Source organism: Lathamus discolor, chromosome 6 (genome assembly GCF_037157495.1).
Source record: "Lathamus discolor isolate bLatDis1 chromosome 6, bLatDis1.hap1, whole genome shotgun sequence".
NCBI lineage: Eukaryota > Metazoa > Chordata > Aves > Psittaciformes > Psittacidae > Lathamus > Lathamus discolor.
The window spans coordinates 66,522,577-66,594,665 of NC_088889.1; the positions used below are offsets into that span (position 1 = coordinate 66,522,577).

Genomic DNA, 72,089 nt, shown 5'->3' on the forward strand with positions numbered 1-72,089 from the left:
AAATTTATTTATTTATACAAACAAACAAACAAAACAAATTCTCCATTTCAGCAGTGTTTGTCTGTTCAATGTTGTAATTGTCCTCTTGAACACAAGATGATCGAATTCAAGAGCAACAAAACATTAGACTGAATTATTCTGCATTCATACCTTGTGATGTAATTTTTCTTTTCCCAGCAAGTGAAGAGGTATCTTTCTTGATATGGAAATGCTGTTAAGTATTTCTGCCTTTCTCCCATCAACAACTGCAAATGCAACAAGTGGTCTTATTCTTTAGGGACATGGAAAAATAAACATGGCAGACCATGATGCCTGTCACACTGCAAGCAGCAGTGCTACGTTCTGACTTGTAGTTCACTGTGCATTTGACTAAATGTTTTCAGTGGGTTATTTTATAAAGTGTCACAGCAGGCCAGCATCTTGAAGCTTCCTTGAATTTTACAGAACATAACATGCATTTCGATGTACCAATCCTGATTCCACTGGAAGTCCATGGAGAGAGTTACCTTAAGGAAAAGTAAGACAGTAACAATTCTTTCATCTCATTCAGTATATTCCTATCACAGTGAATAAACTGAAATTTGTGGTTAAAATGACAAAGAAATGTACTATACTTTCACAGGTCAGTTTCTATTGATGTCATTGTGAAACAACAGTAGTTTCCTCCATGGAAAAAGTACAGGAGTTCCCCCTCTGTTACAAGTAATAGATTCTTCTGTGTTTGGCGTCTGGATATCTTTATTCTTGGCTAGCAAGACTTTTTTCTGTATGCATGTTAGAAGGGATTACCTCTGTTTTATCTCACAGCCATTTTACTTGTCTCTCTGTCAGTGTCACCTTCAGGAAAGTAACAATTACTTGCTAATCCCAAATTCTAATTGTACACTGCAATGATCGTAGATGGATAATGACAGCTGAACAGGGAATGGTGTGCAACTCGAAGGAAACAACGTTTTGATGTGATAAATCACTCTTGTGAGGAAAATAAATCAGTCATTCAGTATTTAATGTAGAATGTCTGAGAACTCAATTCTCCCTTTTCTATGGCAAAGAAGGGAAGTGCTCTGAAATTTTCAGCCTGTTCCTAGGGTTTTTTATTTCTGAGTGAAAAAAACCCCACAAAAACCTGTGAGTGTCAGGCACTGCCTGTCACAGCACTGTGCTGTGTGGTGTGGTTATGGAGTTGTAGCTTCTTTTTTTCTTAAATAATATAAAATACATGGTGATGTTCTGTATTTTATTATGAATAATCTTTTCTGAATGGAAATACATCCTAATTCAAGTGCTACTAAAATAAAGGTTAGCTTCTCTGACTGTATATAACTTTAGTGGGAAAGCTTTTATAAATTACTTTATTGTTTCACAGGCCCTGGAGAATGCTGCTGTGGATGGCAACGAGTGTGACTCATCTGGCTATAGAGCTGGAAGTGTAATATTAAAGAAAATAAATAACAAGACTGAAAAGAGCATTAAATGAGGAAATGAGGCATGAATGCGTGAGACAGAAGTTATTCTACTGCATGCAAGTAGATACCACCTAATTACTTGGGAAGCAGCACTTAGTAAGTACAAGATCATGAATGAACTAGAAACAATCCAGGATGTGCCCAAATTCTCCAATCTAGTAATTTCACTTCCAGCAACAGGTGGCTGCTGGTCTGCAGGACATGGGGGGAATAGTTAGAAAATCCCAGTCTTGGAAAAAAGTGCATTGTGATTGTTGAATGAGTGATTTGTAGTGCTTCTATATTTATTATTGTAATGAAGATTTTGCTTTGTCCATAACCATCTCTTCACTTTACAAAAAATAATGCTTTTTTTTATTATTATAAAAAGGAAAAAAAAAAAATCCCCCACATCATGCCCCTAGTTTAGGATTTTACTATGCAAGCTTTTAACACACTAGAGCTGGAAACTGTAATGTCAATTTTGTTGCATGAAGAACAGAACTGAGAGCTAGCAGTGCAACCAAACAGGGCACTGCCCATTGCCTCTCACTTAGTAGAAGTCCAAGATCACTTCCTAGCCAGGAAGAGCATCGCTGTTCTTATTTTTACCCCAGCTGTGTGCATTACTTTTGAGGAGCCCTTGCTTTTACCATGCATATTTATTTTTCTAGAACTTTTATTATTTTACAGAAGAGAAAAGTAAGTCTGTTAAAGCAGGTAAGAGTGAATTCAGTGCTTTTGTTTTATCAGTTGACAACTGAGTGTAGTCTTGACTTGGGCATAAACACTTTTCCTTTCCTATAGTAATTACTCAAAAGTGTTACTATTATTAAGTAACCTACTTTATGCAAAAATTGCTTGGATAGAATGGGTGTATTAGAATGTACCTCCAGTAAATATATTGAACTATACTTGTAGTAAACAGAAAATTTGGGCATTCTGTAATGTGCAGTTGTGCTAATATTCATAAAAGCATTGGCATGGTCAAACCTCTAAGAGAGGTTACATAAGGAAGACTTAAGTAAGTGGCATCTATGTCTTTCAAAATTCAGTGCTTACATATTCAAGAAAACTCAGACCATTGAATGAAATTGCTCAATAATTTTTATGTGAAGCCTTGTTAACAAGTTGTGTCAACAAAAGGTACAGAGATTAATAGGGGTATGCTCATTAACATTTTGCTGTTTGAGCAAATAGATTTTACTCAGTCAAATGAGATTTTTTGCAGTTCATTTTTTTGAGACTGTGAAAGAGTCGTTACCATAGCCTGTTGGGAAAAGTAAGAATAAAAACTGCATGATAAGCAAGTGCATTGATTGAACATATTAATGTATTAAATATATATTAATATGTTAAGAGTCTAATTATCTTTTATCAAAATGGATTATATAGAGTTTTTATTCCACAAATTGGATTTTGGACTTGGAAAGAAGTGACAGTTATATAACTCTAAGGGTAATGAGAATCTTTATTTTATCTAAATATTATATCTCAGATTTAAGGATAGTCTCTTAAGGGCAAGGCAGAGATCTGTAGGCCATTCCATAGATGAGTAACAGGATGTTACAGGTCTCTTCTTTCATAACTTTAGGCTTACACCAATCATGCCCCAGACATCCAAATATATGCATGAGGTCATGTAATTAGTCTACTTAGAGACTTGCTGAAGCCATTGGTGATACCGATCTGTTTAGCCTCAGGCTTATGGAAGGCACAAATAGCATTAATGACACTGAAACATAAAGATTTTGGTAATTGGCAGGAGAAGGTTGTGTGTTTTATTAATACTGAGTGAACTTCTCTCCCACTTGATTTTTCAATAAGATGAGCTGTGTGGCAATTAATGCACTTTCCAAAGCTCCTTCATAAAGCTACTGGAATATTGCTAAATTTGAGCTCTTGACATATAAAAACACTAAGATCTGATAGTGTTTGTTACTTGTCTTATACAAGCCAATTAATTTCCTGCACATGTAAAATATAAATAAAGCAAATAATGTTTTGATTCAATCATTTTTAAAGGAAATGGACCATTTGAAACCTTAAAAACTAAATAAATCAGATTCCCTGATGTCTGGTCAAGCACTGTAACCTGGAAACTAATTTTAGAGATGCCAAATATTTATATTAAAGTATTGAGAGTGGTTTAGAAAATAATTTTGGTTGTAAAGCAAAGTGATACCTTTATAGTATAGATCTGGATATTCCCAGAAAAGAGAGAGAAAAAAAAAGAATTTCCTATTGAGGTTAAGTCATCTGGGGCTTGGATAGACAAGAATATAGTGGTTGCCCTTTAGATATGCCCAGTGTTCAAATTTGGGTAGCATCTGAATGGAGAATATAAAGAAATCTTTACAGCCACAGTTGTGGAAGAAAATTCAGTTTTCACATTCCCACTGCAGTTTATGATGGCTGGTGGCAGTTCTACATACTCAGGACAAATATTTGTCAGTAGGGATATACAGGTAAAGATGCTTTAAGCCAAGAACTCACATTAATGAGGGTCCTTCCACCATCTGGCATATTCACTCGTTTCCCTCTGTCATAATCATTTTCTACCATCTTGAACTGCCAGGTGGCAATCTATTGTATGGGGGGAAGGAAGAACAGGAAGGAGAAGCTTATTTATTACATTATGGGAATATACAATTTTTTTTTTTTTATAACTCCTACTGAGGTGCTGGCATCAAACTACAGTTGCCCATAGGTGATCTACTGTACATCTTCAGCAAAAGACCAGCAGTCAAATGCAGATTTGAGAGTCCTTATTTACCGCAGTACAAAATTGTCAGAAAAAAAGCCCTCAAATAAGAAGTAATAGATAAAAATGACGAAATTATGCATACCAGAATGGTGGATGTGGATCTGACATGTCTTTCTCCTTAAGGAAATTAATAATTAATAACCATTGTAAACCCAAAGAGCTCCCAGTTCTGTGGCACTATAAAATGTCACTAAGGGGTTTCTTACAGGCTCCTTCATTCATGAAGCAACAGTCTTTGTTAATTATTATTTGCCATAATACGAGTAAAATCAGAGATGTAAGGTTTTCTAGTTTTTCATGTACATTAACTACCATTTTATATTTCACCCCTTCCTCCCTGAGGTACGCAATGGAAAGCAAAGACCTTTCTGACCACCCCAGACTTGGATCTCACTTCTCAGAAAATAAACTGTGATTCAGCAGCAGTGTGGGTTACAGGTAGGTACTTGGGGGTTTTGTTGTTTTTTTTCTTCATTAAAAATTTCAGCTACATTAACAAATCAAACTCGAATACATTGTTTTTATTGTAAGAAAAGACCATATCTAGACTTACGGATTTGACCTGAAGCGTTTTTGTTTATAAAGGTACAAGCAGTCTAGTAGAATGGTAGGTTCTGACTCTTGTTCATACCTGTATGAAGTCTTCTCCCTCAGAAAATACTCACCAAATACAAAAAAAAAAAAAAAAAAACACTTTTTTTTTTGTTTGTTTAATAAGAAAGAACATCTGCCTACGTGGTAAACAACCCTTCCAACAGAAAGTAGTGTGTCCGAATCAGACCTGTTCCAGCTAGACATTTGAAAGCTGCAGTTAGTCTCTTCCAGCAAAAGATGGCAGTGCTCGGTTTTCTTCAAAACTAATGTCCAGTCACTGAAATTTAAAGCTCCGAAAACACTTCCCTTGTCTTTGCCTAGAATCTGCACATTGAGCTCAGTCGTTTTTTACAGATTAGCTAACAAGTTGGCCTTAGGTATTAAAAAAAAAAAAAATAATAAAAAAAAATACATGTATGTTTCCACAGGAAGTCCCAACTGGAAAAAACAAAGTGCCAATAATTCACAAAATGCTCTTGCAAATGTAGCAGCATTAAAACCCTCTTTGAGCCCAATTTAGAATTACTCATTATTTTATGGAAGCAGTTTTTCAAAGAATAGGAAATGAAAGGAAAATAGCTTCCAAGATTTTCTCAGGTCTAACATTTTGTATGCAATATACATTAATCTTTTAGATACTAATTCAAATGCTGATTGACCAAAGTATGCATTTTCTTTGAAAGTTTCTGATTACATTATGTCTGTATCTAAAAGCAGAGATGTTTTGCATAAATCTGAACTTTTCCAATGCCTTATATCAAATTAGATAACTCTATACTTTAGGGCTTTGCTACATGTAGGTATGAGTAATAATCCCATGACTAGCATAAATTAAAAATTAGGAAGACAGTAAGAAATAGAATTTATTTAATGTAAAATACAGTATAGTCCCCACAGGAGAATTATGAAATAAATTAGGATTAGGTCTGTGATGGAGATTAGAATTTCTACCTGTTACCATGACTAAAATGTAAAAAGAAAACAAAAGCCAAACCTAAACCAGTAATAAACATTGTAATGATAATATGAAAATGTCACAAAGCAATTTAGCTAACACTAAAGGAAAAAAAATAAAATACCTAGGCATAATATAAAAAATCCACAAAATCATGCCATTTTGGTCATCTTATCCTAATACAATCTGAAGTGTCCAATATATAATGACACCTACAAATTCCCAAATTATCCAGAATGCTTTATGTTAAATAGACCAGAAGAGGTTCAGGTGGATTTGGATCAAGGGTACAATTTACTTTTATTTTGGAGGAATCTGTTTCCTGTAATTTTTTTGTGGATCACTGGTGGAGAAATCTCAGAATCTGGTATTTTTTCCAGGTATATTTTCAGCCTTATTTCTGTCTGTTTTCTAAAAACACTCTCATGTTGTGCTTGGAGAACACCTTTCTCACTCTTTTCAGTCCTTTCCATGCTTCCCTGAAAAACAAAGAATTCAAACAAGGTTCTGGAAATTTATGCCAATGACATTATAATAATTCAAACAATGAAACAATGCCCTTTCACAACAGCAATACTGACCTTTTTATTAGCGGAGTAGCCCCCAGTTCTGATAAGTAGCTCACTAGGTCAGTCTTAGCAGCAAATAGGACAGTGATGCATTGATAAATACTCATCATTATCCTCACTGTGTAGAAAGGGAACGCTGTTTTTACAGGGTCTAGGCACATTTGCACAGCAAGAAATCACCTTACCTCATTAAAAATACATTACCGCTCCATTTATCTGTTCAGAAAGAGGGCTTTTAATGAAATTCACCTTAAATTACTGTTGTGAGAGAAGCAGCATATTAGATAGTACACGTATTTCAGTCATACGTTCAATGTAGTAAATAAAAAAGACACTTCAGCCAAAGAAAACAAACACATACTACACTAAAATTTCAGATATAAAAATCACTGTCTTGTGGCTTTTATTCCCCATTGTGCACATCGACCTTGTTCGTTAGAACCAGTCTTGGGAATTCCTCCAAATGTATACACTTAGTTAAATTTTCCATATTTACCTTTGGGTTTTTTCTTTGTCTTATGCTCCACAGTGAAGTGCACAACTGCTTTACTCCCCTTCCTGCCTCCCAGCTCTTTGCCCTCACCATGCTCTGCCTGCATCACTGGAGGGATGTCTTAGAACATCCCCATCACGTGTTCACTGGAGTTAGAAAAGGTGAGTACTGAAGGGCCACTGCAGGAAACAGTCTTTCCAAGGCATTGAACTTTCTGCCCCCTCCCTGCTCATGGAGGATTCTGATGACTCCTGTCACAACCCCAGCTGGCGGACCTTCCCCAAAGGTAACCAAATAGGGGCTCAACTCAGGAAATTCCTGTAGTTGCATTATATTTCAGGTGCTGGAAACATTAATTTTACTGCCAAAGTTCTTCTGGAAGAAAATCCAAAGTAATACAGAGTAACAGAACAGAGGGAAAGAAGGACTGAATCAAGATTAATGCAAGTTTAACAAAAAATTAATCCTGTCTAGGCAGTAAATGGCAGTAAACTGAAATACAAACTTTCCCACAATGACTTAAAAATGCATCAGGTTCTTTACTGGAGAGACACAATTTTTTGTGCTGTACAACTGTTTATGATGCTGCAACAGCAAGTAAAATGGTAGGCCAATTCGATGAGATTTGTGGCTTCTCTAAAGTTGACATTCACAACTGTGGTATCACAACAGACAATGAATTAAAAAATGGTTAAAAAAAGTCAGAGTCTCCCACAGGTCATTTAACATTCTAACTGAGGTGTGCTGAAATGAAGAACTATGTTAAATTTTCATTCATAAGGAGGGTACTTTTAGCACAATATGCAGATCATTAAGATATTTCCGGTAAAAGATGTTCTATTTTTGTACTTTCCACAAATATTTAATTTTGTAAAAATCTTGGAGACTTTTCAGAATATCTGATTATCATCTAAGTAACCTCACTGTATTTCTAAAAATACGGTAATTGTGTTCCTTAAGATCTCACCAAAATCCGTATGCTAAAAGGCCAAGCACAATAAAATGGAATAGAAGGCAGATTTCAGAGTATAGTATCACTGTTGCGTGGTCAAAATCCCTAAAAAAGATTATGATCTCTTATCTTCAAATTCAGTCATCTGTTATGGGTTTGTTTTCAGAACCTACTGTAGTTAAGAAAGTATCTTGAATACGTAAGTGATAGTTAGAAGCTGTGGTTTGGGCAGTCTGAAGATCAGTGCTACTTGTCACAAGATTCATGACTCTGTTAATGAAAAATTACTTACTTGAAACATGAGCTATGCCTTCTTTTATGTGGACATGGTAACAAAGATGTGGGCAGAATGAAGAAAAAGTTATTATTCTTAAGAAACACTGATCAGTAGTATGATATGCTGGAGGGAAGGAATGCCATCCAAAGGGACCTCAACATGCTTGTAATGTGGGCTGATGCCAGCCTCATGAAGTTTAACCATGCCAAGTGCAAGGTCCTACACCTGGGTCAGGGCAAGCCCACGCACAGCTACAGCTTGGGCAGAGAAGAGATTCAGAGCAGCCCTGCAGAGAAGGACTTGGGGGTGTTGGTCAATGAGAAAATGAACATGAGCTGGCTTCAGTGTGCGCTCACAGCCCAGAAAGCCAACTGTATCCTGGACTGCATCGAAAAGAAAGTGACCAGGAGGTCGAATGAGGTGATCCTGCCCCTGCTCTTGTGAGACCTCACTTGGAATATTGTGTACAGTTCTGGTGTCCTCAACCTGAAAAGGACATGGAACTGTTGGAACAAGTCCAGAGGAGCGCTACGAGGATGATCAGGGGACTGGAGCACCTCCCGTATGAAGATAGGCTGAGAGAAAATTGGGGCTGTTCAGCCTGGAGAAGAGAAGGCTGCGTGGAGACCTCATAGCAGCCTTCCAGTATCTGAAGGGGGGCTTATAGGGATCCTGGGGATGGACTATTCATTAGGGACTGTAGTGACACGACAAGGGGTAACGGGTTAAAACTTAAACAGGGGAAGTTTAGATTGGATAGAAGGAGGAAATTCTTTCCTGTTAGGGTGGTGAGACACTGGAATGGGTTGCCCAGGGAAGCTGTGAATGCTCCATCCCTGGTGGTGGTCAATGCCAGGTTGGACAGAGCCTTGGGTGACATGGTTTAGTGTGAGATGTCCCTGCCCATGGCGGGGGGGTTGGAACTAGATGATCTTAAGGTCCTTTTCAGCCCTAACTATTCTATGATTTTCTAGTAGTGCTCCTGTCTGAGAAAGGTCTATAATAATTTCTTAAATCATCAGAGAAAAACTCACTTCAGCTTTTCTCCCATCTACTGCTGCTCCTTAAGTTCAGGACTGCAGGGCACTGCAGGGTCAGTGCTTCTTTGTATTTGGCTTGGCAAGCAGCTCCTCCTCTTCCTGCCACTATGTGTTTTGGTTTGAATGCAACAGTTTCTTGTTTCATCAGGAAAGAGCCCTGCACATAGTCTTCCCTGCTCTGATGCTTCCTGACCCTACCACTAGAATCAGCTTCTAGTTGTTTTCCTTATCTCCTAGCTGTGTTGAATTTAACCTTTACACACATAATCTAGGCATTTAGAGCACAACTGGGGAAAGGGTTTACCTGTCTAGGGGACAAATGAGAAATCAGATGCCCAGGACCGAACCCCCAGCTATGTGCTGACATCAGCTCCTGGAAGTGCTTAAACTCATAAGGATCAAAGATCATGAGATGCCCATTGTATTGGGACTTACAGCTAACCTGAAAGGAGACAAACTTTGACACTACCATGTATTCCTATGTTTGTATTTTGCATTATAGCATCATTGGAGAAAATATGAAATCAAGGATAAAAATCCAAGATTCCCACTGTCAAGAAAATCTCCTGACCACTATTAGATCAATAAATAAATTACTAAACCCCACTGCCAGTATTTAGCAAATAAAATTTATAGCCACTTGACTATGCCTGAATTTGTAGATTTTGGACCATGTGAAAACATCAAGAGTCTGAAAGTGAGATGGGGAAAAAAAAAAGTAAGAAAAAATTGTAATTTGGTTTGTTGCAAAATGAAACATTCTGGTAATTTTCTAATAAAATATTTGGCAATTCTGCATTTCTATGTAGGAATGGAAAAAAGTAATGTTAGAAGATGTCTGAAGCAAAACATGTTCCTTGGCCCTTCAACTTGCCTGATGAAACCAAAGTTTTCCTTGGGTTGGCTAAAAATTAAAATCAGCATTGTTTAATTTCAAACTTATTAATATTGTATTAAAACTTTTTTGATGGCAAAGTTCTTAACTACTCAAAGCTGTTCATACAGAAAGGAGAATTCAATATTCTTTCAAGTTTAGATTAATTGAGCTAAGAGATTCTTTGGTAATACTATTTTAATTGTTTCTGCATTTAGTTCTAACAGCATGGGTTTTAACATTCTTGGACACAAATCAGAAATTCTCACTTTTATTAACAGTATAATAACCATTTTAAAATAGTATGTATTAAAAATATTAATTTTTAATGAAATTAAAAGTATTAAAAATATAAATAGTCTTCTTCCATCTGATTTTTTAATTAATGGTAATAAAAGTAATATAGAAATACAGTATTTAAAGTATGCAAAAGAAGTTTTGTTTTAATTTCTGGTATTCACAGGACAATTAGGAGTCAATCTCCATTTCTACTAAATGCAATTTCGGTGTAAATTCATCACTTTTTGTTATAAAATTAGGCAACTTTAAGAGCTTGGGGGCCAAAGTCAAAATTACTAGATAGATAGATAGAATAGTTAGGGTTGGAAAGGACCTCAAGATCATCTAGTTCCAACCCCCCTGCCATGGACAGGGACACCTCACACTAAACCATCCCACACAAGGCTTCATCCAACCTGGCCTTGAACACCGCCAGGGATGGAGCACTCACAACCTCCCTGGGCAACCCATTCTAATGTCTCACCACCCTAACAGGAAAGAATTTCCTCCTTCTATCCAATCTAAACTTCCCCTGTTTAAGTTTTAACCCGTTACCCTTGTCCTGTCACTACAGTCCCTGACGAAGAGTCCCTCCCCAGCATCCCTGTAGGCCCCCTTCAGATACTGGAAGGCTGCTATTAGGTCCCCACACAGCCTTCTCTTCTCCAGGCTGAACAGCCCCAATTTTCTCTCAGCCTATCTTCATACGGGAGGTGCTCCAGTCCCCTAATCATCCTCGTCGCCCTCCTCTGGACTTGTTGCAGCTGTTCCATGTCCTTTTTATGTTGAGCACAACAGAAATGCACACAATACTCCCGGTGAGGTCTCACAAGAGCAGAGTAAAGGGGCAGGGTCACCTCCTTCGACCTGTTGGTCACGCTCCTTTTGATGCAGCCCAGGATACGGTTGGCTTTCTGGGCTGCGAGCACACACTGAAGCCGGCTCATGTTCATTTTCTCATTGACCAACACCCCCAAGTCCTTCTCTGCAGGGCTGCTCTGAATCTCGTCTTTGCCCAACCTGTAGCTGTGCCTGGGATTGCTCCGACCCAGGTGTAGGACCTTGCACTTGTCATGGTTGAACTTCATAAGATTGGCATCAGCCCACCTCACAAGCTTGTCAAGGTCCCTCTGGATGGCATCCCTTCCCTCCAGCATATCAACCGGACCACACAGCTTGGTGTCATCGGCAAAGTTGCTGAGGGCACACTCAATCCCACTGTCCATGTCAGCGATGAAGATGTTAAACAAGACCGGTCCCAACACCGATCCCTGAGGGACACCACTCGTTACCGGTCTCCGGCCGGAGATCGAGCCATTGACCACAACTCTTTGTGTGCGGCCGTCCAGCCAGTTCTTTATCCACTGAATGGTCCATCCATCAAATTGATATCTCTCCAATTTACAGAGAAGGATGTCATGTGGGACAGTGTCAAACGCTTTGCACAAGTCCAGGTAGATGATGTCAACTGCTTTACCCTTGTCCATCAATTCTGTAGCCCCATCATAGAAGGCCACCAAATTGGTCAGGCAGGATTTCCCCTTAGTGAAGCCATGCTGGCTGTCACCAAGCACCTTGTTGTTACTCATGTGCCTTAGCATGCTGTCCAGGAGAATGTGCTCCAAGATTTTGGCAGGCACAGAGGTGAAACTGACTGGTCTGTAATTCCCCGGGTCTTCCATTTTCCCCTTCTTGAAAATGGGGGTTATATTTCCCTTTTTCCAGTCGTCGGGAACTTCACCTGACTGCCATGATTTTTCAAATATGATGGCCAGTGGCTTAGCAACTTCATTCGCCAGCTCCTTCAGGACCCGCGGATGGATTCCATCGGGTCCCATGGATTTGTGCGCGTTCAGATTTTGAAGATGGTCTCGAACCAGATCCTCTCCTACAGTGGGCCCAAGGTCTTCATTCTCACAGTCCCTGCATCTACCTTCTAAGAACTGGGTGGTGCAGTCAGAGCCTTTGCCAGTGAAGACCGAGGCAAAGAAGTCATTCAGAACCTCAGCCTTCTCCAAATCCTGCATAGCCAGTTCTCCCGAAAGCTTCCTCAGGGGGCCTATGTTGTCCCTGGTTTGTTTTTTGTTTGCTATGTACCTGTAGAATCCCTTCCTATTATCCTTAACATCCCTGGCTAGGTTTAATTCTAACTGGGCCTTAGCCTTCCTAACCTGGTCCCTAGCTTCCCGGACAACATCCCTGTACTCTACCCAGGCCGCCTGTCCTTGCTTCCATTTTTTATAAGCCTCTTTTTTCATTTTAATTTTCCTCAGCAGCTCCCTATCCATCCAAGGAGGTCCCCTGGCCCTCCTGCTGCGCTTCCTTCTAGTTGGGATGCAGCACTCCTGAGCTTGTAGCAGGTGATCCTTGAATATCAACCAACAGCCTTGGGCCCCCCTGCCCTCCAGGGCTATATCCCATGGAACCTTACTAAGCAGGCTCCTGAAGAGGCCAAAGTCTGCTCTTTTGAAGTCCAGGGCAGTGAGCTTGCTACACGCTCTTCTCACTGTTCTGGGGATCTCAAATTCGACCATCTCGCGATCGCTGCATCCAAGGCTGCCCTGGAGTACCACATTCTCAACAAGCCCTTCCCTGTTGGTGAGCACAAGGTCAAGCATGGCACCTCTCCTTGTCGGCTCCTCTATTACTTGCAGAAGGAAGTTGTCTTCCACACAATCAAGGAACCTCCTGGATTGCTTGTGCCGTGCAGTGCTATCGTTCCAACAGATGTCAGGGTGGTTGAAATCCCCCATGAGAACAAGGGCCTGCGAGCATGAGGCTTTTCCTATTTGTCTGTAGAGTGCTTCATCCACAGGTTCTCCTTGATCAGGCGGCCTGTAACAGATTCCCACAGTAATGTCTCCCACAGCTGTTTTCCCTTTAACCCTGACCCACAAACTCTCTGTAAACTGCTCACCTGTCCCCAGACAGAGTTCCATACTCTCCAGCCTATCCCTAACATAAAGGGCAACTACCCCTCCCCTCCTGCCAGGCCTGTCCTTTCTAAAGAGCCTGTAACCTTCCATTCCAACACTCCAGTCATAGGAGCCATCCCACCATGTTTCTGTGATGCCTATTATATCATACCCCTGTAGATGTGCACACATCTCTAATTCCTCTTGTTTGTTCCCCATGCTACGGGCATTTGTATAGAGGCATCTGAGACGAGCTCCAATTGAAGCCGGCTCGTTGGCTGGAGCAGCTGGAATATATCTACATTGTTCCAAGCATTTATTATAGCTGCTGGCCACTGACTGGGTGTGTTGGGATGGAATGATACCCCCCTCCCCCAACACATCTAGTTTAAATTTGATTCTAATTTCTCTGAGGTCAAAGAGAACTATGGCTTGATGATCAAGTAGTGAGGTGGATCGAGAACTGGTTGAAAGGAAGAAGGCAGAGAGTTGTGGTCAATGGCGCAGAATCTAGCTGGAGGTCTGTGACTAGTGGAGTTCCTCAGGGGTCGGTGCTGGGACCGGTGCTGTTTAATATTTTCATCAATGACCTGGATGAGGGAACTGAGTGCACCCTCAGCAAGTTTGCTGATGACACAAAACTGGGAGGAGTGGCTGACACACCAGAGGACTGTGCTGCCATTCAGCGAGACCTGGACAGGCTGGAGAGTTGGGCGGGGAGAAACTTGATGAAATTTAACAAGGGCAAGTGTAGAGTCTTGCATCTGGGGAAGAACAACCCCATGTACCAGTACAGGTTGGGGGTTGACCTGCTGGAAAGTAGTGAATGGGAAAGGGACCTGGGGGTCCTGGTGGATAGGAGGATGACCATGAGCCAGCAATGTGCTCTTGCGGCCAAGAAGGCAAATGGCATCTTAGGGTGCATTAGAAAGGGAGTGGTTAGTAGGTCAAGAGAGGTTCTCCTCCCCCTCTACTCAGCCTTGGTGAGGCCGCATCTGGAATATTGCGTCCAGTTCTGGGCCCCTCTGTTCAAGAAGGACAGGGAATTGCTTGAAGGAGTCCAGCGCAGAGCCACAAAGATGATTAAGGGAGTGGAACATCTCCCTTATGAGGAGAGGCTGAGGGAGCTGGGTCTCTTTAGCTTGCAAAAGAGGAGACTGAGGGGTGACCTCATCAATGTTTACAAATATGTAAAGGGTAGGTGTCAGGATGATGGAGCTAGGCTTTTTTCAGTGATATCCAGTGATAGGACAAGGGGCAATGGGTGTAAACTGGAACATAGGAAGTTCCACGTTAACATCAGGAAGAACTTCTTTACTGTAAGAGTGACAGAGCACTGGAACAGGTTGCCCAGGGGGGTTGTGGAGTCTCCTACACTGGAGATATTCAAGGCCCGCCTGGACAAGTTCCTGTGTGATGTACTGTAGGTTACCCTGCTCTTGCGGGGGGGTTGGACTAGATGATCTTTTTAGGTCCCTTCCAACCCTTGGGATTCTGTGATTCTGTGATTCTGTGACTTTAATTCTCAAATTTTCTCAAGATGTACATCATCGTAATTAAAAAGCAATAATATTTCATGACCTTATACTTTTCAAAGGTTTTAAAATATGTTTTCCTATATTTAGTTTTATGTTGTGACTTCTCTTATACCCCTAAATTTAAAGTCTTGCATTCTATCATCTGAATAGAAAACCTTGAAAGAAAGGAAAGATGAAACATCTTGTTCATACTTTGGGGTTTCACAAAATTATTACTCTAGTTTTGAAGCAGTTTGACAGATGGTGACTTTCAAGCTCTACGAATGCAAAGGAGGCACTGGAAAGCAAACCAGCTATCAAGTGCTCTGTTAGTTGTTTTCTCTGCTTTGACAGGATCGTTTACCCTAACGTGGTGGCTATAAGCTCAGCTCTTTCCTAGCAAGAAAAAATCAGGTTTTATTGTTCCAGCATAGCCTTAAAATGAATGACACGCTACATGGACTGTCCCTTACCCAACCTTTTAGGGGCCTAATTAATGTAAGGAACTGGATAGTTGCCTTTATCTGAACCGTGTTGCTAATACAGCCTTTTTTATATGACGTAATCTCATGTATGTTTTTGTGGAGGATTGGCTTGTCGAAAAAGGTCAAAAGGTCACATTCCCATCAACGAGCTGAAACAAGACATCTGTGTAGAACATGGTGCAAACCTCTCACACCAGATAACGAGGAAATGAAGGACACCGGCAAACAGCAACATTCTATGACCAATCACAGCCAAGGCCACTAAGCGATAAGTGCATGAGAAGGAGGATGGTGGGGGGGTGCATGGTGTAGCTGCAAAAATGTAGAAGTTACAAACCAATGATCTTGTAACATGTAAAAGCTATAAGCCAATGATCTCTCTGTAACCAAACTATAAACATGCAAGCAAGGTATATAAGTATCCATCTGCTTAGCAATAAACGAGACTTGTTGGTCATCATCTGATGAGCTCGTCTCCCGGCGATTCCCACATGTTTTCTTTTACTGTTATTATTTTAATAACCTCCTGCCAACAAATTCTAGCCAATAAGATATTCCATAACTCATGTGCAAACAGCTACACTTGTACCATCTCAAATCTGGTCCTCCCTTCTAGTACATCCATTTGTCTATTCTAAAATTTTAGTGCTGTCTGCCTTTTAATTCTCTTTGTAGATGTTCTTTAGTGTTGGTAGTTTGCTTATTTGCTGACATTGTTTGGTATAGTAGAACATGTCTCTCATGGGTGGGGGGTGAGGGAGAGTAACCAAAATAAAACAAAACCCCAAATTCAAACCCAGACCAGACTAGAAATCTGTAATGAACTTTCTTATTTCCGGTTCTCTGATACAGATATAAATGATGGAGAAGTAGTGACGATGTTGACTGCGCGAGTTCTTTCAGATGTTAACATGTAAGGGTGAAATCGTGCTAAGATTCTATCATATATTAATGATAATTTGTGGGGAGGCAAGGAGTGTCCTTGCTTCTCTGACTGTGTGACTTGAAACAATCTTTTTCTCCTATTTCTTATACTTCCCCCATCTTATGGAAAACACATTCTGTAATTTTGTCTTCACTGCCTTTTCATTTATCCATGTTTCTAATTTCAGTGGTTGGGATTATAAATTACTAAAAAAAAAAAAACAACTTAGATGTGACTTTCGGTTTTATGGTGAAAAAGCAAACCTGGTGCACACACTGAAACACAGTTTTCAGTGTGGTAATGGCCATTCTTTTCTAACTGGTCCATCTGATTTTTAAAAGGCATATTGTGTTCTTGTTTTTTTGCATTCTCTTTTAAAGTAGACATTTTTGAAGAAGCATAGGCTAATTTGTTTCAATCCATGTTAAGATGCTTCTTTGTATAGGGATAGGTAATTAATAAAATTTACAAGAAGTACTTTAGTTGATGATATATGTCAAAAAATGGGAATTTAATCTTTGAACAGTTCAGGTAAGTAGAACTCATTTTCAGTATCTCTTATTGTTTTGTCTCTTTCATGTTTTTTCTGAACATAGAACAAACAATATTTTGTTTCTGTTTTCCAGGTTACTTTATATGTTATTCTGTGATATCTGTTTAGATAAGAATAAAAAGATACAGTAAAACCAGAGACTTAACCCATTAGTCCTCTTAATTGCACTAATGCTAAACTACTTCTTTATGGATAAGCGGGAACAGCTGTAACCTGACAAAGGAGAGATTTAGATTAGACATTAGGAAGAAATTCTTCCCTGTGAGGGTGGTGAGTTGCTGGCCCAGGTTGCCCAGAGAAGCTGTGTCTGCCCCATCCCTGGCAGTGTTCAAGGCCAGGTTGGATGGAGCTTGGAGCAACCTGGTCTAGTGGAAGGTGTCCCTGCCCATGGCTGGGGTCTGGAACTGGATGAGCTTTAACGTCCCTTCCAACCCAAACCAATCTGGGATTCTATGATTCTATGTTAAATCTGAATCTAAATCAGGTATGAAAGTTGTCAATTTCATATTTGGCATCCATGACATTTTGGTGAAGCAAATTTTCATTACAATTAGTTTGTGGAGAAGAAAAAAGCTTAATTACTTTTATGGTGTTCAGAAATTGAAAGACCTCTCTCTGAAGTCCTGAAGAATTGGCCAGGGCTATCTAGCTGACCAGCTGGTTTGTGTAACGTAAAGTCATCCATGTGCAGCATCGTGCATGGGGGTATTTGCTGTATTAAAGGAAGAATACCAAAGCAGATACCGTGTTGATTAGCAGCAAACAAGTATTTCTAATTCAGGTGTTTATTTAATCATATGACAAGAAGAATTACTATATTTATTCTTGGTAAAATTCAAATGGCTTTCTTAAAGCTTGACTATGTCAATTTCCCTATAATAGGTCTTTTAGCCAACAGTGATAAAATGATAAAAAAAAATCAAACCTGGAAAGAAAACTGGGCTTTTTTTTTTTTTTTTTCCCTGTGACATGAATGAAAGAAGAGGCATAAAACATGCATGCATTTAAGGACAAGGAGTTAAATTTCTTGTTCATTAACATGTATGTGTCATCTAGGACAGTTAAAGTCATGTTTGTTAAGAAAATCAGGTCTAATATTTTTAGTGAGGTTTCAATTTTATCATGTCCTTAAGGATGTCCTATGAATGCTCTGGAAAACAAAAGCAACGGACTGATCTGGATCCACTTTTGTAACTTTTCCATAGGCTTCCCATGTCTAACAAACCTCAGACAAACCCTTGTATCTTGTTCAGAACTTTCTATCTGAAGATAACAAAACTGGAATTTTGACATAGAATCATAAAATAGTTAGGATCCTTAAGATCATCAAGTTCCAACCCCCCTGCCATGGGTAGGGACACCACACACTAAACCATGTCACCCAAGACTCCGTACCTGGTTTTGTTTTCTTTTTTTCAGGGCCGTGGTGGGAATGTTTTGTATGGCAATTACAGATCTGTCTCCTGGTGATCAGTCTGCAATGGTAAGGACACATTTTCCTATATCTCAAAGCCAATAACATGAAAGAATGGGTTAAAGGTTTCTTTGCCTCCCTCACCATCCCCAAGTCCAAGAAGAAATGTCCAGGAGATACCAGTGGGTAAACATGGGAGCTACTCAGTTTCATAATTCTACTTGCCAGCATTTTTCTAGTTATCTCCCTTCTATCTTGTCATTACTTATTTGTGTATACACCAAAATGCTGGAAAGAGTCCTCTCTATACAGATTTTCTTTCTGCCTTTACGTATTATGCTTGCTCACATCTGCAGGGGTGTCGTGGTCAACCAATATAATTATAGATCATCAGGGGGAAACTCCTTTTCATGATGAAAATGCAAATGTCAGTAATAGGAGCTTTGCTTATGTCGAGACATTCTCCGATTCATCATCAAGCTTACCCCCTAAAGGTATCACAAGTGAACTTTGCATATTTTTGGAAGAGAAAATTTAATTTACTGTAATAGGCAGATAAAAATCCTTGAAAAATGATGGTTGGCTTGCATATATTAAGAATCACTCTGGTTTTGATTTGCCATTATACTTTTTTCCCGATGTAATGCTCATCCTATCAGTTCCTGGAAAGAACTGGACTTGTCTTATAAGTTTGTGGCTGATCAATAATCCTCTACACTGGGAGAAGACACACAGCATAGGGGTGATGGGTAATATGCTCATAAAAACTCAGGGAAGAATAGAGAGAGCCCATAGCTGTACAAAGGAAATTGAGTTTAGCTGAACATAAAAGGGACCAGAGGGTGGCTGTAGATCAGCTGAGTGGATGAACTGGTTATGAAAATGTTTCTGCCTAAGTAAGTTCATCAACTGAGTATGAGTGTCTTCCCAAGTTAGGCAGACTAAAATGAGGGGAGTGGATATGTGGCTCCAACACAGTATAAAAGCTGAAAAAACAACAGCATCAACTCTGAAGAGAGCAATAGGCTTGAGCTAGTTTCAAGCGATGTATACCTTCCTGGCAACTGGGGATGCCCATAATCTTGACAGTGAGCATATTATAACAACCAGTAATGAGAACCACACTTGTACCGTGGTTACTGTATAGTGCAATTCCTGTATTCTGTGAGGTGCCATTTGCACGTGTGTTGTGATTTTAGTATCACTTGTGGTATCACTCTGCTGAATCAAAATTCTATATAATGTCAAGTATTTACAAATGAATAAATCTGGTATTAAACATTAAACACTCCATGTGTGAAGTATCTAGAAGAACCTGGTTAGAGAGAATTGGAGCCTGACAGAGTTAAAATGGTCATTCAGCTCTTTGACAGTAAGACTCAGAATGTCTGTTACCGAAGAAGGAGGGGGTTTACTTCAACTTGATTAATTCCACTGAGAACTCTCCTGTTCTCCTTTTTGGTCAGGTGCTACCATACTGATCTCTGTTTAGCTGGAATTAGCCTTCAAGTTGCATGCAGAAGCCAGGTAGACCATTCTAAGTGCCACATGAATCACAGCCCTTCATCTGACCGCAACATTTTTAGGCATACTATTAAAAAATGTCAGATTTGGAAACCTTTCATTTGACATTTATCTGAAAAACCATAATGTAACTGTGTATAAATGTCAAATGAGAATAAAGCTGTATTTTTATCTGTATAAATATCAAATATCAAATGGTCGTTTCCTCTGATATTTAGGGTTCTAAAAGGGTAAAGGTCAAGTGTGGTGCCCCCCTTGACAAAGGTTAATGAACGTGATGAACTGGGATATTGCAGAATTCTAAAGCAATAACTCACACCTGTATTCTGGGGTTTGTTCCTCTGAGCAGGACAAGTTAGTGACTTTGTAACAGGATCCTTCTGAGGCAATTGTACCCTTAATTGGCACACCACCAAATCCCTGTCTCCTTCCCCAAATGCTGCTTCTACGTGACATGATTTGGAGAAGGATGAACTCAGATATTCCACTTTCCAGGTGAGCACTCAAATCACTAAACTGTTAGTTAATTTGTATGATGTCTCATTTTCACACTTGCTGAAATAGAACTGAAAAACACAATTTAAAATTAAGTATATTTAAATAGGGACTGTGGAGATATAAATGAAAATGTCCAGGCTCTGTATGCCCCTCAGACTACGAACCTTAAAATCTATGACTTGTGAAACACATCTGCTTTATCTCAGGTATCAGCAGAACAGAATTACTACCTAAGTAAATTTTTGCTTAGCCACCCCTTATGTAAGAACATTGACTGCATTATGAGTAGTGTAAAATTGCTACATTGATAAATATAAGGATCTCAAAAAAAAAAAAAAACCACAACCTGAAAACTTGTTCTTCGATATCTGAATAGGTTCGAAAGTCAGTTTGTCCATGAGTAACACCAAACAGCACTAGATCCCTCAGCTTGGGAACCAGCACATTACTAAACAGGTCAGCAAACCAAGCAAACATTCTCTAAAACATAAAAGAACTCTTAATTTAGAACCCTTAGTTAAGAAGTCTTAATTTGTAAGCACACGCAACATAAATACTTCCTAGCCATAACTAAAATGCTAATTAGAAAATACATCAAAAGGATCTCTGTCCAGAAACGCATACTGTGCAGTATTCCCATGTAAGATACTAAATACATTGGTGGAATGCCTGACACTATTATAAATCCGGGGATGTTAAGTTTCACAATTCCAAGTACTAATTCTCTTATACACTGCAAGTGCAGACTTTAAAATTTAAACATGATAAGAAATGCTATTTTACAGCACCTGTTTCAAAGACATTAGCAGACTGTTATGTTATAATTAATTATGGTCTTTAAAGAAAGTAGAGTTTAGGAAAAGGACTGCTGTATCATCTCCTTTCCACTGGGGGTAGGGGAAGAATTTGTTACAATTGATTCCAGTAAAAAAAAAATAAAAAATAAAATGGAAATTTCCAGGGAGATCATCTGTCCTGTGCCGCAGTCACTTATCTATAGCAATATCCTCAAAGAATGCTTTGAATGTGAGAAGTCCTCCATAGGCAGTTCCTTAGGAGATTTACAGCTGGGAACAACCACCTCAAGCCTTTCCTTTATGTTGTATTTTCTTTGCCATTCACTCATTAGAAGCAGGATTCCTTTTGTACTGCTGGGACTTCATTGTCTGGAAAGCGGGGCTACCACCTTTGGAGACTACAATGTATCTCTAGTCTCTTGAGCATACTGCCCTGCAGCAGGGCTCTCCCTGCAGCCTGCAGGCAAGGAGCTAAATCTACGCTCCATGTGTGCAAGGCAGTTGGCTTCTTAGAATCCCTACTCCTGTTCCCAGGAAAACCTAGGCATACCGGAAACAAGGGATTCCACTAAGTGACAGAGAATCTAAAATTTGATTTTTTTAATGCTGCCTAGAGATACCCGAATCTTATTGTGATATCTCCTCTTAATGCTTTACATAAAAGAATTGTTTTTTCTTAATTTCACTGAAATTCTATCTCTGCACAAGCAAGGGAGTTTAGATTGGATTCATATAGTCAGTGAATATCCCATGTTACTCTTTTCAAGAGTAAGCAGTGAGTAAGGATGACATAGAAGGGCCTAGATATAGGCTGGAGTCTTTTTTTCCCCATGAGATATACAGTCAATTCAACTTCTTTCTCCGTTCCACTCTCCAAACATAGGAAGATGTGTGAAATGAACAAAGTATGTGTATATAAGCGTGATGGGTAAAGAGTGTTGATGTTGAACCTGAAATGAAACTAAGGAAAGCATATGATGTGTGAAACATATGGCAATGCATATGTATGAAGTTTGGATCAGGATATGCATCACAAAATAGTAATAGGTTTTTATTCTGGGAGAAGAGAGTGATAAAGCAAAGGGGAATAAGAACCTCACACTAAAAACAAGAGAAGTTGGAATCTCCTTCCTCTTTGCTATTTGGCATTTCCTCTTGAAAGAAGCGGAGGAAGTATTTAAATATTTTATAGCCTTCATTATTGGAACATACATCTCTTTATTACATTTTTGGAAGCATGTGTTCTATTTGAAATCAGTATGGATGTATAAATATTTTTAGGAGATGATTATTCTTTGTATGTAGGTGGAGAAGAACATCGTATTAGTGGGATCTTGCTTTCATGAGTAACACAGCAGCTGGCATATCCCTCCTTCTCCCTGGCCAAGGGAAAACACCTCTTATCCTCAACTTTAATCCCCAAAATAAGAAACGGTTTTGGCTTCCCTCTTTCCATCTGCTTCTCCAGGTAATATTGTAATTTCATCTGCCATGTTTGCAATTCTTTTACAAGGTCCGTATGCAAGTATATAGAAAGTGAAAAACAGTGGCATGGGACTATCACAGACCTGTGGGAAACAGAGGTGGAAAAGATCTTTTAGGCTATTTCCCTGCCTAAATGTCTGATTTGTCCTCAAAGGCATTTAGTCATGGAGACTAAAAAATGTTATCTCATCTTCTGCACCCTTTACATGTAAGCATCCAAGTTCAGAAGCCTAACACAAGGACCAGTGCTTCCACCTAACATGTGAAGCACAGAACACACGATTGTAATGATTAAGTACAAGTGCAACCTGCGCAATTCAGTGCCCTGTGGTTCAGTGTCTGTTCTATTTACCTCTCCCATGCACTGTCCTCCTGAATGCCTGTTTGGTTAGATTAAAAGAATCAGATCGGATGGAACAGCACTCAACTGCTGCACTTGAAAACATGGCCCATTGTCTAAGAAACCACAGCAGAAACAACAATCTCCTCTTGTCAGTAAAGTATGAACTTTTTATCTCATTGTTACTCATGAATAACATACGAAAAGGATAATTGTCTTAACTTTCACCAGAAAAAATAAATTGTCATGATTCAGAAAAGGTTTAAGGCAGGATGAAAGTTAAAGTAGAATTTAATCAAACAATGAAAGGAATATCATTATCCCATTATGTTTGGCAAACTCATTTTACTAGAAGACTGTAACTACTGGAGCAAAGTATCCATGTTAAAACTGATCATGGTTAACACTGCAGTGTATTTTCTAATTGCTCATGTTACCACCTGATTCAAAGCTATTGGATTTTCTTCTAAAGGCTAATTCAACATAATTCAAGCAAGTAGAGGTAGCCATGAAATCCTCAAGGTAGTTGAGTACTTCATTCTAAACGTACTGAATAGATTTATCTGTAACTTGACAGACTGGAAGCTATATTGCTGTTGTTTTAGTAATTTGCCATCAAAGCTTTAACATTAGATATAAAAATAATTAGCTTTAAATCTAGATTTCATTAGAAAAATAAAATTGTACTTTACTCATCTAATTTGTTTTTAGAAAGATATTGACCAGCTACATTCAGAAGGATGAATCAATCAGCCTTTATGCTTTGGAGTTCTGATGCACTTTTTGCTTTGGCTTCTTATACAGATTGGGACAATATACACATTTTAAATCTAGAATAATGTTTCGAATTTTGAATGATGACATATTCACTGCTCTTTGAGTTACATGCTTGGATAGTAGCCACGGCACTCTGCAGTGAACCACTTTAATAGGTGCTTTAAGAGCTTTAAGACTTTGAAGAGTCTCTAACACTTGTGTCTGCTTATTCTCAGTTAACAAATAATAAAACTGAGGAATTCAGATTAAACATGAATCTTATGCCTTTCCAATAACTTTTCCAATAATTCTGCAATAACTAATCTGGCTATTCCTACTGTCTCCTCTTTCCGTTATGTCTTCTCCTAGATAAAAACCAAACAGACAAAAACTACAACCCAGCTACAATACATAAACAAAACTACGCTGACTGAACTTTTACCATTTGTTTGCATGATGGATCACATTACCAAGCCTTTTATTTGCAGTTGTAATCTTAAGACGTCTAGAAGTAAGGAAGGTATCTTTATATTTGTACAGCTCTCAGTACATGAGGAATTAAGAGACTGACTAAGTTTAATGTCATATAACTGCTTTATCATTTTCATCCACACTAAACAAACACATTTGCTTGCAAGCAGGCATATTGAATGAGCAACAACATTTAATAAATCCCTGCCTTTTCCTTCACTAGTAACAGGCATGTAAAAACAAAATGACACTGATATAAATCTGGAATGATCCTATTATTTTTAGTGGAGTTCATACAGACTGATATAGATGTTAACTGAGAACAAAGTAGTCCAGAATCCACAGAGAAAACAGTGGAATAAATGGGGTTTATATACGCACAATTATTTTGTCTAGGCTGCAAGACAGACTAAAGGCAATTCTTTAGAATGTGAAGCCCGCTGATAATCCTCTATCACAGTTTACTTCGATTTCAGAACAGTTATTTACTGCCTCTCTGCAGATGCACATGTTAATTAAGTTGCTTTTGATGAATATATTATTTAGAAACCCACGGTACTAAAAAGGTCATGAACTGCAAAGTCTTAATTTCTTGTGATTTTGATTCTGAACTGCTTATTAGATTTGGCTACTAGGAAGAGCTGGCTGCTTGTGGGAGAAGTGTCACTTTCTGGTCATTTGAATCCAATTATGAAATACGTACATGCAGAACATTCCAAAATAGCATTGCTGTCGCTATGACTGCATGTCACTTTTGTCTCCATATCATTGGGTTTAGATGCATTACACAAAATGAGTTGCATCAACCTTTTGTTTCTTTTTCTATACTTTTTTAAGACAGCCCAGGAATTTCCTGATAAGAGTTGAGACAGAACAATAAGTACAGATTTTCCTGAGTGTCCCACAGACACGTAAGTCATTTGGTTCATATGTGGGTGGTCTTTGACTTATTCAGCTAGCTCTGTTATAGACTCTCTAACACATCCAACCCAATTAGATAGATGCACAGTATGGTCTTTACAAAATATCATTCAGCCATGTATCCTGCAACAAGCAATTACAAGTCATCTTCAGGGCATTGATTTATCTCTCATTGCCCTACCAATTTAATGACCTTATGATTTATACTGATTATGGTAGTCTCTCCTTGGCAAGCAAAGTAATTATCCATCAATCTTAAATTCTTTAAGGGAAGAAAATGTTTATTTTCTGTCTGCATAATAAGTTTTATGTCATTTTTAATGTCATGACTCCCACATGCACTGAAGATATATGTAGTAACTTCTAATGTCTCACAGAATGTCAATTGGAAAGGCAATTTGACAACAGGCTTAGCTTCTGTTGTCTGAATAGTTGGCATTATATAATGAAGACAGTTAAGTCTTCTGCTTGGAAACACATACATTATCCTAGGACAAAACAATGGATAAATTCTGTGGTCCAGTCATGAGGCCCTACAGAAACTTCCCACTGACAAAAATAGTGGATTTTAAGTGCATGTAAACATCAACTGTACAAATAAAGGTTGATGGATCATGCCTTAGCACAAAGATGTGAGCTACAAGACCTTTCACTGCCCCCATGGCTACTGTATTCATCTAATTGTTTGACTTAGAGTAAGGATTCCAGCTTACTCACTGTGAGTTTATTTTGAAAGGAAATATGTTTTATTCGAGTGTAAATAGGAAAAATCTAGGTTGTGCTGCATTATTCGCCAGACTAAAACGTCCTAGTTTGTCTTCTGGAAAGCTGAAAAAAAATTATGATTTTTTACTGTAGAACTCACAAATTGAAGGTTCTTAAAACCTGAAGACCAAGGAGAGGCTAACATCTAAGGAAACAGTTTTACAGATGTGCTAATGAGTTCCCCAAATCTGGCTCCTTCTCAAGCCTGCTCCCTCAAACATTATTCACACATAGTAGAGCCAACCACTGCTGATGCCACTTTACTGTTTATTTCCATCTTTTTCATTATCCAGTCTTTGCAGATTGATTGACGTGTATTCTCTATTAATATCCTTTACATTTTAAAGCCCACAGCATCTTAAATAGCATAGCAGCTGTTTAAGATGATGAGGTCCCTTCCATAAGCTTTGAGTCTGATGGGAAGATTGCTGTTCACAAGAGTTAGTATGAATGGAAGCAATAGTTGAGGTTGGGTACAGAAATAAAGATAGATTCCAATATATCCAACATATAGCATCAGTGATACAGGCAAGATACTAGAATTTCTTCTATTCATATATTCAAGTTACTAGTAATGACAGAAGAAAACTGTTTCACTATATATCAGGACATTTTAGTTTACAGCCAAGCCTCTGAAGAATTTCATTTTACCCATGAAAAATACCCATTAATTTGGCATGAATATGTTTTTCCTACAATTCACCAGTTACCTCATTTCTGAGTCGATAATTTCCTACTATAACATCTCAAAGCCAAGATCCATCAGAGGTAAAAATTGCACAGAGAACAAGATTCTGTGAAAATTTAACAACTAGGAAACATCACCTTCTACAACTCAGGAGACATTGCCAAGTCAGTGCAAGAAGGACTGATTTAACCTTTTACATTTGACTTCTTGTGTTGTTTGAAGTGAAGAAATAAAATCTAGACAAGCCAACAAATATTCTATTTTTCCCTTGAAAATCTGCAATTACATATTTTTCTTAAAGTTAATATCATCAGGAATGACACATCACATACACCTTTTAAATCATGAAAAGAAAAACATTCATGCTATCTTGTTGCAACACTACCTTTCATTTGATTGGCCTGGTACAAAGATGACATGAGTGGGTCCTACCACACTTTTCGTTATACAAAAAACCCTTCTTGCAAAGAGCTTTAGGTTATTACATTTTTCTTCTTTTTCTAAGAAAAATTAAAACTTTTAAACTAGGAATGAGATCAAAACAAAATTTCTAATTTAAACTACTTCCTCCCATGCAATATCATTGAAACAGAAACCTAGCCTTGAATGTTTTTTCTCACATGCTCAACACTACCCGTTTCAAAAACCTAAGCAACTCCAACACCAAGTAGAGCGGATCAGTTACTATCTACGATACTTAAGGGTAGCCGCTATTGTGGTAGATTGTCCAGATCCAGGCTACCTGACCTTTGGATCTCACTATCTTCCCATCCCCATATAGCCCTCTGTTGCCCTCATATGTTATCATTATTGTACTCTTTTAGAACTTCAAAGAGTCTGTAATAAAGCAATGCTTCATGGCAGCCTACCAGAGAGGTTGATTTTACGGCACACAACTGAGGTGACAGGAAGGACCGAAGCATGGCATGAGGGTGCATTTGAGGGCGCTAAACATTCTGAGGTAGTTTTTTAAAAGACTGCGTAGGTAGAGGAAGCTAAATTTGATGCACTGATTTGAATCATCCTGCTCTTTGGAAGCACTCCAATTCCATCACTGGAATGATCCACAGTAAAACAAGGAACTGTGTGGATGATCAGGGATTCAGTGATTGAGCCTGCTGCCTGGCCACTGCTAGCAGTTTATACATGCCCTGTGTAACAGAATCTAAAATACAAATAACACAAACTTAAGCATTTTTTACTTCCTATTTATATCTTTAGCATACACTGTGAAACAATTTCTAGCTTCAACTGAATATTGCAATATTAAGAAAAACAGCTTTCAGTCAGGCCCAAAGAAAGTATAGAAACAGATAATACAAGACAAAAAATAAATGGGGACTGAAACACAAAAATAGTGGCACTGCAAATCAGTTACAATTCTATGGAATTAAATGTCACCAAACAAACTGTGTGCAAATTTTGAGCAGATGAGTTTGTTGTTCATGTAAAATGTATATATTTTAGGCATTTCATTTAGTACTGAGGAGTATGTATGGAAAAATCCAGAGGATGCCTACAAATCGCAAGCTACTGCGTTAATGGGGAACCTTATTGGGGTTTTTCCAGTGGAGACCAATGAATTCATTTCAATGTTAATCTCACTGGAAAACTTCCAAGGCTGCTTAACAAACTTGCATTTTAACACAACTGAATGCCAGAGGCCACATGCAGGAGCTACAATTATGCACCTTGCTCCCAGAATGCATGCAGATGTCAAGATTGGAGGCTGTATATAAACATACCTGGGGTTATCATTACTCCCAGAGGGATGTTTTGCTAAGATATCTAATTTAATGCTGGCCTCATAATATGATAAGAACTGATTAGGAGCACTGATGCTGTATCTTGTGAGATTAGCAGATTAATGCGTTTAGTTTTGATGGTCATTTTTCAAAAGAATTACAAATTAAAAAGAAACCCCAAGAATGAAGGTCCAGTTTAAAAACATGGCCTTCCATGACAGATCAAAGATACAACACCAAGAAAGCAGACTTCATCCTAGTTCATAAGTACTCCTACACTTAAGACTGCTAATGTGGCAGGCAAGATACTGATAAATGAACTCAAAAATCTTACTATGACAACTTATTTTTTTTGTCTCACTCCTGTTCTTCTGCTTCAGGTTATTTCCCTGCAGCAGAGCCTGTAGAACACAGTATCTGCTATTGCCTCTGCTGTTTCAGTTCATGATTCAGAATCTTAAGGAAGATGGGGGTGCGTGTTCCATTAACTGACTGTAGTTGAGAGCAAAGCCCTCAAGAAAAAAATAAGAGGATCAGGATGAATACCTGGCACTGGTAATGGCTTGAAGATCTGAGGCAACATTTGTCACGCTTATTCCAGTATGATCCTTAACATGTGTCATGGAAGCAGCAAGTAAGTAAGGGATTCTGCTGTGATACTGTAGAAAAAGCATTTTAAGAGTAAAATCTATTGCAGGTCTCTGAAAATAACTGCTAGGTGGCCTGAAAGTAGCTGGGAATTACCCATTTTTGCATGCAAGACAGCACAGTCTTCTTGGAAAACAGAAAAAGGATGTCGTGCAAAGAACTCATTCTGAAATTCATTTATTTCTGTAGATTCCAATTAAAGTTTATCCCTTTTAAATTGAATTCAGGCACTTTTTATAACAAACCAGAAGATGACTACTATTATGCTTGGAATATATGAAAAAATGTTTCAAACACTTATTTGTGTATTTTTCAGATCAGAATATCTGTGGAATATGACGTATTTGCAAATATTATTTGTCACTGTAAAAAGCAGTTATTTTCCAACTACTGTAAAACGTCTTTAACAACTAGTACATTGTAGCAGGGGACTTAAAATAATGAAATGTCTTCTGTGTGGTTAGTTAGTGCCTTATTGGAGTTTGGGGGGTTGGGTTGTATCTCTAATTGTGAATTTCCATATCCTACAGATGTATAACATTTCACAGACACAGCAATCTGGTATGTACCATGCATGTAATCTGTAAAATTTATGATATTAGTGTAATGATATTTTTCGTTAATTATTAAAATGCATTCTAAATCTGAATTCTATCTTTAATACGTGCCATTTCATTCTTGAAACAAATTCTTATAATGCAATTTAAAGCATCCTGCAATAGTAATTTCTGTCCACAATTCTGCACTGGTAATCATCCTTCACAAATTATTTCCTACACCATAGATAAATTCCACAGAACACTACTGAGTTCTTCATCTTAGGTGAGTTTCTCCAACAGACAAGCCCATAAGTGTATTTGCAAGACTATCCAACCTGCTTACCTCTTACCTTTCCCACTCACCCTTCCTCCCTAGTTGTCTCATTTTAGGTATTTCTAGGGACCCTTTATTTGATATCTAGAAGCATGTGCATGCAAATACAATTTTTCAGGACACTGAATTTTACTATAAAACGAGTCTTTGCCCTGTAGGATTTTTTCCCTTTTTCTGTGATTCACTCCAACACCCTGTATGGCACATGGACCTGTGCAGATTCCTTCACCCTTTATCGCAGCAGTGCATCGTATCCCAAACATACAAAACCTAAAAATGGGTTATTTTTGTAGATGCACCGAAGAGAGAAAGGAAAACACAATGGAATTTAAAAACATGCTTGAGATCTGCACAGTGATTCACCAGTTATTTTTATATTGGAAACAGAATTGATCTGAAAGTCAATTATGCCTCATAGATCATAGGTATATGTTCTCCACAAACACTCATGAGGACAGGAGAAAAGGAGAAAAAGATACATCTTCATCTACTATTTTCCCCATCTTCCATCTCTGCATTTTGTTGCATACAATCAAGAATAGAGGGGCAAGAACACTGTGAGAACAACTGTGATCTGGTTTTCATGTGGATCTTGGTTTTGGGATTGGATGTGTTTGTTTTGGTTTTTTTTTTTAATACTAAAAACATTCATAATATCAACTGCTTCAAACTATTTTATCATGAAAAATATAAGAGGGTTTGGTTATGTTGAAAATGTCAGGGCCTTTGGGAAGAAAACACTGAAAATAGATGTTTGTTGTTTAAGGTTACAATGTAATTAAACCAATGGGACTAATATTACTTATATGTCATTACTTGAGAAGCAGCTGTTCCTCCCACCTCTGGCTTCACTGATTGGATCATGTCTATTTTACACCCCCATAACATCATCTCCTTGTCAGCATAAGTTTCCTCTTTCTAGTAAATTGGGAAGCAATGTTAGCATAAATTTAAAGGAACTGTCCTCAAGCCTTTAATGAGCTGGGTTTGCTGAAGGTGATATTCTCTACACTGGTAAGCAATATTAGCAATTTGGCTGTATTCCACTAGTTTTGCCTGATCAGAAATTTAGTCCATCTTACAATTAGAATCAAAAATCATGCATAACAGGTTCATATTGTTTTACAAGAATTCACGTTAGTTCCTTGAAAAAGGGAAATATAGCACTGGTAGAAGCCAAGCTAAGTTACTGGTTAACAAGTCTAGAACACTGGTGAGGAGGAAATGCCAAGTAATGCCGTATCTCAAAAACTGCAGAAAACAGAGCATTTGTATAGGTGCCGGCAGCCGCCTATTAATGTTTATGCTTCTAGAACAAGGCCAGCTTGAGGAACATAGAGACCACCCAACTCCATCAAATTCATCAGTTGCTAAGTACAGTTTTATAACTTCCATAATCACTGACACCTGATAAGTGTAAATCCTGCACTGTAAAATATTTGTATTATCTTCATAAACTTTTTCTCCCGAAGGACTTGTTTATACAGGGGAATTAATGTGGAGTAAGTTACAGTAGACCGGTTATTAATATATCACTGTGAGACCGATACTATGACACAAAAAGGTAAAGCAACATCTTACTTTAGCTAGGGAGTTGCTAGCTCATAACAAATTCTGTTCTTAGCCTTCTGTGAATCAGTTTGCCTTTGCAGAGCAGTCCACAACCTTTCCTACAGTTCCAAATACAAAATAGATGATACCCTTATCAGTTCAGCAGCTGATGATTTTTCGTGGCCATGAAGTTTTTTATCTATCTGTGTTAACTCCCAGTATAGAGACAGTTTAACCTCTATATATGCCTCTAGAGAGTCTTTTTAGTTATGATCTAGACATTTTTTATTACCTTAAAACTGTCATATAATGAGATTAATCCTTTTGCTCGAGTTTAAAAACGGGTTGGGTACATGTTGTGAGTCTTTGTGAATCCTTCATTGGTTTGTAAACCATTGCTGTACCCCATCTGAGAAATCATCTATCAAAGACACTCAATATTTTCTGTTTCTCTGCATGAAGAGTATTTTTAGGATTGCATGTTTATGTTAATATCTTAATATTTTTATATTAATATTTATTTAATTTTTATTTTATATTAATATTTTTATGTTAATATCTGAACTGCCTATTTCTTGTGCCTCGGTGCCATTATTGACTCTTAATTGGAGGCACCACTGCAAATAAGTAGCTAAATAGCATGTGATGTAAAAACTGTCCTGTGATGAATTTTCCTATAGTTAAATTATTACATGCAATTAGTGAGTTAATCAATACCTCACTAATCCAACCACGGGATTTAGAAATCTTAGGTTAAAAATTAATTGAGTGCATGTAATGATTTTCTACGAAGACGATAATAAAAGGCATGAAAACAAACTGTTTTAATTGTCTGCTGGTTTAATAGCATGAAAACTTCCAATTGAAAACAGTTATTTTATTTTCGTATTTATGTAGTCACTTTTCAGCAATGAAATAAAATAATTGAGTGTTATTACAACTCACTGACACTACTAAACATATTCCAAACCAAATGAAAACCTTCTCTGTTATGGTGACAGGATTTTGTAAATGACTAAGGAGAGCTTCATGCACATTTGTATAATGCTTTTGAAGGAGATTCCAAATAATATACATTTTCCTTAAGAGTTAAACAAAACCTGGATATGTAGATGTCAGATTACAATCTTTTACAAACAAACAGCATTGGCTTTTAAAACAAATATATATACTGATATATACAAATATATATATATAATATACACAAATGCTTTGTGTATTTCCTGAAGGAAATTTCACCCTGGATAGTTGCTTCAGAAAATGGATTTTAAATATTTGATGAAATTTTTACGAAAGTACATAGCTAATAACAGTCTGGACTGTAATATTCTTTTCTGTGGATTTTTAAAGCAGATAATTGTTGACGCAGGAGTCACGGACAATGCAGAGACGATCAATGTGATCAAGCAATTGCCAAAGTTTATTGCGCACACACTGGGTTATATACCGATCATGTTCTTCCAGCTTGCGTTATATTCCTAGATACAGCAATTCCACTGGCTAACATGCAAAGGCTAACTTACACGACAAGCTTAACAACAACAATTCCATTGGCTAACGTTCTAACATTCCAAAGTTAACCATGTCGACTTGCTCAATATTGCTTGCCCACCACAACTTTTCAACATCTTAATTCTGCGGTTTCACATCCTGTTTTCCAACTGTAAGACTATGCAACATCAACAATCTTACTTGCCAAATATGCCTAAGACTATACAGCATCAGCAATCTTACTTCCCTAATATGCCTTCCCAGATGCTCTGGGTAAAGGAGCATGAGTTCTGCCCAAGGCCTCTTGCCTCTGCTCACAGCTATGACAAACCTGCCCACAGATAATATGTCTGTATACTAGTTTGCTATCACATTAGCCTATCATCACACTACAAAGATGTGGCAAGTTAGAGCCCCTTCTTGTCTTGGTCATACAATTGGCCTATCAAACGTGAATTTCACTTTCCAGTGACAGTTTTAAACGTTCTTATTATTCACATCCCTTTAAGTGTATGAGCAAGATCTCTCAATTGTTCATCTGTTTGATGAATTTGGAGTATGCAAGTAAAAGAGTTTTAACAGAGATGCCATTCTTTGTGTAAAATGAAGGGGGTACCATGATTATTAAATAGAGTTATGATACCTTGGCTGGAAATTAGGGAGATGTTTATAATCATGACAGTCTCTGGAACAGTTTTCGGAACAAGTCAAGTCCTAGGGCCAGAAAATGCCTAAGGCTGATGATGCTTAGGCAGGATATCATAGCTGCCAGCTGCACTAGGGGACTGGACACAGGAATCTTACAAGAATTCCTTCATTTGCTGCTATGGAGACAAACTTGAAACTAGGACTGCTTCATTACTTAAAAAGAGACCCAAGGACAATTCAGAGGTATTTAATTAACCAAGTATAAAGTCTACTTATGATTCTTACAGGCATGACTTCTGTATTTTGAAGTATATGTAGATAATACATAACAATCAATCACATAAGTTAGAAGATGGACTACAAAGTACAGCCAAAATTTTCCTGATAACAGCATATAGAAGGGTGTAAGGAGCATAGTCATAGAATCAGAAATATTTAGGTTGGAAAAGACTTTTAAGATCACTGAGTCTAACCGTTAACCCAACACTGCCACTTTAGAAAGTTTTTTAAGTAGTGTTGATTGTAGAAAGATCAGAGGAGGAAGCAAAGGGTCATGTTTGTCTTTCTGACCTTCATTAGTGCTAAGTTGCAGAGCATCAATTACTTTTAGGATGTGTTTGAGTTACATACACAAAATACAAGATAATTCTTTATACAGCGGAAGCTACTATATCAGAAAATGTTCCTCTGTGTTGAATATGGGGTAATGGAGTTGCAGGCGAGGTCACAACCTGGTACTCAGAATACACATTTCCAGAAGAAACTGCAGATAGTTCATATGTAAATACTTTGAATTTGCAAGTATATTCTGTTCTTTCAACTCATTAGCTCATACTTTATGCTCTGCCAAACTGCCAGTTATAATAGTCAAAAAAATAAATCTTGAGCAAATTGCAGAGAACAGTGACATTCATAACAATAGATTAATGCCAAATATTTCAGTATCAACTGAGGGATGTACGCAGCTTGGATTGCAGGAGGTAATGTGTCAGGAGACTTAGGGTTATCCATTTTGGCGCTACTTTTTGGGGCTTCATTTAATTTTTAGTTTGTATTGATTTTAGTACCATAACCCAGAATATTTTCAATGGAGATTTTGCACAGTGTGAAATGCACTCTGGAGTTCTGTTTAGGGAACTGCACTTTTTGCTAGGGGCACTTCACACGGGACTTGCAAAGATGCTAAGGGCCCTTGATTTCCCATGGTTTCAATGAAAACATCAGGTTTCTACATTTCTTTTGTACTTTATTCAGATCAACAAGCTGAGTATCTACCCTCATATCTCATTAAAGTAAAACTGAAGATACATCACACATTTTGAAACCAGGCTCCAAGAAAACCACTCAGCCACAGACCTGTAGGCCTAGCTCATGCTCTCAAACTGCAAAACACTGATCTCAGTATTAATTTAGCCTCCAAATTCTAGATTTTGATTTTGTTAAAATTGAAGAACATGTAATGGCAGCTTTGCAACCTTGCACAAATGCATGCTTATTTGGTTCACAAGAAACAAGTCCTTTGGAATAGGGAATGCTATAGTGCTTGACTGTTGACAAGAACTTGCTCTACAGGTACTTTGTAAGCATTTATATCAATCTATTTAAGTTCATGCACGTAGAGAAGCTTACAGTCTCATCAAAACATGATCAAACCACCTCAGCTGCAAAATTCCACTCCAGTTGACAAAGCTACGTGTATTTATACTTGCCACAGATCCAGCCTAAATTTTTGCTAGTAAGGCCTGCTTGATGCAATGCCCATTTAAGTCAGTGAGATGACCAGAAGAAAATACCCAGAATGTATAATACAAATACAAAATACAAACTCTATAGAGGGATGAAAAGGGTAATTTTTGTTCCAGGCATCAGAAAAACACTAGATGAGACATGTTCCCAGTTGTGTGAAAAGTTCTGGAGAAGTTTCTCTTTACCCACACCGCTGAATCACCCTTATGTCAGGCTCCATCTGTACAACCCTTACTCATGTAAATAATAGAGGGCTTTGCGTTTTCTTCAGTGATTTTTAAACCTTTGCATTTCTCTTGAAAGTAGAAGTGGAATAGGTAATCTCAGGACCTGCATTTTGCCCTGTTTCTACCAAAGTGTATTTTTTATTTGTGGAAAGGGGTGGGCAGAGGAGGAGAATCGGTTTTAAATGAAAGAAAATGTAAGATTATAATGAGTTGACATGAATTTTAGACAACTTTACCAGTGTTGAACATTTCCAGTTAAATCAATATAAGGAAAAAATTAAAAGTCATGTTTCCCATAAGAACACCAGATATCCAAAAGATTTGTCAAATTTACAATAACTAGACTGCCATAAATCAGATCATGCTTTAAAAGTATTATATTATAAACTGTTTCTAAGTTAATAAGCCTATTAAAATAATTGATCTGTTTTTAATAAAAATTTCTCATATCTGAAGCAACATACCTCAGTGCTTGTTTGTACAGGGACATACAAACCACAACAGGAGCTAACTGATGTCATATAATCAAGCAGGGAAGAAACAGTGACCTGGGTTTACCAGGAGCCGTTTTGCTCCTTCTTAGTAACTGGTGCAAGCTCTGTGTTTTGACTTCCAGCCTGGGCAGAGAGCTGATAACACCGATTGTTTTTAATTGTTGCTAAGTAATGTTTATTCTGGCCAAGGACTCTGTGAGTCTCATGCTCTGCCGGGGACGAGGGAGGCCGGGAGGAAGCAGAGACAGGACACCTGACCTAAGCTAGCCAAAGAGGTATTCCATACCACAGCACAGAGGTAACTGGGAGTTACCTGGAAGGACTCTCTCTCTTCGGGGGGGTCAAACTCATTCGGCGGTGGTATCGTATTCTCTTTTGTTATTTTCTCTTATCAATATTATCATTGGTAGTAGCAGCAGTGATTTGTGTTATACCTTATTTACTGGGCTGTTCTTATCTCAACCCATGGGAGTTACATTCTCCTGATTCTCCTCCCCATCCCTCCGGGAGTGGGGAGGGTCGGGGTGGGGGGGTGAGTGGACGACCTATGTGGATTGGTTTAAACCACGACAGTTCTTTTTTGGTGCCCAACGTGGTGCGAGAAGGGTTGAGATAACAACAGATCTGACCGGATTAATAGTCACTCATCACAATGCTGATTTATTGGCTCTCAAAGCTGTTCCTCTTGGTCTCACAGGTTCAGAACCCTGTACATTACATACAGCCAGTATTTGCTGTGGTACTGTTTTTCAAGTGTGGGGCTTGGGCTAAGGTTTTTGTCTCATTGTACTTTACAATAGAATCATTGATCATAAAACTGATCGGTCTTATGTTCCCAGTGTGGTCACCACCTTTATACTTTGGGAGGTATATAATACAGGTGCTTAGTAATTTCATATCTTTTTTCTCCTTCTCGGGTGGTCAACCTGCGAAGGAAACATTCTTTTACCCTCCTAGCCCCCCTCTCAGACCAGCTACAGCATCATTTGAGAGTTTTGAAGTTCTTGAATGGCCTTTTAATATTGTTAAGACCTGTTTCCTGATTGTGATGGGGATTTCCATGTTGGCACGTATACGGAGTGTGTTTTGCCCACAACCATCTCGTCTGATTTCAAGAGTTAAGCAGAGTCAGGTTTGGGCCTTGTCTGGGGTTAAACAACGATATAGGAGGACCAAGAGGTTTTCCCGGGGGCTGGACAGCCATGAGTGGCAGGGTGTGTGGGATAGTATGGGCAAGTACCTAGGTCAGTGGGCTCCTCCAGTACTTTGGAATTTCACCACCGAACAAGTGCAAAATCCGGAAGAATTAGTAAAACACTTAAATGAGGTGTGTGGTCAGTCTGGCCATACCAGAGACGGACAAATCACGGCAACGTGCTGGGGCTTGGCCTATGCTTACAGGGATTTGTTCAGTATTATCCAGCACCTTCAAAAGGAAAAAAATGCCCCTGCATCTGAGGGCAAAACAACAGTCAGTGCAGCTACTCCAGCTCCAAGTACAGCAGCTACACCACCCCTGGAGCTGGGGTAGCCGTCTTGTCTGTTGCAGCCAGAGTTTGGGTAGCAACTGTACTTGTTGCTGGGGGTGGTGTAGCTGCTGTGCTTGGAGCTGGGGTAGCCGTATGGAGTCCTCGGCGACAAGTTGCAGAAACTGCTGAGGGAGAGGGCGAATCAAGTCAGTTTGCCGAGGTGAAAGCCATCCAGCTGGCCCTGGGCATTGCTGAACGAGAAAAGTGGCCAGTACTTTATCTCTACACTGACTCATGGATGGTGGCAAATGCCCTGTGGGGGTGGTTGCAGCAATGGAAGTGAAGCAACTGGCAACGCAGAGGTAAACCCATCTGGGCTGCTGCACTGTGGCAAGATATCACTGCCAGGGTGCAGAACCTGGTGGTGAAGGTACGCCATGTAGATGCACATGTACCCAAGAGTCGGGCCACTGAGGAACACCAGAACAACCAACAAGTGGATAAAGCTGCTAAGATTGAAATGGCTCAGATGGACTTAGACTGGCACCATAAAGGTGAATTATTTTTGGCCCGGTGGGCCCATGACGCTTCAGGCCATCAGGGCAGAGATGCCACATATAGATGGGCCCGTGACCGAGGGGTGGACTTAACAATGGACACTATTGCCCAGGTTATTCATGAGTGTGAAACATGTGCTGCAATTAAACAAGCCAAATGGTTAAAGCCTCTCTGGTATGGAGGACGATGGCTGAAGTACAAATATGGGGAGGCCTGGCAGATTGACTATATCACACTGCCACCAACCCGCCAAGGCAAGAGCCATGTGCTTACCATGGTGGAAGCAACCACCGGATGGCTTGAAACATACGCCGTGCCCCACGCCACTGCTCGGAACACTATCCTGGGCCTTGAGAAACAGATTTTGTGGCGACACGGCACCCCAGAGAGAATTGAGTCAGACAATGGGACTCATTTCCGGAATAACCTTATAGACACTTGGGCCAAAGAGCATGGCATTGAGTGGGTATATCACATCCCATACCATGCACCAGCCTCTGGGAAAACCGAACGGTACAATGGGCTGTTAAAAACCACACTGAGAGCAATGGGTGGGGGAACTTTCAAGCATTGGGATACACAATTACCAAAGGCCACCTGGTTGGTTAACACTAGAGGATCGGTCAATAGAGCTGGCCCAGCCCAGTCAGAACTTTTACATATTGTAGAGGGGGACAAAGTTCCTGTGGTGCACATGAAGAATTTGCTGGGGAAGACCGTCTGGGTTATTCCTGCTTCAGGTAAAGGCAAACCCACTCGTGGGATTGCTTTTGCTCAGGGACCCGGATATACTTGGTGGGTAATGCAGGAAAATGGGGAAGTCCGATGTATACCTCAAGGGGATTTGATTTTAGGGGAAAACAGCCAATGAACTTAATTGTGTGCTGTTGCCTGCTGTGTAATACTTTTTGAGACCATCAATTAGATGTTTTCAGGTCACCAGCGACTGGCCCTGACTTCCCTCCAACCGTCATCCCAACAGAGAATGAATTCTGATAGAACCAGACAAGTTCTGCAGTGAAGGAACAATCATCACCAGCAGGCAACAATCCAACACTGCACACAGCTTTTCCTGCCCTGAAAAGACTGTTACAAGGGATGGAACCTGACATCATGGACCGAATGGACTCAGCAGCTTTATAAGGACTGGTCTATGCACTAAGAGTGTACTGAGATAAGACTGATGGTATACTGAAAATGTGGGATCTGAGCATGATGTGAATGGTATGGAATAAGGGGTGGATACTGTCCTGGGTTTACCAGGAGCCATTTTGCTCCTTCTTAGTAACTGGTGCAAGCTCTGTGTTTTGACTTCCAGCCTGGGCAGAGAGCTGATAACACCGATTGTTTTTAATTGTTGCTAAGTAATGTTTATTCTGGCCAAGGACTCTGTGAGTCTCATGCTCTGCCGGGGACGAGGGAGGCCGGGAGGAAGCAGAGACAGGACACCTGACCCAAACTAGCCAAAGAGGTATTCCATACCACAGCACGTCATGCCCGGAGAGGTAACTGGGAGTTACCCGGAAGGGCACACTCTCTCTCTTCGGGGGGGTCGAACTCGTTCGGCGGTGGTATCGTATTCTCTTGTTATTTTCTCTTATCAATATTATCATTGGCGGTAGCAGCAGTGATTTGTGTTATACCTTAGTTACTGGGCTGTTCTTATCTCAACCCGTGGGAGTTACATTCTCCTGATTCTCCTCCCCATCCCTCTGGGAGTGGGGAGGGTCGGGGGTGAGGGTGTGAGTGGACGACCTGTGTGGATTGGTTTAAACCACGACAAACAGTCACTGAAACATGAAGTGAAATATTTGTATTGCACTTGTTTCATGTTCCTGGGATCAAAAAGCCCAAACAGTCACTGTATAGACCCAGACTATGGCATATGAATTTACAAAGTAAGGGAAAGGCAGCAACAAAGCAGTATTTTGAGGTCCTTAAGTCAGTTCAAGGGAATGACAGACAGATAATGCCATGGAGTGCTAAGTGAGTTCCTCAAGTCTAGCAGAGCAGTACCGACACAATTTCCCAGAGCACCTGGACTACCATCACAGTTCATACAATCCACAAATCTCACCAGATAGATATATAATGGCTTTGCACAACAAAAAAGATAAAATTTTTGCTCAACATGCCATCATATAAATGTTCCAAATTTACGTTTGTCAGTTTTCAGTGATAACAAATGAACATACTTATTACCAGTACTGAGGCATCTTTCTTATGACCTGAAAGTTGGTGATGATTTCTCCAAACACTAGGCAGTTATGCATCAAAGCACTCCTGTGAGATACAATCCCACATACAACAATAATGTCTCTAGACAAGGAAAGACCATAATATAGTCTTAAATGTAAGTTCTCTGGGAGAGCTAAGGATAATAAATCTGCATAAGAACTTTTTTTTTTTTTTTTGGTGACTGGCTATTTAAAGAAACATCTATGTTATATATGGTAATTTAAATTAGGTTCTCTGCTTGGCATATGGATTTAGGCTTCCACTTCATTTAAATTCAGATCAATTTTTAAATTCCTGTTTATTTTAAACCTGCCCAAAGAGGTGTTTCTTGAATATTTATCACACAAAGCCTATTAATCTCCTTACAGTCTCTCCAGTTCATAATCAAGGAATTAATAGCTAAACCCTACAATTATTTGAGTTTCATTACATAGGAAAAATGAAAGATGGAAAACAGGTTACTGGAAACCCAAAGGGAAAAAAAGATCAGACTATGTTAAATTAAAAGTAAAGGACATAAAAGAGAAAATGTCAAACTGAAATAAAAAAGATTGATGATGATTAGAAAAGCTGTCATGTGAGTATCTTAATAAAACATGCAACTGAAAAGAAAATGATAAAGAAATAGAGGAAAATGTCTGAGATTAAATAATAGAGAGTAATGTAACAATAGCTAAACCTGCTGTACTTCCGGAAGGTGCAGGTGGAAGGTAAAGAATTAACTAGTTATTTTAAGTATCAGAGAACAGGCGTGGAAATCACTGAGGGTGTGAAGAGACTGCACTGATATGAAAATAAATCTGAGGAAAGCGATTCTGAAAATATTAAACCAAGTTATTTTGTGGCTATGAAAAAAAAAAAAACCAAACTTGTCCTGATTTCAAAGTGTAAAGAGAGTGAGCTGTTGCCTGCTAACATGTACAACTGGCAATCCCAAAGGGAGAATGTAAACAATTTATGGGGGGAGAAAAGAAATCTATATCAATAAAGTCACTGATTCTAGGGGGTCCCCTCCCTGCTCTCCCACTTAGCAGCAAACAGGGAAGTGGAAAATGTAGTTATGTGACAGCTCTTACCTTTGGAGCTCTGCAGTCCAGGCAATCACTGCTACTTAACACTATACTATGCTGACCATTTTTAAAGAACAATTTAATAAGCAGCATATCCACAAGAAGAAATAGAGTGTCTCATAATTCTCCAGCTCCCAATGAAGTAAGAGCAAGGGACCAAATCCAGATTCCACATGTGGAATTTTCTAGGCAGGAAGTCTATCTCTGCCTAGTGCACAAATAGAGCTGTAGCTTTCCTCTAACTGAATGTGATCCTTCTTTCTGTTTGTCTCAGATTGTTTTGTCATCCTTTGCCAATGCAAGTTTCATCTTATTTGTGGAATTTTCATTAGTGGATGGACGAAGGGTCAAACAGCAGTTTCATGCTATTTTACAAATTAGGAAAATCTCAGATTATTCCCAAATATTCTGCAGATTTTTTTATGATTTTGAAAGAGTAGTACTGCAGCTTGCCAACTTTTAGGCAGAAGCAATAGCTCTCTTGCTTCACAGGCCTGCAGATGAAGAATGATTACAATGATATGATGATGATAAGTTAATGTATACTCCAGATAGATGCTAACCCAAATGTTTGTGAGCAGGAATTTATAACCTTCAGGGGGTGCCACTTGTGGAAGTCATGGAAAACTGATTGATTAGATTATTTGAGAGCTATTCCAGGCAAGTGTTATCCATATGAAACAAATTCTCTGGTAATGGGACCACTTTTAAATGCTCTATTTACATGTTTTACATGTTGGAGTTTTGTTGCTATTATTCTAGGTACCAAATACATGATCTACATGATCTGTAGAAACTGTAGACATACAATGGAAATTGCAACCCAGGCCACTGACAACAGAGAAACAAAGTTTTCCAAGTAAATAAACATGATCAAAAGTGAAAAAAAATTGATAGAGAGAAGAAGGAAACCTGAGCAGGTGTCTTAGTTCAGTATGCAATGGAATTAACAGGAATAAAATTATTAAGTGTATGTCTAAAAGTGTGCAGTGCTGAAGAAAAGATGATCAATGACTACAAAACATTGGTTTTCAATTTTACTCTCCTCAAGAAGAAACACTTTATAAAAAATATCATATTAATCATAAACTATCTGACAAAATACACCTTTGCATTTCATACATCACTCTTCACCCTTACCAATGTTTCCTGCCCTTGTGACAGAATTTATTGTCACTTGAGTTATGGCAATCCAAAGCACACACTTACAGAAATATGTTCTAGATTCAGTCAATTACATTTTTCAGGTTAAATGACAAACCAGAGAACCCTGGAAGGTATTTTCTGGCCTGGGTAACTCCAGGTGCAGGAGTGTTGGCACAACCAAAACAGTGGCACAGGGTCAGGAACAAGTTGCTTAGGAACAGAAACCTCTAAAATTAGGTGCCTGGCTTAAAAACATAAAGAATCCTAGCTGAGTGTGCAGGTAGGAAGGAAGGCTGCATTAAAAAGAGATGTTGAAAAAGCGCTATGATACTCTAATACAAACTGTCAGTGCACCTAAAAAGCCAGCAGAACTCACCCAACTGAAATAAAGAAAAGAATCTCTGGCATGTCACAGAAACACAGGCGAAATAAGAGAAAAAAGGTCATCTTTTATAATGTCACCAGTGACTATCTAAGTATGAACCATAAAGTCCTTTTCTTATGCATGGAAGTGAATAAACAAAAGAAACTTTGATTCTTTGAATTTGCCTTGAACATCAGTCAGAGAGCAGAGAGACTTTTTCCCCCTCTCCCCTTTTATGTGTATGAAAGGCCATCTGCGAAGTTCTATTTATAGAAAAAAAAACACAACACTATGGAGAGAAAAAAAATCTCTAGATATACACACATGGTAGATAAAGCCAGGTGTGAACTGAAGTTAAATGAACCCAGCTCTTCGGAAAGGATGATTTGTTATTTGCTATGTCTGATTTGATTAGCCCACTCCTCCACAGTCTTTTAAAATATAAATGTGTAATAAAGGGTTTGTGATGTACACATTAGGAAAAAGAGGAATTCTTTGAGCTTTACGAACATGGGAAGGTGTGAAAGGTTTCTTAACTGTCTCTAGAGCTTTAAAGATCCTTTGTCCAGTTAAAGCACCCTGTCTTCTCCTCCCTGCCATTTTACTTACCTCATCTTGTGTTCTGGTGTGTTTACTCAGCTACACTGTGAATCAAAGAGGGAACTGATTGCACTGACAGAAAACCAATGGTCCAAAAAAAATGGTTTTGAGTTGCATGGGCCTCACAGCTGCACAACTACCTGCCCCAGCACACTGAAAGGAAAGAGAGGGAATTAGCAGCTGGAGGTGCAGACTGATTAAACCAGCACTGCTGCTGAAAACTATGTCAATTACATACAGCCTATGTCCGTTCACTTTAGAGTGATACAGTTTGCTTTGGTCTAATTGTTTTTAGAGCAGATAGCTTGCTTCCTGTCCTGGGTTTACCAGTAGCCATTTTGCTCCTTCTTAGTAGCTGGTGCAAGCTCTGTGTTTTGACTTCCAGCCTGGGAAGAGAGCTGATAACACCAATTGTTTTTAATTGTTGTTAAGTAATGTTTATTCTGGCCAAGGACTTTGTGAGTCTCATGCTCTGCCGGGGATGAGGGGAGGCCGGGAGGAAGCAGAGACAGGACACCTGACCCAAGCTAGCCAAAGAGCTATTCCATACCACAGCACGTCATGCCCAGGGAGGTAACTGGGAGTTACCCAGAAGGGCACGCTCTCTCTTCAGGGGGGGTCGAACTCGTTCGGCGGTGGTATCGTATTCTCTTGTTATTTTCTCTTATCAGTATTATCATTGGCGGTAGCAGCAGTGATTTGTGTTATACCTTAGTTACTGGGCTGTTCTTATCTCAACCCATGGGAGTTACATTCTCTCGATTCTCCTCCCCATCCCTCCGGGGGAGGAAGGAAAGAAAGAGGGAAAAAGAGAAAAGGGGGTGGGGGGTGGGGCGGGGAGTGAGTGAACGAGCTTTTGTGGTTGGGTTTAAACCACGACACTTCCAATCTACACCTTTCAACACTGTTTAGGTTACAGAGAGTGATGACCCTTGTAAATGTTACAGTATTCACCATAGGGTTATATAGGCCTTTAATTAAGTTAATAGTTTGGAAGTTAATGTTTAACAAGCAAACTATTAAAATGCCTGTCTGGTTTCAACACAACCAGGGTTTTTTGTGGAGGTGAGTTGGTTTGGTTTTCCACCTGTGCAGCTGCTCAGTAAACTGAGAAACTAACAGGATTCAGCAGTCTCACAAGACCTGCATATTCTCTTGATGCCATGTGGAACTGAGAGCAAAGCTGAGAATGCCTCTACATGCAGGAAGTTGAAGATTCTTGTATGGACCAGCGACATATATAGTACTTGGAATAAATAAAAATCCAAAAACATTGAGTGTCCTGGTTTGACTAGTGGTAACTAGCAGCTTACATTTTCAGGGATATGGGATGGAACTCTTAGAACTGTTTTCCCTGTTGATGCTGGGACTTGTGATACATGCATGAGACCTCGTGGATTTTTACGATATGAAATGCCCTGACCCAGAGTTGTTACATTTTTAATCTTTTCCATTTTTTAAGCTCAAAGGTAAGATGCTGTAACTCTTGCAGACTTTTTTGCACAAAATAGAGTGTGTGGTGTGCATGCCTGAACTGAGAAGCATAGTTTTAGTAATTAGGGTTAGCAAATAATGATACCTATTAAGTAATGGGACACATTCTTCTTTCATTGAGACCTTACTTATGTTTAAGAAATATGCCTAAAAGGAAGCTTATACATGCTGCTGCTGCTAGTTTTATTGTCTTTATGTACATTTATAAAAAATAATAATGTGCTTATGTAACTTTATAACAAACATTTTTATAAACCCCACCAACATGGTAACTTTCTACTCTGTACAGTTAAAATGAATATTGTCATTTTGTATCATATTAGTGATCTAATTAACATGTGAAAGGATTAGCTGCTATGGCACTGGATGCTATAGAAACCTTAGGTCATACAGATAATTAAGAATCTGAAGAGGACTCTACCACATGATCCTCCAGAGCATGAATAAGAACAGCTATGCTAGGCTTCTGCTTTAAACTGGCCCTTGGAGAAGCTTATGTCTCTTGACTGACTGCAGTGAGAAGTTGGGGAGGTTTAGCCTAAGCTATAATTAGCTGGTGTGTATTCCCCATAAGTACCACTGCAGAGGCTTCCATCAACTTCAGTGGAACCTGAATCAAGCTGCCAGTCTGGCCTCTTGCTAATACAGGATAATTTGTGAAGCTACCTCACATTGAGAATTCTATTCTATTGCTTGCCTGGTGGAAAGCGATTCGTAGCCTCAATTAATAATTCCAACTTAAAATTTAATTTTTAATATTAAATATGTAAATCTGCTACCATAAATCTAAAATGTTAATCAAAAAAAAAAAAAACCACTCCAGAGTACAACAGACACATAAAATGTGTTTGTGTCTGGGTTTAGAGGGTGAAGTCTCTTTCTTTGAATGTGCACAGTATCTATGTATAAAAATATATTATTATTATTTCAAACCTGGAAAAATATGTAATTGGCCACAATGTAGTACTGAAAATACTACAATTTTTCAAGTGAAAATATTTGAGAGATATTCTTTTTCAAACTAAAATAACTTTCTTGTTACACCTGAAACATCAGAAAAGAAAATCAATGCACAGAAGTAGATTAAAGAATAGCCTAAAGTGTTTCATATAAGGCAGTGCAACCATCTAAAATCTGAAAAGGAAATATGAAGAACTCTTGGGAAACCAGGTGAGATGAGAAATCAATATTGAGCACAGACTGTCAAACAGAAAACATGGAGCCTATGTGTAGCAAAACACCTGAGCTGAATTCTAGGAGAAAGCCTTTTGCTTAGATACATTGTAAGGCTCAGGTAGGAGGCAGCAAGTTCATCCCAGCAAGGACTCTTTTGAAGTCATGACTGCACCCATTCCTCTTAGCTCAGTACCATCTTTTCCCCCATATACTCTCCTCTCCTCTGTGCTTCCCCCCATGTTGCTCTGATGCAACTGCTTACAAAGTCATGTAAACTCCATCAGGGAACTCAATTCAGCCTAAAAATAAGCCTGTAGAAAATAACTACACAGGACAGGAATGAACTGTTGACAGTGCAGCAAGAACAAACTGAACTGTCACTCTTACTAAGAGAAACAGATGAAAAAATGTGGCCTAAATGAGCAAATAATTGTGCTATTATTTAAAGTGCTCAGTCCTCAATGAAGAGTTCCTATACAAAGCAAACAGAAAAAGCCATACAGTTTAGCTTCCTTGGAAGAGATCTCATTTATCAGGCTATGAACATATACCTCTTGTTCTAAAAAAAGGAAATACTGGGTTTGTGCAAATACTATGTTTCCTGCTTTTCTCAATGGGGAAACTAACACCAATATTTAACACTGGCCTTCCAGGGCTGTAATAAGCTGGTCTGGTACAAAGCAGATATTTGAAATGGAGTACTTTCTCCTGAGCTAAATCTGAACGTTAGTGGGAACAAAATAGGTTCATTTTGGTTGCTAAACCACACAGCTATTAGTTCTTCCACCCTGAGAGAAAAAAAACAAGTTGAAAACACAATGAAAATTATTCAACTGTTACTGATGGCTGATCCTTAGAACCAGCAGAAACTAGTATCGTAACTTACCTTGTGTCAATTGAAGTCTGAAGAGCATGGGCAACAATCAGTAAACAACATAGGTCCTCAAGACAGACACCAGAAAAGTTTATGCTTACCTCAAACAAACAGGCCTGTAATTCATGCTGACACATAAACTTACCTGTCACTGAAAATTCCTTCCCTTTTCCCACAGGATGCTCAAGTATTTTGCCTTTACACTAAACATTTGAGTATTTCTCTTGTTTCCTGCTTATCAAGGGAAGGGAGAGGAAAAAAAAAATGAAGTACAGTTTTATTTCTTTTTCCTTATCCAAAGACTTACATTTCAAGTTATGTGGAAATAATACTAACATAGGTGGAAATAAGAAAAGTATAAAAGAAATTTGGGTAACTAGGTTACAAAAATTGGATGGGAAAAAAAGAGGAGTTCAGTCAGTGATCCTTACCTATCCCTCTGGACAGTGAAGAGTGGTAAAGAATACATTTATTAGTTCAGCTTTCATTCTATCACAGATTATCTTGTATTTTAAATACATCTGTTATGCATCCATGTGTTTTTAAGAAGAATATTACATAAGAATTAAGAAAAAGGAGACTATTCTTAGGACAGTTTTAAAAGGTCTAATATATACTTCTTCAGTTGGCACTGGGACACTTCATTTGCTCAGGAGAATGCCCTGCTTTTCCCAACTGAAATCATGACAATATAGGTATAACTAAATGCCAGAGAACCTACTCTTTTCTTAAGACCGCATTTCATGGATGTTCCTGCAGTCTTGAAAATCATTTTGAAGGAAAGTGATGGTTGAGATGCCACAAGCTATACTCAACTGATCATGTATTAATATAAGGTGCTACCCAGATGGACCATTACTGGGTATCTTGCATTGCAATGGTGCCTAAAATTCCCAACACTGAAGGGATTATCTTTTTTCCACTATCATTTCTTTGTTTCGAAGTGTTAGGACATGCTAATTTGAGTTTACAGCAAATACTTCTTATAACTGCTGTGTGCAATCTGAGATTATGAGTTTATTTCCATGTACCTGAGCCATCTGTAAAGAAAAAGACTTTTAAACCTACCTAACCCATGTAGGATTCAGGCACACAACCAGTGTAGGATTCAGGTAGAATAGGAAATAAACAAAAAAACCAAAAATATTCAGTTAACAGCATCTTCCTATCTTGGAAGGCTGAGCATGAAACTAGGAACCTTATGATTTATAGTTTTTAGGATTTTGTCATCCTTTCCACAAAGGAGAAGACAACCAAGTTATACCTGCTCATACTTAGCCTGAAACAACACTACTGCCAAAAAAGTGCTACCCAAAACAGAGGTTTATGCAGATGAGTTGTGTACTGGGGCAGTGTCCTGGGTTTACCAGTAGCCATTTTGCTCCTTCTTAGTAACTGGTGCAAGCTCTGTGTTTTGACTTCCAGCCTGGGAAGAGAGCTGATAACACCAATTGTTTTTAATTGTTGTTAAGTAATGCGTATTCTGGCCAAGGACTTTGTGAGTCTCATGCTCTGCCGGGGATGAGGGGAGGCCGGGAGGAAGCAGAGACAGGACACCTGACCCAAGCTAGCCAAAGAGCTATTCCATACCACAGCACATCATGACCAGGATGTAAGGGAGAGTTACCCGGAAGGGCTAGGGACTGGGGGTTTGGACAAGGTCAGTGCTCAGCTGGGGGGAGTGGGGTGAGTTGTTGGTCGGCTGGTGTTGAGGTGTTGTATTCTTTCCTCTTGTTATTTCCTTTAGCATTATTATTATTGGTGGTAGCAGGAGTGGTTTGTGTTATACCTTAGTTACTAAACTGTTCTTATCTCAACTCATGGGAGATGCATTCTTTTTGATTCTCCTCTCCATCCCCCCGGGTGAAGGGGGAGGGTAAGAAGGGGGGGAGTGAGTGGATGGGCTGTGTGGTTTATGGCTGACTTTGTTTAAACCACAACAGGCAGAGACCAAGATCACATTATATTCAAGTGCTCTGCAACTACATGCCACATATTTATTTTCTCAGGAACACATATTTAGTAAGTATAGCATAACAGTAACTAATGATGGCTGGTCCTTTGTCACCACTGGTGTTGTGAAGGCAAAGAGCTGTCTTGCCAGCAAAGAAATTCTCAAACCAGAGGGATTCTTTAAGGTCAGAACTCAGTTTTACCAGCTCATGCAGCTAAGCAGAAGGGCTGAACACAAAACTAAAAAGGTACAAAAAGGCCTTAGTTAAGCATGCTGTAACAAGCAGCAGCTTCGTATCATGCTCTGTATCATTGCTAGCTCACAATCTGTGGAAAAAGAAAGCAGCAAACTGAAGCGGCGAGACCTCAGCTTAAAGTGGGTTGGAGGCTACTCTCCTCCACCAGACTTGGCTCAAAAGCTGCCCATTTTCACCACTCTGAAATGTTGGGACCTGAGGATGCTTTAGGCTTTGGCAGCCCAGAAGCTGTCCTTTGAAAGGGTTGTTGCCAAGTTAATTAACTGAGTTGCTAAAGGATTACAGTGAAAAGAGTAACAATTTGCATTTTGGTAAGTGTATTAATTATCAAGGCAAATAAAACAATTGTCTGAGAAAACAATCTTTTTCTCAGTACTTACTGGACACCGATTTGTGAGGGTGTGAAGATGTCAAGCAGCTATTGTACAGTCGTACAGTTTTCAGGTTATGCAAAACCAATAGGATGCCTGCCTGTAATCACAGAAGATATACATCTTTGCGCTGTATTTGAAGGGCTTGGGATAGGACTAGAAAAGGATTACCAAAGCAAACTGCAGCTATAGCAATTCAGAGGAGTAACTATAATCCCCCATACATCAGTCTGTGCCCTGGATAAGTAGGATGAGAATCTCACCTCAGGCTCCCAGGAAGCAGCTCACCTGCCAGCAGGTTCTTTCCACACAGCACAGTTATTCCCTTGTACCACAAGACAGACATTCTGCTTCATTTCACTCTGATGATGCTTGAAGTTAGTAGCAGTTTGTTCTCCCCCCGACCTTATCTTGCCCCCAACAAACTTTCAGGAGTATGTGTAGATATTTTATGTATGGATTTAATAAGCAGATTTCCATCAAATATGAACTACCCAACAGAGGAACAGCTTCTATCAAGCTATGCACAAATCTGCCGTCATCACAGACCACTCGGGCTTTGCTCTCATGGTTACCATGATATCATCACAATCCCTCAGAGTGCATGCTGCCTTCCCTCTCTCCACCAATGTCAATTATTAATGCCTGTTCATCATAACAACACAACAGCTAGGAATGTTTTCTGTTTCTCCCTGTGTATCTTAAAAAACCTCACTCACTTCCTTTAACTTCACAAAAGTGCTTGTAGGAAAAAATTGTTTGCAGATACCTGAAAGGAAGTATTTGCCTCTCCTGGGTTAACTGGCCTGCTAATTACCCACAGAGAGTGCAGTGGGCATTGAGCACTGGAGAACAGATAAGTGAGGTAGGTAGGAAATGTTTATCCAGGCTAGAAAACGAACTGTTCCTGGTGCCAAAACAAACAGGTGCAGATTTTATTGATGCAACAAACATGGAAACAAACCCAAACACATACACAGTTGATGGGGTGTATTTCTGTAGGACAAACAGTACCTGCAAACTAAAACAAAAGATGTTCTGTTTCCTGGTGGAGACACTTGAAAAGTTCAGACTTCTCCTCTACCTCTGAATTCCAACATGAAATATTGCACCCGGGGGACTTTAAGAAAGTTCTCCCACAGCAGATGCTCAGTAGACCCGAAGGAAGTTATTTAGTATATTAAGATCGCCATTTTTCTTGGTGGTCTGACCTCCAGTACAGCCAATGGAAAAGCTACCTTAGCAGCATCTTCCCACTCCCCTCAGTCATTAGAGCACACTGGATTGCTGGGGGGGTTAGTGGGCACCCCTGGATCAGATCCAGAATAACACTAAAAAACTAATACAGTAGTAGATGCAACTTGGAAGCTGTTTTCTTTTTCATGAAGTGAATCCCCCAGTAACCAATGTGGTTCATGTAGGAGAGCAATGTTAGGGTGTGCAAAGTAAAACTAAACCAGAAGATGCACACCAGCTTCTAGTCATGTTCTGTTTACAGAAACAGCATATCGCCCATCTGGAGCAACACACCCCACCCCCAAAAGGGTACAGCATGAAGTCTGGATCCTCAGCACCAACTCTTTTACTCAACAAACTTATTCTATTAGTAACTCCTATGGACTCCACTGAAAAACTCTAACCTGAACTTTTACTATCTATTTTGGACCAAATTAATTTAATCTCCTTTTCACTGCATTATAAAAAAAACCCTTAGACTAATAATGTAGCTTCCTGCTAAATTGTTTATTCCACATAGGTCAAGGTAAAATATTTGTTTGTTAAGCTTATTTTAAGAACAAACTACAGCTAAGAAGAATGAAAGCTATGAGAGTACTGTGGCAAAACATACATACTACCAAAGAAAGGAGATGCAACAAACCACTTTTTAATGCTATGCAAAGACCTTAGCTGCTTTCTAAAAACACAGTCTCATCAGAGCAGTTAGAAATTAGTTGTGAAGGTACCTCTAAAAATCACATCCCATGTTCAAAGCTTATGCATGTTTTCAAAAGTCTTGTAAACTTACAGGAAGAAGTATTTCAGCAATTCTTCTGGCTCAAAGTCTGAGGTGGAGAGAGAGGGGCAGCTGTTCCACGTTTGAATAATGAGATATGACACTGGTGTCAGTTCTGGGGAGCTAGAGGTTAAATTATTTCACTGTACATTACTGTCCACTTGTCCACAATGAGATTCTCCCAGATATCCAGCCTCAGAGCTGAAGCTCTCATCCTGATGAGACCCCTAATAAATGAATAATTAATGGAGACAGCTTAAGCAATATCATAGAATCATAAAATAGCTGGGTTGGAAAGGACCTTAAGACCAGCAAGTTCCAACCACCCTGCCATGAGAAGGCACATCTCACACTAAACCATGTCACCCAAGGCTCCATCCAACCTGGTACTGAACGCTGCCAGGGATGAAGCATTCACAACTTCCTTTGGCAACCCATTCCAGTGCCTCACTACCTTCATAATAAAGAATTTCTTCCTTAACCTGAACTTCCCCTGTTTAAGTTTGAACCCATTACCCCTTGCCCTATCACTATAGTCCCTAATATCTTCCCATATACCTATTACCATGATGATGGTAATTACTCATAGTGGGTTTACTAGGCACTTCATTTCACTAGTCTGGTGTATGGAGAGGCCCAGGCTGAGGAAACGGTCAACCTGCTTGTGCTACTGCAGAGCCTTGGGCACCCACTCAGTAACAGAGCCTTGGTACTGCTTGGCTGTAGAGAATGTAGAGAGCTTTCAGTACATGCCAGTTACTTTCGAATAGCAGAACCATTTCTGAAAACAGTCCAACCTCCCTTACTGCATCGCTGAGCATGTGGCTGCAGATGTAACATAAGGCAGCTGGTGCAGTGTAGTTTGACTCCCTAGCCTCCTGTGCACTAACTTCTGCAATTAATCCTTGAACTCATTAACCAACCTGAAAGGTGAAGTACTCCCTGTTTCTGATCTTTCTGCTGCCCAGAAATGTAATCTTCCCAAACCTACAGAAGGGGAGGCAGAAAAGACAACAGGATAAAAAATAATGCTTCATTAAACATCAGGTTCTAGATGGATTTCCTGCAGTATCGCAGCATCTGGCTATGGAACACCACAGCACAAGGCAGCTGCTGCCCAGGGTGTTCATGTGAAGGGCAGCAGTACCTTATGGCCCTCCTCTTTCATCCCGCAGTTCAGCTTCTTACAACACTTATTTCCTTCTGACTATACTGTCTATAGTAAAGGAGAGGAATGCCTTCTACAGGAAAACTAATATACTCGGCATAGCAGGTAATCACTACTATGTGACCATCTTTATTTGAAATATTGAACATTGTATATGACCAAATCTGAAACACTTGATAGTCTCGGCTCTCAATAAAGATGAAGTTTAGTTTAGATTTTTGGAAGCTGTCTTAGAATCCTGAATGTCTTCACATAGCCATAGTTGTTCTTTCTCACCTTCAGTGCTCCTTTATTGTCGGCATTTTCACTAGAAAAATCTGCAAAGTTCTCTGAGGTTATTTTTTAATTATTCTGAAGATGTGCTTACCTGAGAAATTGCAGATAACTGGTTTATTTAGTGACCTCAGGGAAAACTATTCTTAAGATCATTTATATGAGGTTACTGCATTTTTCTTTAAGACCTGCTTAAATCCAAGTGTTATCCACTGTACCCTATCATCCTTAGGGATTTTCTAAGTTCTTCAGCTAAAATTCTCCATTTTCTTCCTCCCTTCCTTTGCAACTGTTGCCTGTAAACTAAGTAATTTTCAAAAGTATTCCCAGATGCTTTTTCTTGTTACTCAGTAGTCCATTTTAGTGATTAGTACATGATATCTTTTAGTGTACTTATCTATGTGGCCTCACTCTATGCAGACTATTTACCATAATTGTTCATTCCATATATTGTTTGAGCAACCATCTAAAAATGAAAATGAGAAATCCATATTTCATAGCATGCCATCAGCACATACCAGTAGACTTGCAAGTGTTAGCTTCTCAGCCACTAAGTAAAACAGAGAGAAAATATTGCATTAGAAAGAAAATCAAAATAAACTATACACGTGTCCTGGGTTTACCAGTAGCCGTTTCAACCCGTGGGAGTTACATTCTCTCGATTCTCCTCCTCATCCCTCCAGGAGCAGGGGGGGAGGGGGGGGGGGGGATGGGGGGCGGGGGTGGAATGAAAGTAAGAGGGAGAAAAAGAAAAGGGAGGGGGAGTGAGTGGACGAGCTTTTGTGGTTGGGTTTAAACCACGACAACACGACATACTTGGTTCATACCAGCTAGCTCTCTATCAGTAGTGCTTTGAAAATGCTTACTTCTGATGCCTTTCTTTATGCAAAACAGAAAAGCTGCAGCTCTGTGAATATTCCTTCAGATTCCTGTCAGCATAATTAATGCTATAGAAGGAATTCCTTTGTTGTCCTGTGCTAACTAGTGACTATGATGTTGGTAGCCCTTCAAAGAACCGACAGCATACAGATCCTTATTCTAAAGAATTAGTAGACACATGAGCATGCAGAATAATAATTTGTAATTTCTTAGGAAATATTTTGCTAAAGTTACTCTACAGAAAGTTTGGGGAGATCTGAACTACTATTAAAAACAGATGGCATGACTCATTTGCTAAACTGTCAGGAAGAATCAGGTTGATCTTTCTTTTGTGAAGTAAGTCAAAGCACTCTACCTGCATGATGAGTCAAATTTCTTCCCTATACTTCAATTACCTGCCTGAAAGAGCTGTGATATTTAGCTCAAACTCTAGATGAAGGCACTGTAACTCTTTGCAACTTCTCCTTTGACAGCCCTGAAGAGCCTTTTCAACTTAACTATTGTGTCTATAAAATCTTATCAGAGAGCCAGGAATAACAGCCTACAAGTCAAATTCAAAGGCTGTGCACACCGTCTTGCTGTAGAAGCATATGAGGACATGGTTGAACACCTTAGCAGGAAGAACTGCTTGAAAGTCCTTTTCCAAGCATCAGAACACTCCCTCAGGAAACTCTGCATGAAATGGGAATGACAAGTCCTGGAAACTGCTGCCATCTAGGTAAAAGCAGGTCTGAAACAGATATTTCATCATACCTCATAATTAATAATAATAATAATACCTCCATACAAAGATGCCCTCATGCCACAACCAGATGTCAGCAATATCTATCTCCCTGTAAGTTCTTCAGAACACTCCGGGGCTTCTCTCATGTACTAGTTTGGCCACACCACAGAAATGCAACTTACCTGCAAAGAAAATGCCCATCTTTTCCACAGACACTTACATATTAAAAAATGCCATCTGCTTTTCACAAGATGCCCTAGGGAACATAGTTTCTGTCTGGACTAAGAGAGACAAAGAGAGATGAACAGTCTGAAGGGGGAGACAAACCTCTGTGAAGAGGCATTTACTCCCTTGATGAGCAGGATACATCCACATGATGTAGGGCATAGTTCTCCACTCATGGGAAACATGGCTGCCAAGACCATGTCCAGGGCAATCCTAGTTACTAAATGCAGTGTGGCTGGAGACTCTGACACTTTTATTCATGTTAACAGATGGACAGAAATCCCCAGTTTGTTCAGTGTGTGTAAAAGCCCTAAAACATTGTGCAAGTAGCCAGAGTGACTGACCTGATTATCATGCTGACACTAACACATCAAAAAGTTATAGCATCCACTAAAGCCGTCTGTTGGGAAGCAGGGTGGATAAAACTAGAGATGCTATGGAGACAACTCAGAGCATGTAAATTATGTGAGGATTGTCCTAGTGGGTTACTGTGGGAATCGCCGGGAGACGAGCTCATCCGATGATGACCGACAAGTCTCGTTTATTGCTAAGCAGATGGATACTTATATACCTTGCTTGCATGTTTATAGTTTGGTTACAGAGAGATCATTGGCTTATAGCTTTTACATGTTACAAGATCATTGGTTTGTAGCTTCTACATGTTACAAGATCATTGGTTTATAGCTTCTACATTTTTGCAGCTACACCGTGCACCCCCCCCCCACCATCCTCCTTCTCATGCACTTATCGTTTAGTGTCCTTGGCTGTGATTGGTCATAGTATGTTGCTGTTTGCCGGTGTCCTTCATTTCCTCATTATCTGGCATGAGAGGTTTGCACCATGTTCTACACAGATGTCTTGTTTCAGCTCGTTGATGGGAACGTGACCTTTTGACCTTTTTCAACAAGCCAATCCTCCACAGGTTACCATCATGGGAACAAGTTTAGGGAAAACTACTTGGGAGAAAAAGGAAATCTGTCCTCTGCTATGCCTGTTATGGAAATGAAGTTTTCAGTTATCTCATCTGAAGTTTTCAAATCTAACTTCATAAGAAGTATGAATGCCTTCAGAGATATCTTACATGTTGTCCCACATACTGCTACATGTCTCTCTCAGATCAAGGGTTCTGTAGGCATTGTCACTTGTGACCACTATGTGGCTTCAGGCAAACTAGAACTGTAAAAATACATTTATTCTATGGGTTTCACAGATTAGAGCTTATACTGCTGCATCTACTACAACTTCGAAAGCATACTGCAGCAGGAAGGGGGCCTACAAGGATGTGGAGAGGGACTCTTCATCAGGGACTATAGTGATAGGACAAGGGGTAATAGGTTCAAACTTAAACAAGGGAAGTTCAGGTTAGATACAAGGAAGAAGTTCTTTACTGTGAGGGTGGTGAGGCACTGAACAGGTTGCACTAAGATGTGGTAAATGCTCCATCCCTGGCAGTGTTCAATGCCAGGTTGGATGGAGCCTTGGGCAACATGGTCTAGGGTGAGATGTCCCTGCTGATGGCAGGGGTGTTGGAACTAGATATTAAAGTCTTTTCCAACCCAAACCATTCTATGATTCTATTAGAAAACCTTAACATTTTAATATGCAAGGATGAACTGACATACTTTGTATATATATGCTTATTGGTTGTGACACATGATATTAGGAGACAGCAAAAGTTACTGAAAATTACCATTCAAAGCTGCAACCCTTAACATCTTCACTATACAAAAGACTAATATTTTATGACTGGTACTTTAAACCAATAACCACAATATATATAAATTTGCAAATGATGGCTGTAAATTAGAGACTGGGGGGTGGGATGATCAACACAACTCTTAAAATACAGTTTACGTAACTGATTTCCATTCTTGATGAGTATTCCGGATTTGGACGGTAATAAAAACAACAAATCGCAATAGCACAAGTGGAGGTTTTTTGTTAGTGGCAGCTGTGATTTTGCTGCAAAATAGTTGCAAACTGGGTAGAGTCATGAACTGTCCTACTCTCATGAGATCTGGAGGGAAAGTGTAAGCTTCCCTAACAATGAGTCTAATTTACATGGATAAAATTTGCAGGCATACATTTCTAAAGACAAGAGTAGTGGCCTCACTGTACTCCCCAAACCAGCAGGATCAGATTTTGCCAGCACTGAATACTTCAGAGACACCTAATACAAATAATCTAATAGAAATCTAATAATCTAGTAGTTATATCATGACTGTTACATATGTAATTTTTTATCTAAGCTACAGTTATTTTTACTTCTCCACTTCATGGATACAGAAATAATCTTCTATTTCTCAATTAAAGGAAGGATGATTTTTTAAATACATCATTAGCTTTCAAGATGTATGTTTCAGTTCTTTCATAATCAATCATTTGTCAAAGAATATTCCCAGCAGCAAAGAGTATCTGATGTCAAATAAAATCACATCATAAACTGATTTACTTTTGTGTCTTTTTGTCTTAAGTTTTACAGTGCTCTGAATTTGTCTTTAGAAGAGCTGGAGGGGAGGAATGTATTAGGTTTTTTTATTTCCTTCAAAAATATACATACTGGCTTTTTAACCACTACCTACAGCAGTAACAGCTCAGTTGATGAGAAAGGTTGTGTTCATGTGTTGTATCACACAGGCTGTGGACACACGTGCTACCATGGTCCTTCCTAGAAAACTTGATTGACAGTTATTAAATATAACACATCCTGGTAAGGTCTTTGGTCTATTCATGTTTGGTCTATTCACATTTTCTCTCGTGGATTTGTCTGATTTTCTATTTTTCAACCCATTTTTCACTGGTTTAGTCTGAGAACTGTTCAGGATACAATTTTCTATCATCTTTGCTGCAGTTTTATGTTTGTCTGGCCAGCTTCATATCTATATCTATATGTATTTTTTCTAAATTTCTAGATGTCCCCAAGTGGATTTTACTAGGATTACATTTTGCATAGGAAACCCCAAGACTAATAGTCCTGTCTGCTCTCTGTAATGCTCTTTACAACGTTGCCGGTTTTTACTAAAAGATAGCATATCATGTATATGGCTTGGGGGCAACACTACTCTTAACACCTCAAATGCTTTCTACTGCATTAAGTTAAGACTGGCTATATTTTCTGCAGTATGCTATTTATTTGACTCTAGTCACACTAGCTCTGCAATTGCTAGCCTAACTGCATCGTTTCATTCAATAAGGAGCTGACATTTCCCCTGGTTAGTGTCAATCTATACTATTGATTTTCTTGTAGTTTTAATTAATCTGTGCATTGCAGACTCTGATCCCATGATATACAGGTAGATTTACAAACTAGCAAAGCTGAACTTGACTGCCACTCTCATCTTCTGCAAGGGTGCTGGTGAAAGCACCTCTAATACAAAAAGTATAGGTGCATATTTAAACGTTGGGAAATTCCTGATCTGCATCTAAAAGTGAATGAAGATGGGTGTGTTACAAACACAAAAAAGTCAAATCAGATTTACTATCAAAGCTGACTGGTCCTGTACACGGATTCAGTCTTATATTTGGAGAGATGAGCAAAACTAAATCTAGTCTAAGTTCAGAAAAGTGACTTCCAGAACTTTAGGATAACTAACACTGAACGTAAGTTTTGTTTTCAAAGCCTTGAAGAATATGCCATAATAAAGCCAGAAGAACACACAGTTTCCCCAGACTCTCCTCCTGCAAAATATCAGCCAGGCAGATTCACTAATGTGATAGCAGAATGAAGAGATATGTGGGTGAAAAAATTACTTCTATAGGGAATTCAAGGCAAAATGTTGGCAGCTACAAAAGAGATACAAACCTAGAAGTTTTACAGTGTTCCATGGCCACTATGCCACTATGCCAAGCATTTCCACATAAAAGTCAAATCTGTTCCACATGATTCTTCCTACATACTGTATAATAGTTGAGTACGGCTGTGAACATGACCTTAGGGGATGGTGAGTAGGATGTTTGCAGAAAATAACGCAACCTGTTTTGGAAACAATATTCCCCAATATACATATGAGAAGGACCTGAGATTGTTTGCTAACTTACAGTGCAGGACCATCTATTTCCACTCTCCGCTGGTACAAAGTTACTGAGAAGTAAAGAGGCAATTACTGTGGCATAAAAGTAAGCTGAAGGAGAAGACTATGGAGAATGTCGTTATGTTTTGGAGAATTCATACAGGCTTCACACTGGGACAGCTCATCTTTACAACCACAAAACGGGTATATCTTCCTGTTAAAAATACTGAGATAAAAGCTTAATTTTCTTTGGGGCATTTTACAATTTCTCTCAGTTGTCTGCACTCCATGTCAGGTAAGAGCAGTGTGTGGAGGAAGAAGAGCATCCACTTGCTGGAAGCAAGGCAGAGTGAGAGCAAAAGCAAAAATACCAATTACAATGCAATTACTCCTCAGGCATGACTGTACTGGAGTGCTACCCACTCACCAACTGCCCATATCTGTGGGTTGTCTCTAGTTTTACTACAGTTAAGGAAAAGTTGCATTACTTGTTGTCCAGATAGACTACATTAATTTAAGTACTGTACTGCTTTTCCCTGTTATTTTAAAGGATGGGTTGCTTTGTAGGCTTTTTTTGTTTTCTTGGAACACAATTATAACTCCTTTGACTGACAAGCACAAGACAGTTTTATCATTACAGACACATTTGGTTTGTTATTTTTTTAATCTAAATAGCTGTATAGATAATCTTAATGCGGATAATGTGCTATCTTACGTGTTACATTAGGCCAAAATGAATCCAGAACTTCCCCCGATGTCCAATTATGTATATTAGGACTTTTGTATCAAAGAGGCAGAGGTGAAAGAGAAGACATGTCAAGTAGGTAGGAAAAAAAGGAGGTAAGTGGCAACATCTATATACATTAACACAAAACAAAAACTGGCTCGACTATAAAATGGCAGATGACACAAAGAAGAACAAAAAAGAGGAGGTATATAATTGTATGAAGAGAAAATGAAACAGGTTGCAAAAGAAGCAAAAAAGAGTCACAATGGGTGAACTTGATTCCCTCCTAAACAACATATTGAAAGCAGCCTTAACAGCTGACCAAAGTAAAGATCTGTCATAAGTAAAAATTATCTTAAAAAGCAAAGCTGCATCACTTTTGGTTCCACAGAATTACTAAAAAAAAAAAAAAAAAAAGAGCAAAAAATGCGTACCACTACAGAATCTCATTTCAGACTAAGCAAGTGGAAGAAGTTGTACTGGTATGTCAGCATGTCTAGTTCATGCAGCAAAAAGGTTATATTTTGGTACTAGCACTGATCTTCTCAACTGCTTTTTCCATCATATAAGTCATCAATGACATAGATCTGTATTTTAAAGGAGTTACAAAAACATATTCAGAAAATGACCATCTCCGAATGATCATCTTGCCTACTGCTGAGGACATTCAGTCATGATTAATGTCCTGGCCTAGGAGAGTTGTTAGTCACATGCTTAAATGAAATTTAACTAATCTGTAATAATTTCTGTGAGATTATTCATATGCTTGAACTTCAGCAAGTGCTTCACCATAGAGAAGCCTAAACTCCTGTGTAATTCTCTGCCTCCATCACTCTGTCCACACTGCTATTGTTATTTTGACTATTTGCTGAAACTCATCAGGTCCTTTGTTGATATTTCAAGTATTGCCCCTTCATGACATGAATTTAGGGAAAGAATTTAGATCTGCACTTATACCAGCCCATATGCTTGGGGAAGGTGGCAAAGAAGGGTTGGCCAAAAAGTTAAATGATTGAACAGTACCCTGGAGACCTGGATGTATTTTGTCACAGTGTGACTTCAAGAAGTTAAATACTGCAGCCTTTACATTTTACATATCTTGTGCTACATGGTAGGATAACGAAATTATCCCTAATTAATAGCTAAATTACTTACCTTCCTATACAATACACAAACAGAATGAACAATGCTAGCAAAATTAATAAAATCTGAAATAACATAATCCCAGACTGGTTTGGGTTGGAAGGGACCTTAAAGCTCATCCAGTTCCAACCCCCTGCCATAGGCAGGGACACCTTCCACTAGACCAGCCTGCTCCAAGCCCTGTCCAGCCTGGCCTTGAACCTCCTCATGGTGAAGCCACCCACTAGAAAATCTTGTTGTGCACAGTACATGTGAAAGGTACATGTGAAGGGGTTGTGGACTAACATATGTTGCCCTTGAGCTGCGGTGTAACTAATAATGATTCCTTCCCACTTCAGAATCCACATCTGCAAAACCTCTCATGGAGGCAGGTACTCACAGGACACAGTCGGTAGTACTGTTCAGGACACACAACAGATCCCAAGCAGCATTACAATCTATGTCTAATTTTTCCAATAGTATTAATGGTTAAGAACTTCACCCACCATTTAACACACACAAGTCCAGTTGCCTTCTCTGAGCTGCTGCATCAGGTCAAGAACAGACTTTTGGTTTCAATGACTTTGCAGTTACTCATGGAGATGTTATCTGTTCCGTGGTGAGACAAACAGCAGGTAGTTACTTGCACATGAAATTGATGAGAAGCATCTAGGCAATGACTAAGGCCAAGCTCTTGTTAACAGAGAAAAACATTGACAAAACAGAGCCTTTAGTATTATTCTATGTTATTGAATAAAAATATTTTTAAATCAATAGCCATTTCAAGATTTACTAACCAGAAAAAAAAAAAAAAAAAAAAAAAAGAGTTGGGAAGAAATGTATTTCCTGATTAACATTTTGTTTGCTGCCCAGGGGCTTATATTCTGAGTAAACCTGAAAGTCCTCTAGTTATTTTCTAGAAAAGTTGATTTATGAACAGCAAACTGTAATGAGCTGAACCAGCATCATCTTCCATAATATATGCTATTTATGAGCTTAATACTATAGAATTATGCATATCGTAGCTGTTAACACACATACATGTGTACATACATACATGGAAAACTATGATTTCTGTTATCTACAGATAATCTTATAAATTAAAAGTATAAAAGCTGATTTGTTGTTTTTCTTATCACACAGGGCTTTAGGGTTTGAAATAATTTAATAAAGATTTCAGATGAAGCTGGAATAGTTGGTGACTCATAGGTCATCAGTGGGTGGCAGGTGAGAGAAGGGAAAGCCTAAAGCAGTTAAGGTTTTAATGAGACTCAGAACTAGTTCACAATTCAGAACATTATTAGTTATTTTTTTCCTTGTTATTTTAATCAATACACAATGTTAAATATATTCTCTTTTTTTCCACTTTTGTTTAGTGTAATTTGTTCTTTCCTTTTCTCCAGAGATTTTTGAAGGTGGAAAAAGACTCTATCAGAGTTTCAAAACTAAAGCATTAGTAAATATAATGAAATTTAAGCCATAATGATATTCTTCAAAGAGAAGACTTAAAAAAAAAAAAAAAAAAAAAAGAGCAAGAACAGTTTCAGTTATCAATTCTGATTCTTAAAACATAACAAGATTTGAGTAAAAAAAATACTATGGAAACATCATTTTAGTGATGCAGGTATTTATTTAGAATTGAACTTGCAAAAATAAGCCAGACCATGACAAGCTTCTGCCATTTCCCAAGTAAATCCAGTTGAATATGTTAATATGCTTCAAGAAAGCTGTCTGTCTCAGACAGCTTTCATGACAGGGGTGGGATCCAAACTTTTGGATGCCGTATTTTAATGTAACAGACAGTTCTACCTGAACTTCTCAAAATGCATCCCTGGTTGAATTGCTGAAGCTGACAGTTTTCCATTTATTTGATTTCAGCCCTAATCTTACGATGGGTAATCTCTCCCACCACTCTGATGGGAGGCAGCCATATCTACAGCAAGAGATCCTTCAGAGAGGTTAATGAATAGATGAGTCAGTTAGACTGGCTGAATAATAAGACAGCGGAAGGAACATGCAGCATTAGCCCTAATACCAAATAAAGTTAGCAGAGTTTCTGAACAGATAAACTTCTTTCAATAGCTTCTGGCCCTCACTTTTCATAGGCTTATGTCCTTCCATAGGCAAAAAAGCCTGGCTTCACATTTTTTCCCTTGGGAAACTGTATCTTCACTGTAAGCTGGCAGGGCACCCAATTAATTTACTTCTCATTTAAAAAACAGAAATAAGACAGTTCTGGTGCTCTCCATTCTTCTTCCACTCTCTCTAGCTTCTCTGATCTATTCTGTTATTCTTCCACAATGACTCCAAGGAGCAAACACCACCACTCCTCTCTACTCACAGGAGCAATAGCACCTCTTGTGCTAAGCAGAAGGACTACAGGACAAATAATGACACTCTGCCAAAATCAAAATAGTTTCACAGAATCATTATCACAGAAACCAAGAGATAAGGCAAAAGAAAGTCTGAAGATTTGGTCACACAAATCTCTGCACCCCTTTCACTATCACAACACGAAGCAAGTGCTGAGACTGAAACCTCTTTGGCTCAACTCTCTGCCTGACAGTCTGGAAGAGTGTTCTCTCCCTTTTCAGTTGCTAAAGACTGTGACCTACCTGAAATCCTCAGCTTTTATCTACATCTGTAGAAGAGATTTTCTTATACGTGCTCTGAATAAAGGAATAAATAGTGATTCTCACTACAGTAAAAGAAACATCCAGCCCCTGACACAGTAACACCACAGAACTGTGGTACGTCTACAGAATGTTTTGTGCAGAACTAACAGCATAAGATGCAGAAGTTCATTATTCCATTCCTAATAATTCATAAGTGAGCACCCTGATCCTCAAGCAGTTTAACGCTGAACATTCCTGCAACCTCGACTTCTATTAAAAGAACCTCCACAGCATACTGAATATCTGCTCTGAACTGAGTGGAAGCAGAGGATTACTGAACTCCACAAGATTAATATAATGGTTAAATCTAACTCAAATCTTGAAAAAGCCCAGGTCATAAGAGTCATAATTCTTATTCTACTAGTAACAGTCATAAAAGGATCCTGTTCCAGTGTCCTCACTATGACTGCATATTGTTACATGAATACATTGGAACAAGACTGTTATATCGCATCCAAGAGCGTTACATTGTAGCCAACGACAAGTCTGTGCAAGTATACTCATCCTCCCTGTGATCCCACGAGCATCATACATATGTGTCATACACACACTCTGAAAGCAAACATTAATGAACTTCATATTTTAAAATCTCTAATGTAAAAGCTGTCCTTGGTAAACTAGGATGACACCAAAGCTATATCTGCTATTGACATCAGTTTAATAATCTTTGTGCACACACATCATAAATACTTTAGAGGCAGTGAAACTGATTTTACGTGTTTTGATGTTTGCAATTCTCTTTTTTTCTGCAGAGCTCACATTCTGTCAATTTAAAGAACATGTTTTCCACATGCACATATTGATCAGCCTGGAGAAGAGAAGGTTCAGGGGAGACCTTAACAGCTGCTTGCAGTTTCTAAAGGGGCTACAAGAAAGCTGGAAAGGGGCTTTCCACAAGGGCATGTAGGAACAGGAAAAGGGGGAAGGGCTTTAGGCTGACAGAGGGAAGACTGAGATGAGATCTTAGGCAGAAGCTGGGTGGTGAGGCACTGGCACAGGTTGCCCAGAGAAGCTATGGCTGCCCCATCCCTGGCAATGTTCAAGGCCAGGTTGGACAGGGCTTAGAGAAACCTGGTCTAGTGGAAGGTGTCCCTGCCTGTGGCAGGGGCTTGGAACCGATGAGCTTTAAGGTCCCTTCAATCCAAACTATTATGTGAGTCTATGTAGGAAACCAGAAGAGCTGTTCTCACGTATAACAAGGTAGGACTAGGAATTGCACTGACATGGATTTCATTAACAAAACCTACAAACAATTCAGTGGCTTTGGTATAGATTTATTTTCTTTCACATTATTAACCAATGTTTTTTTATTCTTACTCTCACTGTACCTAGGTCAGGAAAAGAAGATACCATTTTGCTAGGTATTGTACACAGTAAGGGAGTTCATTCTCTTAAAAAATAAAGTACTTGAATTTTAAAGAGAAACAAAGGAATTAAACATAACAAAAGGGGGGGAGTGAAACAAAAATATTCATCATGACAGGCGGCTATCTCAGTACACCAGGGACTTTCTTTTTGTATGCATGACAGTGAAGCTCAGTGAATCACAAGTGATTTACAGTGATTTTATGTGAGATTAGAATGAGGCCCTTCAAACATATGCATGCTGTTCAATTTCTAGGAGACACTTGTAAAGAGGTAGTTTTGCATGCAAAGTCTCGAACAATTCCTTGTCCAGCTAAGATGAAAAGCAAAAATCCTTCTGAAGTAAAAAAGCCAGGCTATAATCTGTATCTTGGTTCTTAAGACAAAATCTGCATAGTTCCCTCCCACAAACAGAGAGAAAATTTTAATTTAACCAGAAATGAACGTGGGAGGTTTTTTGGAAATTATCGGAGTTGTAGCAAATTTAGGGTTAACTTGAAATAACAAACTACGTTTGTAACTTGCAATTGTTTTAGTTTGCAAACCTAGAATTCCCAGAGAGCCTGCTGTTACTATGGAACCTGATACAGCACTTTCATGATCTTGTATATAATGATTCCCAAGCACCAAAAGAAAGAAAAATGCAATATACAAATTCGGAAGGTAATTTTAGAGAGCTAATTAATGGTACATTCTCTAGCATTGAATTTTGTGTGCTTGTTTTAGAATATCCAGGATCTAGGCACTTAATTCTCTATCTTGGTACTGTGCTTTTTAACCAATATTATTTTTCTTTTACTAAAAACCACAACTTTTTCCTCTCTTTCCACCATTACTCTATGGCGGTGGCAAATTTTGAATAATCCCCATGTGTTATATACCTACTTGGGATTCTGATCTACGCACAGCCTGGTGTCCTTAATAACTACACTCCTCTGCTTTCCCTTGGGCACAAGGGTGGTGAAAGGGTGAGGAATCTCCTGGCTCCTGCTAGGGAGGTCTTTGAGCAGGACCATTCCAGCCCTATGGAATGAGAAGTCTTCTGTTACTATCCAAGCCCTTCTGTTCCCTGGGCTGTGTGGCACAGACCACAACACAGCCATTAACACTGGGGAACAGGGTTGCAGAACAACTGAAAAGACTGCTTGGTCTCCAAGCTTGTTTTCTTCTAGTTGTGTTCTCCCTTGCCCCACAAATCTCATACTAAGTTTTAGAAGTAGCACAGGTTCAACAGGATGATGAAGAATTACCAAACTGGAACCATCCAGCTGCCAGATAGCAAAAAAACTCTGCAGGAAAGTAAGACATAAAAAATAAATACCATGATTGTATTATCCCAGGGCAATGAGGAAACTGAACTTAGGCTTTCTAAACTGTCCTTCAAAACAGGATAGTATCAGCCCTTATGTCTGAGTTTCTGAGAAAAGGTAGACAAACCTGAACACTGAACTCAATTTTATGGTGCATATCAAAGATGTTCAGGACCCCTTGGAGACTTAAAAAATGTGATTCTGTGAAATGGAACCCTAAGTCCTTAATAGGATATAGGCCTGCAAGATGGTTGGCTCAGCTAAAACAGTGATACCTCCTGGCATGCAGGCTTTAGGCACCACAGGTGATGTTTGCAGTAGAAAGCCAGTCCTTTAGCCTTTCTGGCCTGCCAGTAAATTGTGCTTAGCTTGTACTTTGGACACTTGCATCACACACTGTCTCCAAAACCACTGATTTTGGCACTCAGAATAACAATTCAAAAATTGCTCTTATTTGCACAATTTTACAAAGTTAACAAGAAAAATAATTTATGAAAAACAGTTTGTGAAAAAAGTTTGTGAAAAATAATGTTGTACTAAGATCCAGAAAACATACATGAAGAAGTGTTCTGAGGATCAAGCCATGTGGCAGGAGGCATGCTGAACAGTTGAGAAGGAAGGAGCATCAGATTTCTGAAGGGTAGATCAAACCCAAGGGCTTCAACCCATTTGATCATCACTGAAACATTATCCCCAAACTGTATTGCACAGAGGTTGCTCTTCTCTTGTAGTTATATAAGGCTGCTTGTTCCAGAGAAAAGGGGCCCAGATTCTTCTATACACAGTAAAGGATGTCAACTTCCAAGATGCAGTTCCTTTGAAACTTTGTTGGTAAACTTGAGAACCAGTTCGCCTGAATTTCAGAAGTATGTAAAAGGAAAATGCAGGATTCTTCCTTCTGCCAAACAAAAAAAGGCAAAAAAGGAACATACATATGCTAGTAAATAGTTTTCTGAACAGCCTCTATGTACTTGGCCATTTCCTTACTTCTTCTTGGACTTTGCTCAATTTCTATATTTCTCATTTAACAACAACAAAAGAATTACCCCTAATAAAAACTAAGTCAATATATCCCTATTTTTCATTGCAAATTGATTGTAAATTATTCACTGTTTACTAGAGAAGAGTGTTCCAGGTTTCATTTTTAAATTCTTCATTGCTCCAAATTCTTACTGTATTGAAACAGATTTCTAAAAGTCAAGTTCCTATTGTGTAAATAGTACTTTAAAAATGAGAAAATACAATGCAGAGGAAGTAGCTCTTGTCTGCAATGAGCCTAAAGCATCAGGTTAAGAAAAACACCACGAACGCTTTTATTGGTGAGGTCCTCTGCTTAGGTAATACACAACTGCTGAAATACAAGTTGCAACTTCAGTACAGTACTTTTTTCCTTTTTCTGTTTCTCCTAAAATATCTACAGTGACCTCTAATGTCATGAAATCTTCATTATAATCTTATATTTATGTATAGGGGAGATAAAGTGGAAGACAATAATTTATTAAAACCAATAAACCTGCTGCTGCCAGGCTATAAAGAACAAAGAGAGAAGGTGGCACAGGAGTTCCCAGCTCTTTGACCCCTTTTCTCAGCCTCACTGTAGGGTGCCAAGATTTAATTCATTGCCACGTAAGAAAGTTCTGCCAGTTGAGAAGAATCCCAAAAGAACCACTCCCTCTTCTGTCTTTCCTGGATATGTCCCAGCCTACTCCCTGACTCCAATTTTGAGCAGAGATTTAACAGGTCTAGGCAGTAGAGCAAGTACAGCAGACAAAACACTGTCCCATGTACTCTCCAGTGTATACTGTGTTTTATGGTGTGCTATGCACTCAGGGAGACTCTTTTTTCCAATCACTGCTGTTTCTGTGTACTGTGCTAGGTGAACAAGTGATCCTAATGAAGGTGAGAGCCAGATCCTGAGATGGTATGAACAGTATACAACTCATAGCAGCAAATAAACCAAGAAAAGAAGACAGTTCTCCATACCTTATCTTGCTTCAAATATTCCTCTGTTGATTTCACTGCTGAGCATCCTTGGCTCATAAACTCATTAAGGTAGGAAATTTAATGAGAATTCTTTTAAAAGGCTACATTAAAGCTAATAGGAATCCTGTTCAGTGGTATCTTTTTCCAGGCTCGGTTAGTTCTATAAAACTATCGAAGAAACCTCAAAGTGAGGTTGTTTTTAATTGAACCTTGTTTCCTCTTTCCACTTTCATATGCTTCTAACAAACGTGCAAAATCAAATTCCTCTTTCTCAGACCTTTTGATGGAGCTGGTGGTAAGTTTATCACATATAGAGCTGCATTCTGTAGTTCTGAATCACACTACTAGGCTTCACAGTAACAGAGTACACCTTTCCCTCTTACTGGAAAAAGCATGAGATTCAAACATACTGGATTTATCTTATTTCCAAGAATCTGACTAGATTTCAGCCTGTAGTTTCTACCACAGTAAGTCTCTCTGTATCCGTTGCCAAAACTTCAGCATTTGCTTGCACCTTTCTCTTAAGCTGGAAATAAATCCCGAGCATGCAGCATCACCTTAAAATATATTTCTGAACTGTGGGAGGAATTTTAAGTTCTGAAAATGAACAAACTATGGAAAACGACTTGAAGCCAAAATATGATGATAGAATGACATAGTGACTCCGTCACAATTTATTTTTTTTCTAGATAGAGCTGTCAGTGTTCACTCTTCTAGAGATCTGTATGTCTTAAATAAAGTAAAAACATAAGGCTTTGTAAAGGACGTAAGTTTCTCATAATAATTAATTATTCATACTTTACCTTGAAATAAACTACATTTTGATATGAAGTACAAGGATAGGAAAATTCTCTTAGTCCTAGGTTTCAATAGTTTCAAGAAAAGTTCTAACTGGGCTACTTTTCATTCCCAGTTTGTTAAATGGAGATTAGAGTAAATTTCAGGCTTTACGCTTGTAGTAGGTTGGCTCCCGCCAGCAGTTAGAGACACACACCAGCCATTTACTCACTTGTCCCCATCAAAAGAGGGAAGGCAATTAGAAGGCAAAAATCTTGTGGGTCAACAGACACTTTCATAATGAAGTTAAAAAGGAACAAAAACCCCACCCCAAGTGATGCAAAGGAAATCACTCACCACCAGACTGATGCCCAGCCAGTCCCTGAGCAACAGCTGCCTTGGAAATATCCCCTGGTTTTATTGCCAAGTGTGACACTACATGGCATGGAATATTGCCTTGGTAACTTGGGGTTAGTTCTCCCAGCTGTGCTCCTCCCCATCCTCTCACCCATCCCCAGCCTACCCACTGTGGGGGCAGTCGGAGAAACAGTGGCCGCCTTAAGGCCATGCAAGCACCTCATATACCAAGAGAGATTTCTCAACTTCTAGTAGTATTTTTCTGCATTTTTAGTGCAACATCTAACATCAACAAACTTCAAAAGCTCTGCACTTATCTATATGACTTGTGTTAGCAACTGCACTTCTGAATAGTCAGCTTTTATTTGTTGACAAAAACTTTTAACTTGGAAAAACACATGTCCAGTGTATCTATTGCACATTGAAGGAATTCCCATTGCAAGCAATTCAGGTATTGCTTGTTGATGAACGGAAAGGTAACGATCTTAACAGTCACCCATGATTGCCTTCAGGATTGTAAGGCCAGGCTTATGGAGTAAGTCTATGTGAAACCCATTGACAGTGTTTACTCCAAAGGGGCAAGTCTGATACAGTCCAGCTGTTCAGTAAGGCTCATGCAAGAACCGTATCATAGCTTCACTATGTATTCAGAAGTATTTCACTTGCAGGCAAAATTTCATTCAAATCAGTACAAAAGCCATTATTTGCCTTAGTGAAGCTAGGACTTTATCACAAAGTTCTGGTAAAATCCTACCTGGCCTAAGCCAATCATTTCTTATTTTAACTTTAATTTCCCTGTGTTGTTCATAGGCATTCATAGTGTGGCAAGTGTTGTCTACATGCTTCACTTCCCACCTCAAATTAGGCTGACTGTTCAACCAGGGGATCTTCAGACAGCAGAGGCATTCCCTCTGAAAACTCTCTTTGCAAAGAGAAGACTAGAGATTTCATGACTTTGGACTTCGGAAACAAACTAGGAAACACATACATAAACAATCACTAGTCTGCACCTTAGAACATTGGTACTGAACTGGGGGAAATTGACATTAAATTTATTAATTTTAAGGCTATTCTAAATCTCTTTCCCGCATACTGATTTTGAGGTTTGGAACAGTAGTGCTGTAGGAAAGAAAAACAAACAAGGCCTGTTCAGCTAACGCCAAATCTGGATAACATCATAGCTTTAAAGCTGCTTACAAGAACAAGATATGTCATCTGAAACACTTAAGGATCATTTGAATAATTGATATGCGCTGTAATGACAAGCCGAGCTGGAAGAGGCAAGGATGTAACAGGACACTGTCCAACTAAAACTGAACTAAGAGAAGAATCAAGGATGCTGCTGGGAACAACACTAAACATTGGACAGCTATTCAGATGACATGTACCACATATATTGGTTTTTGGCATAATTTGGTGGTGAATTTTGCCTTCATACAACTGCCTAAGCAATGAAAGACATTTTAAGGGATTCTCCAATCCCTTAGAAGAAAAGGGAAGGTGTACTTCAGAGTATTTTCAGCTGGCACCAAACGCAATCCTAATCTCTCTATTCAGTTTAATCTTGGGTTTGGGGAAGAAGCTGTACTAAATAATTCTTCCAGGGCTGTTATATGAAGAAACAACCATATACAAGGATAAAATTGAGCAAAAAGTTTTCCTTGTTTTTCATTCTAAGCAAACAAAATTCTAAAAGTCAGGAGAGCATCTGGATTCAACAATGGCCTCAGAATTTACTCATATCCAAACCTCAAGCAAGCTGATACTTTACATATGGACTACACAGGAAATAGTTAAAGTGCTGTGCTGGGCACCTATTTCAATGAACAAAGGAAAAAAAATAAAAATAAAAAAAAAAAAAGTGCTTTGTTCCTAAAAGTAAGGCAACAGTCTTCTAAAATCTCAGCCTGAACTGACACAGAAATCCATGGTGAAAAGTCTCTCTCTTCTACCTTGGTTTCATCATACTTCTCTCAATTTTTTTTCTCTCTCTCTTGCCTATGGCCATTTTTTTGAACTCAGGTTCTCATGGAAGGTGATAAGAACCCAAGTGCAATACAAAGCATGAATTCAGAGTCTTATCTGATAGGATCTCAGCAGCCCTCAGCTAGCTGGAGTGGATTAACATTCAAACTAATACGCAAACAGTTATATCAAAAATAAAGCAATGGTCCACAATATCATCCTGTGTTGAAGGCCAAGAAATCTTAAATCTGGGAAAATACAGAGTACCTGCAAAATCCAGCAACATCAGAGAAAACAGTTATTTTATCAATTGCTGACAGTCTAAAAAAAACCCAACAAACACAAAAGAAAAAGGAGCAGAGAGATGAAAATCTCAGGTGTAAAAAGGAGATAGGGAAAGGAGGTGGCAGGAACACATAGGCTGAAACAAAGTCTTTGGAAAATTGAAGAGGAAACATTTCAGGCTTCTCACTAGTGGGACAAACCCATCAAAGCACAGAAAGCTGTCATGTAAAAAACCCACTGTATTTGACCCATGAGGTGCAAGTTCATGATTTACAATATGATTCTGTTTCTACTTTTATGTACAGCTGTACATGCTGTCAAGCAGGAGCCTCAAGTTTCACATCACCTACAAAATTGTCCATACATTTTAATGTCCAAAGTTACACATACTTGGACTCTGGACAGAAAGCGATCTTAAAGAGACCATGTCACCAAGTTACCTTTTCCTTTTATCCTTTCTCCTCAGCTGACACAAGTGTTAATGGGGTGCAGTTGCAAGTCACTGGACTAAATACAGTCTGGTTAAATATGACAAAAGAACCCCTTAAAAGATCCCTTTAAACAAAATAATTTAATCATTGATCCTGTTACCGGAATGGCTTTCTAAACTATTGTCTCAGACTGAGGGGAAGTAGAAAATCGTCAGGCGAGAGAAAGTGCAACGACAGAGGATATGTCTTTGAAAACCAAATTTCAGACAAGCTCCACGCACTGTGACATTATATCTCCAAACTCAGGCTTCTTAGAGACAATCTTCTCTTCACAGAAAAGCAGTTGCACTAAATAAAACATCATCAATAGTTTTCAAATATATTTTAGCAGGAAAATGTGTTACATCCAATAAATATTCATATCCAATCAATACAAATTTCACACATGCTGATCAAGCATCATAAAATCTAGGTTAAGAACTTTAACAATCTCTGAATTATATATTC

General features: G+C 39.0%; 1 long non-coding RNA gene across 1 annotated transcript; it reads left to right on the plus strand.

The window, feature by feature from the left end:
* Positions 1-1,294: 1,294 nt before the first annotated feature.
* LOC136016330 (uncharacterized) lies at positions 1,295-29,236 on the plus strand. The gene is made up of 8 exons (XR_010613565.1): positions 1,295-1,562; positions 4,555-4,650; positions 6,860-6,984; positions 18,060-18,123; positions 19,928-20,073; positions 22,179-22,341; positions 24,763-24,836; positions 28,425-29,236. It is a non-coding gene; the product is annotated as an uncharacterized LOC136016330 (long non-coding RNA).
* Positions 29,237-72,089: the final 42,853 nt, after the last annotated feature.